The sequence below is a fragment of the Myxocyprinus asiaticus genome, chromosome 10, assembly GCF_019703515.2.
Source record: "Myxocyprinus asiaticus isolate MX2 ecotype Aquarium Trade chromosome 10, UBuf_Myxa_2, whole genome shotgun sequence".
NCBI classification, from domain to species: domain Eukaryota; kingdom Metazoa; phylum Chordata; class Actinopteri; order Cypriniformes; family Catostomidae; genus Myxocyprinus; species Myxocyprinus asiaticus.
Window position 1 is genome coordinate 23613797 of NC_059353.1, and position 68704 is coordinate 23682500.

The following is a 68704-nucleotide window of genomic DNA, read 5'->3' on the forward strand; positions in this document are numbered from 1 at the left end:
AAAGGAAACGAAACACGCATCCCGGTTCCTCGAATGGATACTTCCCCTAGCCAGTCCCTGAACTGGGGGTCTTCTTTCCACTCGTTCTTGAACCTGCACTGTCTTCCTGACATTCTGTCACTCCTGTAATAACAGGACATGGGTCATTACAGACATAACCTTTAGATATTTTAATGTCACTATTTTTACTACTATCTTCTCTTACTGTTGCTTTTTTCCTTTTTACTGTTTATTTCTTGCCTTGTTTTAATGCTATCTTTTTTATGGTTTGCCATTGTATTTTTTTGTTTCTTTTGGAAAGCCCTTTGTGTTCTATGCTTGGCAAGTGCTTTTCTTACTAATTATATTTTAACCACTGCTGCCTGAACACCAATAACTGAATAGCCTCAACACAAATAATAGCCTACAATTTTGCCTACTGATAAATCCCAGCACTTTGTTGAACCTTAGCTTTCTAAAATCACTGTGATCCTTAGCCCAAATGCTGTGTAATGGTACAAAAAGCTATTTCAGACATGTTGCTCTCTGTATGTCCGTCGGACCACTGTCACAACGCCACACTTTAAACTTCACAACAAACTTGGTGCATTGATATACAAGTGTAATATGGTAAAAAAAAAATGGGACTACTTCATATGTGTGCAAATATCAATAGTTAATTGATGTCCTAAAGAACGTGTCACAATAGGAAATTAAACCAAGCCATGATATAAATCAGTTTATCACACCATATGTTAGCCCTTTTACTAACAAAGCTAATCACAACCTCTGAGCTACGGCTGAAATGTTTAATGTCATGTTACGGCCCATTTTATCATAACGTAGCATTGCGTTTGAAGAGACAATGCTAGCAAAGTAAAAAAAAAAAAAAAGTGATGTTAGCCAATATTTAGCCGGTGTTTCATGCACATACAGCTGGGGGGGTATGCCAGAAAGCAGGTTATGCGACATACCCGGGTAAGTTAACTCCCCAGCTCCATTGTTGCAACAGCAACATAATGTTAAAATAACTTTCCAGGACAGCACAAGATTTTCCAGGACATTTCACTTTTTCTCTCATTTTCCATGTTTTTTCCATGACTGGAAAATTGGTCAAATGTTTTCCAGGTTTTCCAGGATGTGTGAGAACCCTGAACATTCCCTAACAGGTGGGATCTTTATTTCTAGGCAGTAGTATAGGCAGAATACCCTACTGACCTTTTGGGTGGGTGGGCCAAGAGAAATTGTTGATTGCATGAAATCTGTAAACTTTTTATTCATTTTATTTTTTAGGCTTTTAATGTTTAGCTAATTGTTTCCAAGGGCGTATTTAGGACATTTAGTCAAGGTTGCCTACTTTAAGAATATAAAAAGATCAATCAACAATATTCGTGTTTGAGTTATTCAGACATTTATTTTATTTTTTTACATGCATAACATATGGAACATTATGAGGCCTTGCGGCTTTGAAATATTAATTATTATATGGAGATTTGGGGGATTTAGCCTACAGAAGAAATTTTTTTATTTGTAAAAACAGAATGGACATTTTAACCATAAAACTATTTTTGTCCAAGCACAATTTGCTGGCGTGTCTTTGAAGGGATGGAAAAGATGGATAAAAATGATGGAAATGGGTATTGTCTATGTCTCCATTTGTTTACTGTAAATAAAATTACTTTTTTTTCTCTGATCGTGTGACTGCGTCGCAACGCGACTCTCATTAATGTGTGGGGAGATACCGCTGCTGCGATTGCGCGGTTAGAGAGAAAAAGCATCGAAGAATCTGGTTCCGAGGCAGATACAAATTATTCATAGCTATCTAAGCCTGTTTTAAGTTATGAAAATAATAATAATAATAAAATCAGAGCAATAAATTCACGCATATGATATTTGAAAATAACAATTTTAGTCGTAGGGGGAATATAGAGGCTGGAGTTTAAAGTTTTGAGAGCATTTTTTATCGTTGATTATTGGGTGTTAGAGAGAAAATCGACCTTTTTTTTTTTTTGTTTGTTTGTTTGTTTTTTATTTGAAATGATAAAAACTCCTGCTTTAAAGGATAACCCCCTAACCTTGATTCTCTGGATCACAATGAAGGATACTAACCTCACTTGTGAAAAAAAATCTGTGTGCTAAACAAACGTTTTAAATGGCAGTGTCCTGAAATACAAGTGTGTGATAATTTTGGTATGGTACTTTGGTATTGGGCTCATGTAAGTATAAAGGATCAGTGTTATGTTTCACACTCACCGTCCGCGCGCACACATGGCCACAAGGGCACGCCCCTCAGCACTGCGGGTCTCCGCTGCAGAGTAGATATATTTACACAAGAAAACAATCACAACACTGCAATAAATCACTTCTTTTGACAGTCCATTTCTTACAGTCCGAAGTTTGTTCACAATTCACCGCCATCTGCACCTTTTCAGTAGTCCGTCTTGAAGCGAAATGTTTGAGTGAGGGAATCGTTCTCATTCATATACTGACTCATAATTCCGTTCACTGAAGTCTCCCCCGTCCCTTTCGGAGCATGTTTGCTTTCACCATCCTTGACTTCATTACAAACAATACATAGAATCTACATTTAATTAAAAAATATATATATACAAATAATTGGAGTTTTGTTTGGGCAACACCGCTGCATTGTTTATGTTTCGGTGAAGGTGGAACTGTTTTCTCTTTGTGTATTGTTGTCAGTCGGATTTTCCTTACAGATGAACAGCTGAGGATGACGGGGCGAAGATGGCGCTGCCCTTACTGAGGTCCTGCAGCTGTAACAGGCCCTTCACTGTTCTGATCCGGTTCTTCACATCAAAGCCACTTTTAGTGAATCAGTCCATACGACTCGCTCCCGTAGCGTCTGGTGTGTGCAGTGTGCGGCGGTACAGCTCTGAGCGGGGCAGACACAAACAGAATCAAAAGGTTTTGGTTGTTGGAATCCCGAACCCCTTCATCTGGTTCCGAACCCGCATATATTTCTTTCTCATCCGAACCTATTTCGACAAAGAGTTTAACATCGAGGATTTTACGGAAGGAGCCAAACAGGTGAGGTGCCAGTATGAACCCTTGTATACGGTTACTATGAGAATGTTGCATGCATGTTTAATTGAAAATTACATTTTGTATATAAGCAAATATTTGTATACACAAATGCATTATTAACAGTTTTTATGAATGTGATGAAGCATTATATAGCCTAGATACTATTTCCAGATCTGTTGCTCTGTGTTCCAAGAGTCGTTTGGACTTTTCTTGTCCCCTATTTTTATTTTAATTTTATTTTTTTCCTTTTGCCTCTACTTTTGTGTGCCTTTGTTGCATTTACACTTAAAAGGACAGTTCACCCAAAAATGAAAATTCTGTCATCATTTACTCACCCTCATGCCATCCCAGATGTGTATGACTTTCTTTCTTCTGCTGAACAAAAAGATTTTAAGAAGAATATTTCAGCTCTGTAGGTCCATACAATGCAAGTGAATGGTGACCAAAATTTTGAAGCTCCAAAAGGACATTAAGGCAGCATAAAAGTAATCCGTAAGACTCCAGTGGTTAAATCCATATCTTCAGAAGTGATATGATAAGTGTGAGTGAGAAACAGATCAATATTTAAGTTCTTATTTCTATAAATCTCCACTTTCACTTTTTCATTCTTCTTCTTTTGTTTTTGGTGATTTGCATTCTTTGTGCATTTCGCCACATACTGGGCAGGGAGGAGAATTAATAGTAAAACAAAAAAAGACTTAAATGTTGATCTCTTTCCCACACATGCCTATCATATAGCTTCTGAAGACATGGATTTAACCACTGGAGTAGTATGGATTACTTTTATGCTGCCTTTATGTGTTTTTTGGAGCTTCGAAGTTCTGGGCACCATTCATTTGCATTGTATGGACCTGCAGAGCTGAAATATTCTTCTAAAAATCTTAGTTTGTGTTCAGCAGAAGAAAGTAAGTCATTTATTTTTTTTAATTGGAAAACATTTTATAGCCATTTCTATGTGGTATTAAAGTACTTTCCTTGCACCTTGAATACACAATTTTTTTTTAATTATTATTATTATTATTTTTTATTAATAGATATGGACAAAAAAATGAGCACCACATCATTGACACAGGCATAATTTTGGTTGTATTTGTGAATTATGTTTATAATTAAAAAGGTTTAAAATGTTTTTGTGTAGATCTGTTATAACAAACACTGACCCAGAAGAGTTACTTGATCACTCAGGTACTCAAACAAAAAGCTTTTCCTTTTGCACTCAGGCTTTCTCACATGTGTCAAGATTGCTGTCTCAGTGTCAGTTTGAGGCTCTGGATGGATTAGTCGCTAAAGATGTAAGTACACGAAGATGCCAAGCACCCTTCTTTTGTCCTGTTTAAGATTTTGTGAAGTCCAAACCGATCTCATATTCTCTCCCATAGCTAGTAGGTAAGCTCGAGGACAAATGCGCTCATTTGCCTTTGAGCCACCAGAGGGCGCTGTCGGCCGAGTCTGATGAGATCATGTACACAACAACAGGAGACGTTAGCATTTACTATGATGATAGCGGTGAGACCCTCTTAGTTTCATACCCCGCAATATTTGTGGAGGTTATATATTTATTTGTTGTCTGTGGGCGTGTAATTTAAGAATTTTTATTTTATTATTTTTTTCTACTTATTTCCATTATACTTGTATCCTCTTTATGTGCACATGGGGCTATTCCAAGTGCCAACCAATTTTAAAAGGTTCAGTGGATTATTTTATGTATTTGAAAAGTTATAATTTAGTATAAAGCACATCATATGTCCATATGCATGAAAAAATAATTGCAGTGTTTTTCCTTGCTTTCAGGGAGGAAATTTGTAAGTATTTTGATGCGCTTCTGGTACTTGACAAGTGCCAGACTTCCTGACGACACTATGGAGGGAACACAAATCTTCCAGGTTGCCATAGGTGGAGATGGAGAGAGACCAGAGACCAAGAGACTGCTCACAGCCAATTATGAGTGAGTGCTGAAATCACTGAATATTTATTGTCGGTGCATTGGCAGTCATTGAATGAGATGGATTACATTGGAGCTATAAATATTAAGGTTAATTAAAACTACTAAATTGTTTTAATAGCATTATTTAATGTATAAAAACTAAATGAGTATTGTTATGAATAAAGTGAATAAGTAACACCAGTTTAAGGCTTTTTCATGTCTCTTTTGTTTTCTGACAGATTCCAGAGGGAATTTACACAAGGTGTGACTCCAGATTGGATCATCACAAGAATAGAGCACTCAAAGCTTCTCGATTAAGTGTGTTTAACTTGGAGAGGACAGATCTTTGTAGGTTTGCTCATGCAAGATGTTGCTCAATATGTCCTGAAAATGTAGACATAATTTACTAACCCTCTCTGGAAGGACATCGGAAAATAATGTTGCAATATTGTCAACGGCAGAATACTCCCCATGGACAACAGAAAGTTATAATGTTTATTTCATGTGTTCATCAGTGCATAAGATGTTTCATCTCCACTGATGTCAAATTATGTTTGAGTTAAGTTATTTTTGCATCCATTTGCTCATAGTTTTCTCTTTGATAAGTATATAAAATATATATATATATATATATATATATATATAGTACTGGTCAGTCAAGCAACTGTTTAATCCAAATGTTCATGGAATGATATGTTAGATATTTCAAAGTACATAAAAAAAGAGAAGTATGTTATTTTAACATGGCATATAAATACATCATAATCCACAATAAATAATGTACATACAGCATTTTAATAATTTTGTAAAAGTTAAAATAAATGGTTAGGGACTTAATTTAACTGTATGCCCTTGAGTTTTTTTTTTTTTTTTTTTTTTTTGATGTTTTGCATAAAAATGCCTAAAACCTCATAATGAGTGCTTTCTTCTACAGTGTTCTGACTCAAACGTGTTTTCTATTAAACACAAAATGTGATTATGGTTCTTATTTATTTGAAATGTCATTATGAGTGATCCAGCTGTGACATAAAACATTCTCGAGATGAGATGTTGTAGAATAGACAACGCCTTCTTTCTGTTTCAAAAAGCTACTGCTCTCTTGCCATCCCTCCCAATGTCATTTCTTATTGGTCAAACCTGGAATCTGTGGTCTCTCTCTATTGGTTAACTCTCCTGCCAGTCTTGTGACGTCTGCCCATGAGCTGCGTGACTGGTCCGTAGGAGGTTTCCTATAGGTTTAAGTAGGCAGTGTGAGTTTACAATGAGGAAAATGGAGCTATTGATAGAATTAATTTGTGAATAAAGCCAATTCGATTTTGTGGCGACATGAAACTTGCTGTATACGCGTTTTACGCCTTTGCTCTTGGGCTTTTGCTGTTTGGGTTGCGTGAATTATTGTTCGGTTTCGAGGAGAACCGATGCAGCATGACATACATGTTCGAGTACCCAGAATACCGAGTGAGTATCGCTACAGAAATAGTCTTTAATAATAATCACTGTTGCCCTCAAATGTTTGCAGTTTGCAAAGTACGTAATGTTTTGTAATCGGGTCGACATTTCTAGCTTGCATTTCATTGACAGGCCACACATTAGTTCCTCATACTGCCTGTCATTCTACCTGTTGTTTTGGCAACAGCAGACATCACTTATCACCAGCATCAGACACAAGATTCCTACGTTCAAAACACATCACAAATACAAGTTTACATGTTAAGCAGTTTTGCTTATTTCCAATATTTGCTTATTATAGTAAGCAACACGTCTTGAAGTAGGTCATTAAATGTACATTTCACGTAAAAAACAGTTAAATATTCGTCTGTTTCATAAGCCCTTGTGTCAGAAATCCTGTTCTACTAGATTTGCATGTCCACTGTCTGCGAGTGAATACTCACACTTGTTTGTGCGCGCGCGTCCTCAGCGCGTGCAGCTCCCGCGGCGTGTCGCGCGCCAGTACCCATCATACGGCCTGTATCTGTATGGAGAAGGTGCATATGCTCTGGAGACCAGAGGACTCAAGCTCACTGGCGCTCCTGTGCTCTTCCTGCCTGGCAATGCTGGAAGCTACAAGCAAGGTAACATTTACCTGGTTTCTCTTTAGCATTACAATATGCATTTAGTATATTGTCTGGTAGAAAAAAGTCCTATTAGCTTATTAATGCATCGTTTTCTGATTTTCAGTGGTTGTATACAGAGCCGCACCGTCAGTCCCAAATGTGTGACCTGAATTAGCTACGGCCCCTGTTTTATCTGAGCTTGACCTATATCAGAACAAGGCTTTGACTGTTTGACATGGAGAACAGAAAACATCTTCATCCTCAAAACTCTAGGCAGACATTAAGTGTGTTTGTTGGTATTTCTGTCTTGCAGCTCGTTCGCTTGGTTCAGTGGCATTGAGAAAGGCTGAGGATTTGGACAGACGGACCCATATGAACGTCTTCTCTATTGACTTCAATGAGGAGCTTGTAGCTCTGTACGGGGGCAGTCTGCACAGACAGACTCGCTTTCTTCATGAGAGCATCAAAGCCATCTTGCGCCTTTACAAGGTGAGAGGTCATGAGCTGTAAGGGAAATGTAGTTGATTTTCTTTTCTTTTTCACTTTATTGCATTGTTAGAATTACAACACAAAAAGTGGCTTAGAAGTCAAAATATTGTTAGTTTTTATTTCCATATCATTGAACATAACCCTATTGTTGGTCTAATTCCCTCTGGGCTATTTTTAATTGTTGGTCTATGTACCGATGCATCAGACGGGCACTTTTGAAGCGTATTACTTTGGTTGTGTTGCATCTCACTACTTTTCAGCATCTCTAGTTACACAAGCTGTGTTTTTAGCATGCTGTGTCAAGTTAAACATAGTTTGAAACTTTGATAAACACGTATTGAGATACAGTACCTGAATTCTGTTGTGCTCGGTCCAGCTGTCTTTGAGTGCAAAAGCGAATCTGTGGAAGGCTGTGCTGCCTGCTCGTTGGTTCGACGAGGAGTGTTGGTTGTACAGCTGGTGTGCTGACAGTGCTGGGTAGATTACTTCTTAATTGTAGTGGGGTACTGATTGCAAATTACATCACTAAAATTGTAGCCAGTAATGTAATCTGTTGGATTACATTTTTAAATAATCTAATCTGATTGCTTTTGGATTACTTCTGACCTAATTCTTGTTTATTTGATGTCACATGCATTTGAGTAGAATAAGCTGGTACCATTTTGGCATAATGTTGCTTAAATGAAAGTAAACAAACTTATTTAATGGATCATAAAATGAGAATTGATATGATTTTTGTGTGTATGTTTTACTAGCTATTTGTCTGTTTCTGATTGAAATAAAAAAAAAAACTTTAAATGTTCTAACTCTGGTCATTTTTTGGCATTATAAATGCCATCCATCTGTGGTAACAAATCAGACCAGTTATATTTGTGAATCAACATCACAAAAAAAAAAAATCTCAAAAGTTGTCGCAAAAGCACATGCACGTACATTTTTGAAGCCGAGTGCAAAAGTAATTTACAAAATTAAACTACATCACTAATGCAATTGGTTCTGCGTTTATGTGTGGATTACCACTCCGTCTTCAGTGTAATTACGGCTGGTAGCCAGTATCAGATCTGTTTGTGCAATTTCACCGCTGATCCCCCTCCATTAAATTTTTTTTTTTAAAGACTTATTGAATGCATATCAACTTTAGGCTGATTTAGAATGAAGAGTTTGAGGGATCAATAAATTATGAATAATTTACTGCATTTAGCATGATTAATATGTAATTACATGATCCATAAAGTAACTAATCTGGTTTGACGATTTTTTTAAAATGTTATTTAATCTAATTACAAGTACTAGATTTTTGTAATATGTTTACATAGTCCAGATTAGGGATGTGAACGAGTGATCGATTAATCATTTAATCAAGTACTCGTTCAGCTTTAAATATTCGACTAGTACAAACACTACTTGAATATTGCAATATGATTTTTTTTTTCTGCTGTGACCAACACTAAAACTGCTTTTATCACCTAAATCTTGCCGTTAGTTCTTCCAAAAGGAAAATTCTGCCAAAGTGTTTGTATCGCTTCAGAAGACTTGGAATGTATGTTTCTGTGTGAGTGCAAATATTTGTTTCATTTTTGAATATAGTACTTGTTGTTTATGCATAGTGGTAATTTGTTTAGTTTTTCAAGAAAAACAGGTTCAAAAGTTAAAGGTTGAATGTAAATTCTAAATTTAAAGTAATCGATTACAAATTTTTTTTTTGTGTGTGTGTTTGAGTACTCGACTACAAAATTACTCTAAATTCCCATCCCTAATCCATATTACATGTAGTCTGTTACCTTCCAGCACTGTGCGCTGACTGCCTCTTACTGACACACAATTCATAAAAACATAAAGATGGTAAATCAAGCTTGAATTGATCAGATGGTTGGAACATTACTTATTACAGAACTTGCGTGCAGATCGGGGGCACTATTAGTTGTTCATTTTTTTATCACACTAAATTAGAGCATTAAATCGACAGCCTTAGTTTTTACACTAATATGAATATTTAAAAAGTTGAAAGCATACAAAACTTTTTATGACAGTTAGGTCAGTGGTTTTCAGTAGTCTATATTATAATTGAAGGGCATTGCTATAAGTTAGTTGTATGCATCCAAACCAATTGCTGTTGCTTTGCTATATTTATACGGATTCAGGACCAGCCGGACCCCCCCACAGGTGTGGTTTTGGTGGGTCACTCCATGGGTGGAGTGGTGGCGAGAGCGTTGTTCACCCTGCCACGCTTCAAACCACAGATGGTCAGCCTCATTATTACACAGGCCTCCCCCCACCAGGCACCTGTGCTATCTCTGGACCCTTATATACTGGGTAGGAAAAGAATATATAAATAGACACGCATAAATATATTTAGGTCTTTTGAAGGCTTTATGTATTTGTTGCTTTAAATACTGCACACAAACACATTTGTATTAAAAATGTTCTCACACAAAAACTTTAATGCCTATGAGTTTTGTGGTACACTGACATCAGATTTGTGTGTTTATGGTAGAGTTTTACTCTGCAGTCAGCCAGCGTTGGGCTACAGGTGCTGAAGACCTTCGGAATGTAACCGTTCTCTCTGTGGGTGGTGGTTACCGTGACTACCAGGTGCGCTCTGGTTTGACTGTGCTGTCCTGCCCCATCGATGACCTCAATAAGATGTCCCTAGTGGTAGGTCTACTAACTTTTTTTTTTTTAAATCTTCAAATTAAAAATGATTTTCAATCAAAGATTTCAACTTGCTATTTAAAGAGCACCTATTATGGTTTTTAAACATGCCTATTTTTGTTTTAAAGGTCTCATACAATAGATTTACATGCATCCAAGGTCAAAAAACACTTTAATTTGCTCATAATTTAAATTGCAGCATTACCTTTTTTCCCACTGTCAAAAACGACTCGTTCAATGATCCGTTCTAAAGGATTCATTCTAAAATCCTCCTTTCAGAGAGCCTACTCTGCTCTGATTGGTCAGATGTCCCAGTCTGTTGTGATTGGTCTACTGCTTAGTGTAGTGTTTGAGGGTGGGTCAAAGCTGTTCGCGAGCAGCTGATGAAGACCAGAGGCAGGTTTTTTGTTACCAAATTATGTAGGTTAGTACAGGAAGTAAGTCTGGAATTACTAACGACTGGTTTCAGGTGTTCAGAATCGGTTCTTTCTTTTGGGAGTCAATAACTCCATTTGTCGTGCACTTTGAATTTTGAAACTTTGCAGACTTTTTTACATTCATAAACAGCTATATAACACTACATGAAAGGTAATATTTGAAAAACCATAATAGGTGCTCTTTAAAGTGTAACCTGACTGTTTAGGGCTGATTTGTTTTTGAAAGTCCTCACATTGGTTCATCAGTATTTGTGAATCTGTTTTAGGTGACTGCGGTTCCCAGGACCTGGGTTTCCACAGATCATCTTTCCATTGTTTGGTATGTTTTTGAAACAGATGCTTATTATTTGGCTTCTGAAACTACAGTGATTTTAGCTTCTTAATGGCCAATGAATTTAATCTTTTGTCATTTGAAGCGCCTCCGATAAATGTAAAGACCGTTAATTTAGTTTCATGGAACCAAGTACTGTAGCCTAGTGTGTGTGTTAATTTTGAAGGTGCAAGGAACTGGTTCTGGCCACAGTCCGTGCGTTCTTTGACCTTATTGAACCTGAAACGGGGCAGGTGAGTTTGATCCTAATACATGCAGACTGAATGACAGTATGAATTAAGTTTTTATATTTTCTTATTTTTATTATTCGCTGGTTATGCTCTTTAGTTTACAGAAAATCCACAGAAGCGAATGTCAGTGTTGAACTATCACTTCTTCAGACACCCGGTGCAACAGCCTGGAGGAGGACATAATGCCCCTCTCACTTTCTCAGGTTTGCATTTGGGTGTGCATATCTGTTTATTGCATTATCAGTGCACATATCTCTCTCGGCTAAAAGATGGTATCTTTTCCTATTTTTATCCAAACATCAATCTATCCATCCATCTATCCAGCTCCTCCTGAGGCATGGAAGGAGGTCAACACGCTCCGTCTGTTTTACAATGCCCCCAAGGTGAATGTTTCATCTACCTGTCAAATGTATGCCAGCAACATCACTTTACGGTATGCTGAATTGCTGATGTAAGTTATCAATTTGCTCGACTCTTTTGGCAGGAAGCTCAAGTCAAGTACTTCCTGTTTGCCCTCTCCAGTCGAAGGAAAGCCTATAGCCATTTCCACTGCCGCAGTAATAATATGGTGAAAGAACACACTGGATCACACTTTCTATAGTTTGAGACTAAAATAAAACATTGAAAAGCCTGAATAAAATAGTCTTAAAACAATTTTTGTGAGAATCTGTACTAGTACTAAACATTGCAAATGTTTTTTTATCTCTTCTCAGGGATACAGTAGGTTTAGGGGTTTGTTACTTTTCAGTTACAGTTAATTTTGTGTAGTATGTGTGTAAGTTACAGAGTTTCATTACTATATAATTTGTGCTCTTTGGGAAATGTTCATTTTGCATTTTTGAAAAGTTCCGTATTTGTTGTTCAATAGGAAATGTCCAGCTGGCTTTATGGCTGCACACAGATGAGTGGCTCCATGTGGTGAGTCTTTTTTTTTTTTTTTTTTCTTAAAGCAATACATTAAGGAAATAAGTGATTACAAGAGAAATGAGGATCTGTTATTTGTTCTTCACTCTTTTTCTCCTTCCTCTAAGTGTGCAAGCAGTAGATCTGTCATCTGGGACAGAGCTCCTTCCAGTTTACAAGGTCAATTCAGTGTTTCTTACACAGTCAATAACACACCTTCACAATTTTCTTTGCATATGCTACCCTTCTGCTGCACTGGAAATTTTGTATGCTCCTGGGAATGTTTTTAGTAAGACCAAATGTTTCTCGGTTTGTCTTTTTAGACTGTTACAGTGAAAATCAGTGAACTCTTATCCGTCTCTCATCTCATCATTGACGCTTCTAACCCCAGTGGAGCACAGGTTAGTAACTTAGTTCACATTACCACACAGTAGGGCTGAAAGATTATTCAGAATATTCGAAATGTGATATTACGTAGTGCGATTATCAAACTGCAAAGGCTATGATTTAATTAGATAAATAGGCTGCATGCACTGCTTGCTGCGCTTACTGTATGTGCAAAGCTATGTTCTCTGTAGGACTGTATATTACACCTACTCAAAGCACATATGAGAGCAGAGCGCATACAATTTACAGCGCTTTAGATTCACTAATTGCACATTTCTGTAATTCCAAATATGCTTGGCAGCTAAAAGTTAATTTCCAAATATAAAGTAACCTCATTACACTGGGTTTTTGTGGACCGAATGGATGGCAGCATTTTAGAAATGTCTTCCTTCAGTGTACCGCCAAGATAAAAGCTTCCACCAAAATAAAGGCCTGCATAATTATGTCGCGCATGCAGGTTAAAGCCGAAGTATGTAATTTATGCGACACTAGCGCCACCGAACGGAGTTGCAAAAATAAACAATGTTTTCAAAACAGCTTTCCTTTTTACCTAGTTTGGACTGTGCTTCTAGTGAAAATGTCTTCCCTACTCCACAACAGATATTGTTTTTATTTTCATCAGGCTCTTAATTATTTAGGTTATCTTTAGAAATATGACGTCAAACCAGGCCAGTTTGTTTCCTATTATCACACATCATTAGAATGGAACGTATAACACACACACACACACACACACACACGAGTAAAACTTTATTCATAATTTGTTCATAATTTTTGAAGGTCGAGACTACGTCCTTTATTGTACTGCATCCTTATCTTTAGCATAGTGCTTCCATTTTTTAACAGTTGCATTTGTAATAATGGCTCCTCATTTCTGTGGTTTGGTCAGTGTAGCTAGTCTTTATAAAAAGTCTAATTGATTCTTCCTGAGATATTATTAAATATGAATCTATTTAAAAACATTTCTGGTAGTGTTTATTGTGATACATTTTAGTAGCCTAAGTGTGGTAATGTTGTTTACAAAGCCTTGCAATTTATGCTAGTGTGTGGTAGGCTCCAGTGATGTCTCTTTTTCTCGTCAGTCCTATCAGCCGTCTGAGATGTTTGACTTCTCCATAGTGCTTTAAAGTAGAAAATTCTCAGTCAAATTCACAGGTTGCATAAGTTTTGTGGTGCTCCAGAGACAGGAGAGCACTGAAGAAATCACTTCCCAAGTGTATCTACGGTGGCTCGCATGACATGCATGTGAAACCAGGCTTTAATCGTCACGCGCAAATGCGTGTTTCAGATGAGAAGCATATTTGGCGCTTGTAAAGTATCATGCAAGATGAATATAATTCATTTTTAATTCGGCAGCACGAAATGTCGCATGGTCATTTCCCTGCAAAAATTTTAATACAGGATTTAAATGCAAAAATTTGTGCTCCCTTTATCTGTTGTGATCAGTTTTATTGACACTGATGCACGCACGCTCGCTTGGTCATTGAAGTTTGACGGAGACTCGCTTGTGGTAAAGGCAAACAGTTTTGCGAGATGGAAATACACACCTGATTTTTGAGTTCATAACATTTACTCATTGTTAAACAGAAAATAACAGTAAAATGTAAATTATGCACTGGAGAGAAACATCTCTCAAGCGCATCAAACAGCACATGCACACTGTCAACGTACCTGACGCAGCAACCGGTTTAATTTAAACTGTATGCTTATGAGCTTCTTTGACTGTTTAACATAAAGTGCTCTCGTGTGCCGTACCATTGGTTATGTTTTTATTTTTTTTTTCGCTTCAACTTATCCCCACTATTGTTCGAACGAGTTTCATCATGCACACACATTTTTCACTACTGTAAAGTGACATCACTTACGGAGCTTCTCTTTACATGGCACGCATATCCAAATAATTGATATTGAAATTCGTTGCTGATTATTTTAATTATTGATTATTATCGATGTTATCGATTAATTGTTGCAGCACTTGTTTCCATTATAATTTTTTAATTGGTCAACCTGCAATGTCATCTGCTCTTCCTCATTCCCTTCCTTCTGACTATAAGCTGTTTTGTCTTTTGCAAGTATATCACATATGTTGAGGGTAGCTTTTTTTTATCAATGCGATGCTCACATTGCTGTGTCAGGTGCGCATGTTGCCATAGCTACAATAAGAAAGACATGTCAGGCAAAATCAAGTCCTATCTGTATAAAAAAAAATTAAGTGAATATAGGGGAATACATTTGTGTTAAACAAGTCCCTTTTGGTATTATACTTATATGTGTTAAATGGAGCAGAATGAACTTTACATTTTTAATGAAGAAAATTTTTTTTTTTTTTTTTTTTTTTTTTCATTTATGAAAAAAAAGGTGAACTGATTAAATACAGTGGCACCCTTATTGTATTATTCAGTTGTCTCTATTTAACATCTGGGCTATACGATCTGTATACAGACAAGATGTTACATATTCTCACTATGCATTTAACCAACACACAATAAAATAGGATTTAATGTACAGCGAAATGTGTTTAAAATTTAATGGAAATTAGGTAAAATAGTCTTGTTGTGTGGGATTCTTTGCTAACTTGGTGCCCAAAAGGAAAGACAGAACTACCTGATTAAGGCTCTTCTAGCCACAATTTGATTAGTTGTTTTTAATAGAGTAGCCTCATTATAATAGCTAGGCTTTTTAATACTATACCCCACATGAGTGCCTTGGATTTTTGGCTTGATATGTTGAAACCAGCAACATGATTTTTTTGTGGCCAGGTTGGATGAAACCCTTTTGGTGTAGTACTACATTTACCTATTTTGAATAAAACAGATGATCAGTTACTCAGATAATCAGTAAATTAATTACACTAGGGGTGATTCATGCTTTCAGTGCAATGCATAAATGCATATGATGCATACATTTGCAACCCAGCTGACCATTAAGATGAAAATGAATGAAGACTAGAACGCTAAAGGTGTAAATATGAATGAATGAAAAACATATTAATAATACGGAATTAAATGAAAAAATACACGAACAGTAAATGCGGCATAGGCCTTTAAAAAAAATCCCATAGGTCCTAAGCTTTTGTATCCTCTATAGACTATACTCCTCAAAACCATGACTATGTCCCCCAAGGCTTATTCACATCCAATGAAGATTTAATTATCACTGTAACAAAAATTAGAAACTTGGTCCATCCAGTCTTAATCACCATTCAGTGCCTTATGTTTCCCCTGCAATTATTGTCTTGGTTGAATTATCTGATAAAAATAATAACAATAATGGCCAGATAACAAAGTCTGTTTTGTTACAGTTATGTCTATGCACAGCATCCCAATTCATAATCATGCTAATATTCCTTTTTAAATTAAAAAAGCCCTGCCACCAAGTCCCGTGGTGACAGAGTTTTTGGTGCGTTCAGTGTTTGTCGTATCATATCCAGTTTTCCAGTTGCTTGATGAGACATGGCACTGCAATAAACATGCAGCACTCAGAATTGTTTTTTTAAAGAAATATTAATGTTCTTCATTAAAAAGATTAGAATCTATCTGCAAAAACAATCGGCAAAGTAACTCTTGTGACCTGTTATTCTAATGGACGGGTTGAGGAAGAACAGATGATCATGTGCGCATTGACCAATCAGTGAAAATAGGAGTGTCAGGCCCGCCCACATGTGCAAATCAAATATTCAAGTTATAAACTTGGTTTATATGCTTGAATGTAAAATTTGTTTTCTTCTTTTTGTCTATTTCTTGTTGAAAAACAAACTAATAAAACGTAAATTGTTATAATTTGTTTACGACAGATAAATGAAGTGTTTATTGGTTATTCTGCTTTGAGGACAAACAAATGACAAAATGGGCATGCTGAGTGACTCCAGTCAGGCTTCCTAAGCAACCAATTGGCCCGGTTGCTAGGGTGGGTAGAGTCACGTTGGGTTAACCTCCTCGTGGTCACTATAATGTGGTTCTTGCTCTCGGTGGGGCGTGTGGTGAGTTGTGCGTGGATGCCGCGTAGAATAGCATGAAGCCTCCGCTCTATTTTTGTTGTATTTATTTATTTTTTGTCCGACACATTCAGCCCTACCACACATGATCATTTTTAAAATGAATGTTACAATTATGCTTTTTTTCATGAAAACATCATTTGTAAGATGATCGTATGGTTAAATATATTTTGCTTCTCAGCTTGATTTTCTGTTTGATTGTAGTTTGTGGTGGAGTGTGAGCTGCAGAGAGAGGAGAGCTTGACTGTCTCAGTACAGGTGCCTCATGTGCTGTCCTTTGGTGAGCCTATTATCCTACATATACATAGGCAGTTGGCAGACACTTAAGCCTTTTCCAAAGAAACTTACAAAGGTGCTTTAGTTTCACATATGGACCATAATGGTCAACAGATAGCAAGCATGCAGTTCAGAAAGTTATCTTAGAAGTGCTTGTGTTATAAGCATAGTTCAGTGTTATACTGTCATGTTTTAATACTTGTGGAAAACAGTTAAGTTGAAGTAAGTTACGGGTGTTTTTTTTTTTTGTTGTTGTTGTTGTTTTTTAACTGGATGTAACTGTGTGCAGGTTTGACTGTCCATGACATCAGCATTAACTCCTCTGGGCTGTTCCATACACTGCAGCTACAAAACTTTCACCAGGTGAATGCTCACAGCATTCTCTCAGTTTTTATTTCTTTCCCTGTGTTAAATCCAACACCTTTTTGTTTGTATTCTTTTAGATTTCATCCCTCAGTTTCTCAATTTTCAAATATCCATTTATTTGCACAGCAGAAGTCCTTGCAATGATACAACTCCTATTACAATCTTCAGGGTCTTAACCTTGGCTGTTTGGGTTCATGCTGTAATCTGTTATAGCCTAATAATTTATTTCAAAATAACATTTATAAAATATCAAATGCATAAGAAAAATAAATGATTGAGCTAATGATCCTACAGGTTTATCAGGCTTTCAGAATCACGGTCACAAGTCACTGCAAGGCCACTAAAGGTAAGTGATTCAGCTTTATCAGAATGATTGTTCAGCATGGTGATATAAACAATTCACATCTGTTTGTAAATGTGTTGTGTTATACAGACCGACTGGCAAGTGTGTACAGACTGAGAGTGCCTTGGTTCGTTGAGGACTCCTTTACCACAGCTAGGTAGACAGAGAAACTGTTTATGCTGTTGTGTTTAGATTTATAATGGACCTTGTCATCCATCATCCAGCTGTTCACGTGACAAGATTTTCCCTATCTCCTCTTTGCATTATAGTACTGATGATTTTGTATTTTGTCCTTTTTCATTTCTGCACTGAAGTATTCCTTCAGTATCTGAGATCTATGGCATGCTTCACACCAGTCGGCGAGACAGCTCCTCCAATGCCCTTCTGCAGCTCCACACTGCCCCCAACTGCCAGTACAAGGTATAATTCAAGAATGTATAATAAACTATATGGCAAAAAGTATGTGGAAACCCGGTACACCAAACCCATTTAATTTCAAAACCATTGGCATAAATAGGGAGTTGGTCCTCCCTTTGTTTCTATCACAACTTCCACTTTTCTGGTTCAGCTTTCCACTGGCGTTTGGAACATGGCTGCAGGGATTTGCTCACGTTCAGTCACAGTGAGGTCATGCACTGCAGCCTAGCTCACAGTCGGTGTTCCAGTTCACCTGAAATGGGGTTCACATTTGGGCTGTGTGCAGGCCAGTCAAGTTCTTCCAAACTAGACTCGGCAAACCATTTCTGTGGGAGTATTTAGACTTGGTCACTTCATGCATTTTGAGTGATCGGATAGCTGTCCGATCATGAAAAGACCAAGTGTAAATGCCCTCAAAGGCCGATTTCTAGACTGATATAAATCCGATCACCTCTGTAGTTGGTTTGAGATGCATTCCATTCGAAACTCTGTCAAGGGTGAATGCATCTGGCTGTTTAAGCCACATATGTAAACTTTACTCCGGCCGAACAGCGCTACGTCAGTATAGGGAAATTGTTCAAATGAAGATCGTGATGCATCAGAAAATGATAATTTTACCCACCCCAAGTAAAAACGCATGAAGTGACTAGGGCTGGGCGATATGACCATATATATCATGGTGAAGCTATAAAGTGTCAACCGATAGAGATTTTGCTATATCGTGTATATCGTGTCATGTAAATTTCCATGTGCACGGCGCGGGCTTAAGTATGTGGGCAGGGCTTCATGTGAGACTGAGAGAATTGAAGAAACATGGGTTTTTCTGGCATTTCAAATTTTTCGCCAAGCAAATTCAGTGACATTCAAAAGCACTAAACATGCTTCTCAATGGACACGTGCATCTGTATTTCAATTGAGTGTGGCGTGCGCTATCTCTGGAGAGCCCAAGTGCACATGAGTACAGCAGGCTTCCAGATATTTGTGCTCCACAGAAAGGAGAGCGCAGAGTGGGATCATCTGCGCTACTCAATTTTTGACCCAGGAAAAGCCCTAATGGAAAAAGACATCTCCACAGATCAAGTCCCAAAAAAGTCATGAAATGAAGAGGGAGCTCATTATTAAAACAGGTTCGACATCTGTGGTGTGGGTTCACAAAAGCCGACACAGAACAGAAAAATGTAATCTGCGAACTGTGTTGCTCGACGGTATTCACTCGTAATACAAGCAATCTGTTTTACCACCTGAAAATTAACCACGCAAAAGAATACTATGAAAGCCAAAAGATGCACTCCACATTGATTTATTCAAAAAAATATTTAGCAAGAAGTGTTTATATTCATTGGATATTTTTTTACTTGTGTATTATTTGCATTGTTGCACTGCTTTGAGAAGATCTTGAGTTTATTGAGGAAAATTTATGATATATAATTTAATTGGTTAACATATCAGAAATTTAGCTCTTTGGTAAGGTTGATTTTTAAAAACGTGTTTTTGTTTATTTTTAATTTATTTTTTTTTACTTCGACTATATTTGTTCAGTTCCATATAACGAGAACATTACATTTACATTTAGTCATTTAGCAGACGCTTATCCAAAGCGATTTACAAATGAAGAACATGGGAAGCAATTTTTCATACAAAAGACAATATATAAGAAGTAGTAGTTTTCATTTATAAAGCATTTAATTCACTGACTGGAGTTTCCAAATATAGGCATTACAATATGGTTATTTAATATATAAACCAATTTTTATTGATTTTCCAGAAAACTTTTACTATATTGTGATGTCATTATTATAACGTAGATCGTTATTGTGGTATAAAATTACTCATACCGTGATATAGAAATTTTGGTCATATCGCCCACCCCTAGAAGTGACCAAGTGTAAATATCCCCTATATAGACTTTACTTTGTACACGTTGAGCCTGAACTTTTAATTTTTTTCCCAGCTAGCACTCAAATGGTTGTTGTTCTCCATCTGGATCGCTCGTTTGGTAGTTTTTACATTGTTTCTTATGGAGACCAGAACCAGAAAACAGGCAATCAGAATCATCATGATGCCGCCCTGTGGTTGGTCAGAAAAAACTTGATAGGCCAGGCTTAAAACGCAACACTCAATATTCAATAAATAGCAGATCCCATGCTCTGTCCTTCTATCCACCAAGGGGTCCTTGAACTGAAAAGGACCCCTGAACTAACTTAACAGTAAGGTAACAAATGTTCTCTTGTTTCTTTACAGTTGTCTATCCGAACTTCGGTTTCCAAAGTGCTTGGGCAGGTTCGCTTACATTGTGTGGTATTTCATTTACCAAACTATTCAACTTTGAATCCCCAAGTATACTTTTAATTAAAAAGCATTTGTTGTTCTTTAGATTCTGCGTTTCTGTGGCCCAATGCTGCCTGTCTATGCAGCTGTAGCGCTTCTCCTGATGATCAGGGCTCAGCTGAACTCAGTGAAAAGATCGGGACATCCTGTTGGAATGCAAGAGGTGATGAGTAAATCCTTACAGCTCCACAAACTAGAACTGCCTGTCCTACTGCTCCTGCTGCTACTCAGGTGAGTCTTGCAATAGTGCCTGACTGCTTTATCTGAATGCTGATTCTCTTTTGCTGCAGTGGGACTGTCCCATAGATTGCAGGTCAGATCAGACAGTACTCCATGTCCTAGAGATGGCTGCCTCCCAGGGCAGTGTACTTGCTGCTAGGGAGCTGACTGAGACATTGATTAAAAATAACTCCTCCTTGTATTTCTTCTGTCTTTTCCTTTCATCCTTACTTAATATTTTTCTGTCTCTTTCTCTGCATCTCTCCTACAGACAGAGCTGGTTTAAGGATGTCTGGTTCTCTCTGGGTCTCCCGGCGGTGGATACTCTTCCCCTAAACTCTGTGGAGGACCTGTCTCAAGATACAAAAGAACTTGTACAGGAATGGCCACGGCTGGTGTCCCCACTGCTCTATGTACTGGGTGCAGCCATTGCTTTTTTGGGTAGCACAGTCCTCAGAGTTTCTGTCCGTTTCCTGTCCTTTGTGCTTGCTCCACTGCACAGGTGAAAATCGCACAAATAGCAGCTTTACAATGGCAACTCAAACAAAAAATGGACAATATTGACACAAATGTCTCATTCTGTTGGTCTTCTGTATCTGTTTACTAGAACATACAAATCTGGTTAAACTTCCAGTAAAAATAATTATAAATGGAACAATACAATTCTAAATTCATTATAAATTTAACATAAACAGAGCACATGATACGGCATTTGGACCAGATGAAGTACACTATCAGTTTTTACAAAATTTGCCTCACATTATCCTGTCTCTGCTTTTAAAACTTTTTAACTCTATTTGGATATCAGGGAATATTCCACTCTCTTGGAAAGAAGCGATAATCATCACCATCCCAAAAACAGGAAAAGATCATAATGACCCCAACAATTACCGCCCAATAGCCCTGACAAGTTGCTTATGCAAAACCATGGAGAGAATGGTTAATGAAAGTCTAGTATGGATCCTGGAATCGCAACATCTCATAAGTAAAGTTCACTGTGGCTTTAGAAAAGGGAGAAGTACTGTAGATCACCTCATCATCCTTGAAAGCTACGTACGAGATGCTTTCATCAGAAAAGAACATGCAGTGGCTGTCTTTTTTGACTTGGAGAAAGCTTATGACACCACTTGGAAGTTTGGTATTTTAAAGGATTTATATCAACTTGGTTTTAGAGGACACTTACCCATTTTTATTGCTAATTTTCTATCAGACAGACTATTTGACCCTCATAAACAAGAGCTAGGAGTACCACAAGGAAGCTTTTTATCAGTTACCCTTTTTAGGATCAAAATCAACGGCATTGCAAAAGCTGTCGGGTATCCTTTGCAGTCTTTATGTTGATGACATCGGTATTTGCTACAGAAGTAAATCCATGAATAACACTGAACAGAAAATCCAGCTGACAATTAACAGAATGCAGTCCTGGTCAGTATCAAGTGGTTTTAAGTTTTCAAAGACTAAAACTGTTTGTGTACATTTTTGCCAGCTGCGCTCTCTTCATCTTGACCCAGAGATATTCATGGCTGGTGAACACATCAGAGATGTTAAGGATTATGGAACACGCCTGGATTATGGAAGTATAGTGTATGGATCAGCCAGGAAATCATATATTCGGCTCTTGGACACAGTACATCATCAAGGCATACATCTGGCTTTAGGACAAAGCCAATTAAAAGTTTGCATGTAGAAGCAAATGAACTTTCTCTGGAGAATAGACGCCTCAAACTAGCCCTACAGTATACAACAAAGCTGAAGACCAACAAAGAAAACCCAGCCTACCATCCTGTTTTCTCAACCCCTTTGTCAAGCCTATATGAACAAAAACCAAGATATATCCATCCTTTTGGGCTACGGACCAAACCACATTTACTAAATCTCAAAGTAGATCTGTGCATGCTGGATCAGACACACTTCTTCAGTACAATTACCCCCTGGAACTTTAAAAAACCAAAAATAGTCTTAGACTTAACAAGAAACAAAAAATCTGAAACCTACCCATTTACTTACAACAACAACTTTTCATTAGAGAAATATTTCCATCACATATCCCTTTATATACAGATGGATCAAAATCTGAGGATCATGTATCATCTGCATTTGTGATCAACCATCAAAAAAAAGGAATATCCATCCCCAATCACAGCTCAATTTTTACAGCAGAGGCAAACGCTATCGTCTTAGCACTAGACTTCATAAAGACTATGCAGCAGAGAAACTTTCTGATAATTTCAGATTCAAAATCATGTCTTCAGGCAATGTCATCTTTTAAAAAATGATCACCCAATGCTTGAAAAGATTCTATGCAAGCTGCTGGATTTGGAGGCCCAAAATTTCAATATCTGCTTCTGCTGGGTACTTGGACACTATGGAATCCCAGGAAATGAGGAAGCAGACACTGCTGCAAAAGAGGCCTTATCAGCAGATTTCAAAAAGTGTCCAATACCTCCCACTGACCTAAAACCCATAATAAATTCATATATTAAAAACAAATGGCAAACTGAGTGGGATCAATGCACCATGAACAAACTCCATGAAATCAGCCCTATTGTTGGCAAAAGAAGTTCCTCTCTGTTTTCAAATCACTGGGACCAGATCATCTACACCTGTTGTCGAATAGGTCACTCCAGGATGACACAAGTTTTTAATATTGGGAGAAGATTCACCAATGTGTACCTTCTGCCAGAATCCATTATCCCTGAAACATGTTTTATTAGACTATACTGGTCTTAACCCCGTGAGAAACCTTTTTTTATTCAGTCAGCACTCTGGAAGAAAGTTTTAACAAAGTCAAACCGAACGCAATTTTAGAGTTTTTAGGAAAAATAGATTTTAAAAACCTTTTTTAGAATTCCTTACAAATTTCTCGCCATGGAAATAGCCATAGAAGCTGGCATGGCGTTAAAAACAAACAAACATTATAAATTTAACAATGCATTTCTTTATATACAGTTAAACACTTCCTATTTGGAAAAATGCTGCTGAAAAACTGTTCATATAATGTGTATGATAATGTGTGTTCCTTTTGATATAATCTTATTAAAAGCTTTGTAAAATATTAGTCAATATTTTAACATATAATGCCAGTTTGGGTCAGATGTCATCCCATGAAAGTCTGTAGAAATCTTGGACAATCTTAATTCTGTCATAATTTACTTACCCTCATGTTGTTCCAAACCCATATTTTTATCTTCTGCGGCTCACAAAATGATATCTTGTTCACTGATTTCAAAACAATGACATGATAGATCTCAAAGGACCCAAAAGTGTATTAAGAGTAGTCCATGTGGCTCATGCGTCATATTCCAAGTCCTCTAAAGGCAAACGATTTGTTTTGTTGAGAAATAAGAAGTTATTTATGAAGGTGCAAAGAAGAGCTATGGTGGAATTCAATATTTTCACATTAAAATTTCATTTCTCACTATGCTCATTTTGGTAGAGAGCGGGTGTGCATGTGTGTGGCAATACCTTTATGTCCTTGCAGATTCTCTCCAAAATGTAATTTGTGTGACTTGTGTGTTGCAACATTACTGTGTGTTTGTTCACAGACCCTCAGTGTCCCGAGATTGCGGCACACTTCGTCTTCGTACTCTGATTATCCTGATCGTCTCTTTGAGTGTGCTGGGTGGAGTCACCTGTGGAGCATTGGCTCTAACTGGCTCCACTCTCCTACACCTCTATAGGGTGAGTTATATATTCACTAGTCCATATTCAGGTGTGTTGGGGAATGGTAATTCATGAAAAAAGAGGAATCATGATTCTAGAGAGAAGGGGCATTGCTAGGGTTGGAAGAGATAAGGGGCTTAGCCCCCAGAGGAATCATGGTTTGTTGAAACCTGCCAAGTGACAGCAGTCCCACCTACTAGCTGGAACAAGTAGTGTTTAACAGCTTGCTGTAAATGTGCAAGTCTCTGCAGAGCAATAATGGGTGTTTTCCAATCTGTTGGTGTTTTCAAACCAGGATGGGCTTTTCTAAACTATCCAGTGAAAGTAAGGAATCTCAATGTAGTAATCAGTGGGCATTTCCAAACCAGTACGGGCGTCTCTAAACTTCCAATGAAAGTAGGGAATGTCAGTGGTTTGAAAATGCCCACTGATTGGGAGAATCCCATTTTCTCCATCTACCACAGCTAGTGCCCATTGCTTTTCCTTACGGACAGACGGACTACTGGGTGAACAAAGTCATAAAACATATTTTATTTGTGAAGTGAGACTTGTGTAAATCTTCAAAAAAGATCAGGAGCTTGAGAAAATACATAAGGGACTTAAGCCCTCGAAGCCTCCCCCTCGCAACACCTGTACTATAGAGATTGACTTAAGAAATTGTAATATTTCTGCTGAAAACTAAAGTTTAAACTTGTCATAACATGTATGTTTGTTTCTTTTCTGTAAAGTGATTGTAATCTCTTGGGAATGTCTGTCTTTTATATAGGTGCTTAGATTACAGATGACTGAGAGATCACTGAGCCACATGTTAAACCTGGTAAATATGTATTATTTTTTTTATTCACACTATTTTGTCTTTTAGGGTGATCTATTCCTCATTTTGCTCTGGAAAAAAACAGCAACTTTTAAAATGTATGTAACTGTCTTGTTGGCTCACAATCACTGTACTACCCAAATGTTTTCCTCTTAAACTAGGAACCACAGAAAGTTTCACAAAACTCGGAAAACGGTTTTCATGACAGTGATTGTCACAGTAAGGGTAAAGAATGTAATGGCACCTCTCTACTGTCAGAATCGGTGCTGCAAGACGTCAGAGATGATCTGCAACTCCACCTTAGTCTGTCCACACTGCTTACCCTTCCCATGATGCTCAGCGCACCCTCCCTTATCCACTGGAATCGCAATCTCCGGTAATCATAGTGTGCATTTACAAGCACGATCATACACCGATTACACTTGATAACCTGACAACATGGAAGGTTGTGGAAAAACCTTAATTTATTCTTTTATCGGGAAAATGTCAAACTGTTTTAGCAAAAACCGATTGGCAATTTCACCCTGCATGTAAACATCTGTTCTAGCAAGCTTAACAAATATGTGCATGTCTGTTTAATGTTTTAAAGTCAACATGAAAAACAAAGCAAAACATTTCATTAAACGTGTTTTATGTTGTCAGGTTTTTATGATAAGCTGATTTTTGTTGTCAGAATATTATTTCTTATGTAAATGCACTCATTGAGTCTTCATTGGAGTTGCATGTTTACTTACATTTCCAGAATTTCTCATACATCTTGATACAACAGCCTGATAGTGAATACTTTGTGATGAAATTCTAAACAGCTGGAATCATCTAAACCTTCCTATACTGTTTGGACATTTTTTACCAAAATCACTTTGAAAGTTTGATTCTTCTGTTTTTAATTAAATTTTCACAGTCTAATGCTTTTCATTATTTATTTTGAGGTATTACAATTTGATGTTTGAAATTTGATTGAAATAATGATTGGTAACAAAATGATTATTTTATGTCTTCTCTTTATAACACCAGGTCACCAAGTGTAATGTGACATTATTGCACAAACTAAAACTTCAAAACAGTTAAATAAATAAATAATGTTTGACAAATAATAGTTTGATAATATCTAAATATATATCCAAATGCATAACTTGTGATAACATTTTGAATTACTACACAGGAGGTAGCTGCATAGAACACTGCAGCCATTTAGTGGCTATTATTGCCTAAACATGATTTTAAAGGTTGTTGTTGTTGTTTTTCTTCTTCCACCAGAGGCAGCAATCTGCCTCTAATACATGACGCACTCTCATATTTTCTTCATGTTTCAAATGATAGAAGTGTAGGTTTTTACTGTAATGAAGTTAAATAAATGTGCTTATTTGCATATGCAAATGAATGGTGAAACCGAGAAATGTATATGTAAATAAAATCTAAAATGCATTAAATCTTAAAAGTAGTACATAAATGTATTAAAGTTACACTTGTACTGTTCCTGGTAAATGATGACCATGAACAGTAAAGTAATTGCCCCTTCTTTAACCGAATAGGAGGGTTAAGCCTTTGGTTATTTATACCTGTATGTGTCGTCCTCAGATATTGGGTTCATCTGGATCCTGACCCCTGCTGGCCTCACACACTGCCCCTGCTCATCAGCTCTGTACTGCTTATCAACTGTAACACACACACACTACTCTGCAGGTTTGTGTTTATTTCCATAGTGGTTTGCTAAAAATCAATGATGTAAAAGACAGGCACAGTGAATGTGGCGTCACGCCTCGTAGATGCGTTGTATTTTAAACAAAACTTCAGCATAAATATTATAAGAGGAGTATGCAGTGAGTGAAAACGGGCATAAGAGTAGATGGGTGCTGTAAGGGAATGGCACTGGCAACGTGTTATGAGGCACACTTAAAGTGAAGGCCGCCTCGTCACCACTGTCATAAAATTACCATGCCTCTCCTGGGGAGACTGGTTCCTTCTCTGTGCATGCACAATGGTGTCTTCGCAGGTCCAGGAGAAAAGCAAGAAGAATCCAGTAATTCCTATTTTCATATTTGTTTGTAAGAACTATTTTCAACTTTAAAAGTGTGTGTGTGTGTGTGTGTGTGTGTGAGACATATTTTAGGTTACAAACTAGTAATTATGAGGGTATTATGCTATAAATGTGGTTTATGAGGACACCCCTTGTGTCCCTGTAATTCAAACGGCTTAAACATGCTAAACAAAGTTTTTTTTTCTTTTTTTGGACAATTTAAAAATGCCAAAAGGGTTAGGGGATAGAATCTATAGTTTGTACAGTATAAAAATCATTATGTCTGTGGAGAGTCCTGGTAATGGTAGCTGTACCAACATGTGTGTGTGTGTGTGTTTAAACATATGTTATTCTTGTGTTGCAGCAAACTGATGACGATGACGTCCCGTCTGCTACTGCCGCTGTGTGTGGGCATGTTAGCTTTCTGTCCTCTGCACATTTACCGGGTCATTCATTTCCTGTCTGCATCTCTGACTATTTTGGTCTCTTCTTGTTACTTTTGACCTTCTCACCAACTTCAAACAGTCTGCACTGAGATTAGAACCAGACTAAGGATTTGTGTTAATTCACACCACACCGAAACAGCCTTAGAACTTGTGTATTCAGTGAGATCAGATGGACTAATGACATCACTGGACCAGCACATCTGGCATCATGTGATTTGTCGAATGTCATCATTTGTGGCTTCTGAACAGGGTAATCTTTTTGTTAATGCTGTGCATCTGTGTTCAAGAGAAATATCTATAGTGGATCATAAGATTGGTTTACCAGACATATAGACCTATAGTGTTCACTGATCCCTTTTTAGTCTAAGACTATTTTTAGTCCACATCTGGAAAACTAGCCTGTCTGATTTCATACTAATGTGTAGAGTCAACATGAAATCAACTTTCTTAAAACATGTTCCTGGTATTGTTCACGATTCACCAGTGCCCATCATTCCAAAGAAAAAAGTGTTTGTCAAAAAGTAATAATTTGCTCCACCTCTGAAGAAACTTAGCTGACATTACGTCACCTGATGTTAACCAATATTCAAATAGGTATTTAGGCTACTTTTGTAGATAAAACTGCCTTTCTAAAATCTTGCCAAACACAGTAATTTAATGCCAGACAACGTTATGTGACATTATAGATTTGAAAAACCATTTGGGATATGCTGAGATGTAAGGGTGAACTTGACCTTCTGCTTCTATATTTTTTTAGTGGGTGCTGGTGGTGTTTCAAGAGGGAACAATTGACTGGAAACCCACTGTAAGGTCTGGCTCCATTCTCGTATTAAAAGTGGGTGTTTTATGATCCAATCAGTTCTCGATGTATGCAATTCACACCCTATTTTTTTTTCTCTTATTGAATATTCTGTTTTACTCAGAAATGCATTACATTACGAAAGTAACATTTGTTTGCGAATTTCATTTCATGTTGACTTTAAGGGTTAAAAAAACACCTTTAAAAGAAAATTCCAGGTTCAATACAAGTTAAGCTTAATTGACATCATTTGTAGCATAATGTTGATTGTCACAAATTTATTTTGAACTGTTCATCCTTAAAAAATAAAAATAAAAACATCAATTAAAAAAATAATACAAGTTTTTATAAAATTCTAAGCTTCACATTTTGGGGGGCGGGGGGCAAAAATTAAGGTTAAGGTGGGGCACTCCCAATGGAAGTGAATTGAAAGCCAATTTTTGGAGGGTTTAAAAAAAAGGCAGAAAATGTGAAGCTTATAATTTGATTAAAGCACTTACATTATTTTGTTGTGTATTATTTTATAAATTGTAGTTTTATTTTATTAAGGATGGACAGTTCAAAATTAATTTGTGGCAATCAACATTATGCTACAAATGCTGTCAATTAAGCTTAACTTGTATTTAACCTGGAATATTCCCTTTAAAAAAAAAAACACACAAACCTTTCTGCAATTGACATGTCTGTCTGTGTGTGTGAGTGTGACTGCATAACTTTGCCTATTATATCTTCAATTTGTCATTTCTGACTTAAACCATTTGGCTATGAATGCACTTTTTATGCCTGTAGGTTCTATCTGTGTTACACAGATCAGTTCCTACACAAACACCCCTGTTGCATTTAGCTGAAACTGTAAGGCAAATTTCAATGTAACATTCCATCTGGTTATGTTATAATGAATTTTGCAAATGGTGGTCACATATTTGGATTGACAAGCAATATGATTTTTATATCAGCATCAACGTGCACAATTTGTGGTGTTTAAAAAAACCTCACAGTAATGTTTATGGTAATAGTGCAGTCTCATAGAGGCAAATTATTAAAGAATCACTGCCAGAGTCACAGTAGCCATGAGATTGTTGCTGTCTGCACAGCTGACAACTTGTCTTGTGTGTGTGTGTGTGTCTGTATTCAGGAGTAAAATGAGATGTGTATTTTTACCATAGTATTTGATGGATAATGTTGATGAACCATCAGTGTTCTCCACAAACTGCTCCGCAGCATCCATCTGCTCCATCATTTGATTTGCTAATGACAGCTGATTTGATTCGGAGATTGTTAATCTGAGAGCCTGATGAGCTGATCTGAAATTATATAAAATGAAGGAATGGTGCCTTGTAATATGCCTCTGTCTCTCTGAAACCAGTTCACAATTTAACATGCTTGTCAGTGAGGGCAGATGCATATTGGGCCATGTTTTTTCAGTTGGGCCAGCACATCTCGGCAGTCTGATATTTTAATCAGAAAATGAAAGAGATTAAGGATGTGTTGCACCAAAAAGAACAAAAATACATGACACAAGTGTGCCGTGTGTGTGTGTGTATTTTAAATTAATTCCTTTTTAAGATCTTTTGCAAATGAGCAGTAGTGTGGTGTTTTTTATTTTTTATTTTTTATTTTTTTTATGGCATGCTGTGACCTTGCTCTGCCTCATTCTAAAATTGTGCTGGTTTTGTGGTGAAAGTTTGAGAAATGCTTCTTATTTTTCTCAAAGTGATTGTTTTCATTGGTGTTCACTGTGATGTGCCACAATATTTTGAGGCTAGGATTTGATTGTCTCAAAGCAGAAGTGGTGATCTAGAAATAGGTCTGTCTTGGTCATGTAATGATTACAGTCACCATCTTAATAAAGCCAAACAGATAAAACAGCAGCTCATCAACCCTGCAGCAATGACAGCAGTGTTTGTATTGATGTTCGTGTCACCTACTATGCTAAAATGCATGGAAAATTTGGAACATGAAAATGGTAATAGTTTAGCTATTGCAGTTGCACCATGTCATTTTGTAAAGACCTCACAGAAATGCAGTTTTATAAAAATGCCAGAACTAAAAAAAAAAAAAAGGTTTACTAGCTAACTGTTAAGTATATGCATTAGCAGGTGTGGAATGCAAAGGGGCATAAAGCTTAAAACCTTGATCAAACCTTCGACCAGATCAATCTTCAGGAAACATTAGAGCGATCGAAAGCCCCAGAACAAATATGAATCTGAACATTCCTATCATATTCTCTGTGAGAAACACGCATTCAGTATTTCCCTTGGAGCCAGTCTCAAGCATACCCCAAAAGCAATTTTAGCTGTGACTGTTTTGACTGTTTTTATAGAATGCAGCTCACTGCCTCATCAACTTAAATGCTGTTGTGCTTTAACGTAGTTGCTGTTACGGTCGGCACTGCTGTTTTGATTCATCTGTTATAATGGATAGGTTTAAGAAAAAGCTCCGTAGAGATTTATAAAACACTAATTAATAATGTATTATAGAAATCTATATTGTAAGGAGGCAACATGATTAGGTGATCACTTGATTACATGTGCTGTCGTTTGAAAGCTTGAAAATGGTTATTTGATCAATTTTGTTCAAGGAGGAATTAATCAGTAGTTGTATATCACTTACTTTTAACCTTTTGCAGCACATATATGTTTTACTTGGGGTTTACTTTAAGATGTTTACTTGGAGATGTAGAAACCGATACAAGCGTGATCATAGTGCAGTTTTGTTTGGTTTGTGGTGCTTTTGTAATGATCATATTTCACTCATATATAGTAACTAAACCAAACTGTAAGAGTGCAAATGAACATTTATGTCAGTGGTTCTTTTATACTGATCTGTGTGGAAACACTAGCACATGTCTGCTAACATATTAGCACTTCTTTCTGCAGGCATGTACCAGTCTAGCCCAACCGCAGTGCCACTGTGATTTATTTGTAATTGTTGTCTTAACGTGGTGATTAGGGCAGCTAATGCTGCAGAGATAAGCATCACTTATTATTATTAAATATTCAAATATGCTAGAATGTGTCCGAAGTGTTGTGCACTTGCTTTGTAATTAAATGATTAAAGTGCAGGATAACAAGGTAATTGCCTTTCTCTCTCTCTCTCTCTCTCTTTCTCTCTGAGCTTTGTATATGGTAAAATTACAAAGTGAACTTTCTCAGGTTTAAAATGTGTCGTGGAGTCAGTGGCTTTCGGTGTTTTTATATCTTGACATTAAGAGTAACGCTATTTTACTCAAATATGTGCACATGTGAGCACTGCTGCTGTTCCAATAAAATTGTTTACTGGGAGTTGGTTCTCATTTCTTACTTTATTGAACATTTAGAATAAAGCATATTATAGACTAGAACACACTCTAAGCCCTAATGCTCAAAATATTTTATGTATTTATTATTTAGTTGGGAATGATAGCATTCACTGTACTAGCTAGTTCTAGCTAGTCAGGTTCCCTCTACTTAAATATTTCAAGTTAAGTTTACATGGTCATTTTAAGTTCAGCCAAAGAGTCAAGTTTATATTTAAGTGCCATTTAAATGTATGAGGTAGCTTACTCAATATTTTAAGTTATGATCAGTTAACATGAATGTGTAGTACAAAATCAAATTCTGAAAGTTCTATTAACTTAAACTTGGGAGTTTATTAACTTAAATTATGTAACTGATTGCCTCAGTGTTTGAGTTCTGCGTACTAGGGTTTACAGTGTATTCAGTAGAACAGATTCAGCTAAGTCTGAAATACAAACTTTGTTTAGGGACTAACATTAAAAGGACAGTATGTGATGTCTATAAAATTCCCCCAAGCATGTCAATTCTATTATTCTATCTAGTTTATTATTAGTTAGTCACTTTTCAACAGATTTAATAATGTTTTGCTTTTTTCCCTCATCCTAAGAGAGGGCTATTAGTCCTGCTGAGATTTGGCCACTATAGTCCAGAACACAGTTTGAAAGGGATTCAACTATGATAAAAAATCGATGTTAAACTTTTCATCTCAGTTAAAAAACTGATACTGTAGCTATAAACTGAAAAATCAGTTGCTAATAGAAATTATTAGAGGTTTCAACTCAAAGATAATATTTTCATGACAGTGTTGAAGTCCAATTACTTAATTTAATTACTTAAATTTCAGTAACCACCAAGTAATCATATATCAGGATGTAGTGCATGGGTCATATGGACTACTATTATGGCAGTGGATGTCAAACAGGGAGCCTCAGGAAACTTCCAAGGGGGCCTTAAAATTACTTCAAATTATTTAAAATATAATAACTTGAAAATATTATTTAAATGCTGAAATTTGTTAAAAAAAATTATGATGTAGGCCTACAACATATAAACTGACAATTCCTGAAATAAAATTAATCATGATATGTATTTTAAGCTATTGACACTCCTAGGCTATGGGTCTTCGAAAATTGTCTGGGACAATAGAGCGCAACAATTTAATTCCGGAGGTAAAGATCCCATTCGTTTTTTTCCATAGGCAAATTGAGTTTCAAGGATTACTTAAAAACCTTTAAAGACAGACCTACCGTGAGCTCCGAGGTTGTTCATCGATGGTATATGCTTCCGTTGAAGCCATTCGTCTGCCTTATTTAAACTTCATTGTTTAAAAATCTAGTTTGTTAGCCAAATTCAGGGTAAACAACTACATTACCCCTGGTCCAGCAGAGAAAACTTCACCAATCAGAGAACTGCAGTCAATAAAAAAATTGCGAAAAGTGCCTCGGACCGACCACCCACTCCCATGACACACTGTGAATGACATAATATAGTCTGTCTCTCTTTACCCTTAAACTACTTATCTATTTGTACTTATCTGAATATTTTGCAATAAACATAAAATATATTGTTTCTATACTTATAATCAACAACCTAAAATCAATAGTTTTATATATTCCCATCACTTTCTATTCAGTGACATAATTTGCAATGCTTCATGGGATTGTAGTTCGTGCCCTCATGAAAGACGGTAAGTACACAGTCTTGTACCTTTGTCTTTATGTCCGATTTTCCAAAAAAATGTTTTGCCTCAAAACAAAGTTTGTGATGTTTTGATTTACCTCAAAGCTGGTTAGTTTGGTTCATAGCTTACAACTCTTTTATGAAGGATTTTATGAAAAGTCTATGGGAAAAATGAATGGGGAAAATTCTTCCAAAATTCAGATGGCTAAAAAAAGGTGTGCAGGCACCGTTGCGCTCTTGTAGGTGAGGCCTAAAAGTAAAACATTTTGAGAATCACTGTATTATGGTACCTTTATGTATTTTTTGTCCTTTTTGGACCTTAACCAATGCAGTCACTATGAACTGTCATTGAATGGAAAAGGCCTGCATGAAGATTGTTCAAAATATATCCTTTTTGTGTTCCATGGAAAAATTACAGCAGGTTTGGAACAACATGAGGGTGAGTAAATAATGAGATTTTTCATTTTTTGGTGAACTATTCCTTTACACTTTTGCAGTATGTATTCCTGCTGTCTCTTCACCAACAGTGTCTAATCTTTGTGTTACTCAACAAAATGGATCTAGTGCACTTTGATATAACAAACCCGAATTATATAACAAGCAATTTACTCATATGTCTTTGACAGCATTAAAACTTCTAATCCCTGCAAATAAGATCTGGATTAATCAAGGATCAGGGCTAAAATTGCTGCATGTCATCTACCACAGAGTGTAGTTTGTAACCTTAATCCTTTAATTTCTCACACACCCCCTGTGTTTGCAGGACAGATGTATTCCCAAAAGGCACCACCCGTCCTCGTCCTCACTGCCTCAAGCTGGAGGTGTTTAAGCGCAGGTCTGGCACTGGTGCCGCGGATCCGCACTGGAGCGCGTTATAACGCGTTTATTACCACAGTGTGTGAGAAGAGCGGAGCTGCATGCGCTGCTGGGAGTGAGACGGACCGGACCGGGTGGTCGCGTCCAGGGGGAGCCAAACGTCGTTTTGTTGTGTAATTATACCAGTTGTCAGAAGCGTAAGATTTGAATCGGGCAACATGACCATCGTATATCCAGGATGCTATAGCTCTGTCAGCATGTGAAGAAGGGAACTGTATCCCGTCAGTTCCCCGGTCGTGATTTCTGACTCGGGAAAGCAACTAAAAACCTCGCTCCAGTGGAAGAAGAGGCCCAGAGATGAATCTGCGCCTCTAAGCAATCTGAAACTGAGGAAAGTCATATATTAGTCATATATTGTAATTACTAATGCAGCACGACATATTATTTTCCTTTTGCGCCGCGGGTTTTGTCGGTGTTTCTATGGACACATTACGTTGAAGCGCAAGGTAGCCTACGTTGTTACACAATGTCCTGTGAATGGTTGTTTTGTTGCGTGTAGTATGCAAGTATTAATTTAGAAGAAAATGTATCATGTTTTATTATTTTGCAGGTTTGAATATATAATCCCAGGTGACCATTTTTGGTTCCCCAAAAGACACCTAAAAAATAACGTTTCTAGAACGTTAAGAATTGGTTCCCAAAAAAATAACCACCGTTAGGGGAAGGTTCTGTGTTTGCTGGGATTAGAGTTTGTGGTTGACTAATTTTCATCTCACGTATTTTAGCGTGGAAATCTCTTGCTAGACGTAATACAAGTGTATTAACGGGGCTGACTCTGATGAGGGGTTTTGTTAATGCAGCATAGTGATGTGCAGCAGACCATGATGTGTAAATACATGACGAAGGGAATTCCCAGTGTCCCATGTGTTCGAGTCATGCAGTCCTGAGAAATGCCTGTGCGCCTCTGAGATGTGTGCTGAGCTTCACCTGCATACTTAAAAAAAGAAAAGAAAAAACCTTCATGTGATGCTCTGCCAGCTATACGGGCACTGAAAAAAGCGTGAGCTATGACATTATACACACATCTGCTGAGTAATAAAACATTGCACATTATTTATTTATTTATTTATTTATTTAAAAGATCTTTTCAACTGCATAGCTAGACCAATGTTAAAAATTGGTCTTTAAAAAAAATTTCCTCTTTCAAGCCCTATTTAGACTAATGTGTGCATGAACAAAAAAGTGTTAGAGTATGGGAAAGAGGCTAAATGTAAGTGTAGTGTTTATAAGTAAAAATCTAATTCATAGATGTACAAAAAAATCTGCATGATATCATGTGTAAAGCAATTGACCTGCCACCCCAAAGGATATAAACATTTAAAAAAAAAAAAAAAAAAAATGATTATATCTCTTAAACAATTTTATTTAAAAATCTGAAGAAAAAAAAATTATTATGTGTATTTTGATAGTCTTGACGAAGTCACAAAGTTTGGTTTCCGTACTAAAAACTATGTGGTATTTACAAATTATTATCTACTGTACCTCTCCCGATTCAAAAATAACCCGAACACAATAGGTGGGTTAAACTGTGAAGATTAAGTTGGGACTTTAGATTGGAGTTGCAAGGAGCAGTAATGATCAGTAATGGATGGCCCTTCAATATCTTTAAAGCACAAATTATGTTCACAAATAAAAAATGGTGCATGACTAAAATTAAGGTTATATGACACAAGGATTTCTTTTGGGCTGCTCTACTTCACTTTTGTCATCTCTTGTGAGTTAAAGTGTGTCAAGTTGCATGACAAAAGGTAAGACAGTAGTTTCATTTTTTTATTTTTTATTTTTTTTATTTTATTTTTTGCTCTGTGCATGTGTGTGTGTGTGTGTGTGTGTTGCTCTTAAAGTGTGTTAGATAGAGAGTAGAACAATAAAACTCCAATGCCATTCTCTGTGCCAGTTCCTCAAGGTGCCCGTTCTATCAAGAGGCAAAGACTGCAGTAACCTCCGCTGGTGCACAGAGAGATTCTTAGTGACAGCAAACACTGCATTTATGCATAGGTGAACAGACCTCATTTACTATTTAATGGAGTGTAAGATCAGGTGTCATCCAATTGCAAACACTGCAGAAAGCTCTCTGTGCTGTGACATCACCTCCGTTAACACACGCACGCTCGCTGAAGCATTTTTTGGACTTGCAATACATGGTTATTTTGCAGTGTAAGATTTCTAATGCAAAATGTTGCACAGCCAGTGCACACAATGCACCCACATTAATCCACATTAATAACTGTAGCACATAATATGTCATGAAGTTGGGGGAATTCTGGTAAAGTGAGACACTATTTGGGGACACTTTCCCTGAATTCACCCGACTGTAAATGCTATTTAGTGTTAAATTTGTCAGTATTAGTGAATACATTTTTTTTTTTAAGTTCTACGTTAGATTTTAGTCGTAATGGAGTTTAATGTGGTTTACAGAAGTGTATATGAAGAAGTATTGTTTGTATTAGCAGAAATACTGCTGGAGTTTCTACCAGGATACATTGTAATACACAGAAAATAACCACATCACTGCCTCTCAGGTTTGTCAAGTAACAGTCCACCACAGTATCAGTATTTAGAATTTCGGCAAATCTTTTGTTTTCACTTTTATGAGCATGCATTTCCACAATTTTCCGCAACAGTTATTTTCGAGGTAAAATAGTGTCCGTAAAGCATGATATAGTTTAAAATGAAGGAAAGGGATGGCTGGAATTGGGTGTGTTGCAGAATATGAGATGCTGCTGAGTTTCATTAAATAATATCCAGTAAACCTGTTCTGCATTTACCTGAGGTGCCTTTGAAATTGGAGACCTGTCATGTGATAATGAGAGTGTGTATTTGGGGGGCTGTGACAACAAATCCTTTTTTTGGCTCAACAGTACATGAATTAAATACAAAGAAGATTTCTAGAGACAGTCCAAGACCAAAGAAAAAAAGTATTACGTACCTGAAGTATTTTTCATGAAAACTTTTCCTTAAATGCAGTGGTGGACACCATAGGCGGAGTGTGTGTAAGGCTGGGCGAGACTTAACCTTCCCCTGGCCAGTAAACTGTCTCAGTTCCCCCACCTCATATAGCCTACAAACTTTAATTACTAGCAGGAAGGGAAAGCTGACTCTAGATCTGTGTCCGTGGCCAAATTCATCATAAAACGTAAATCGCTTGAGTCACTGCCTGGGTTGCGGCAATAGTTTCTGAGCGGACTTTAAAATTAAAAATTTTAAAAGTAAGCTAAATGCACATTCTTAAGGTGTATACAGCTTTGAAATATAGTAAGCAAAATTGCTACTGCATATTGATCTCAGAAATGGGTGAGCAGTTGATTTCATACAGTATTTCGCAATTTCTCACACCGTTCTTGAATAGCTGTCTCTACTTGCATGCCGAACTGACTAGAGAGAAGCATAATGAACTTGAAAAGTTTCTGAGCAAGTATTCTTGTGAAATGGAGCTGGAATGTGTGAAATGTGTCAAACCAATACAGTGTCGGAGCATAAAAGAAATAGAATAGACTGACAAACAAGCAAAGGTGCCGACCTTTGCAGGCCAATTTAAGCCCTGACTGCATGTATGGCTCCAGATGGCAATAACTGTATTTAAAATTATTATTATTATTTTATAAACCTATAAGCCCATTATGGGGGGGTGAACATTATTTAAAGAGGTTGACTGTAGAGGGATGCACTCAAGACTAATAATTGCTGCTTGTTATGGGATTCTTGCTTATTATATGACCATTGCCTTTTGAAATGCATGCAGTCAAACAAAAGTACTGACCTTTCTCTTTCTTTGTTCATGTCTCTCTCTCTCTCGCTCTCTCTCTTACCCCTCCATTTCCCAAATCTTTCCCTACACCTCACATGCATTTCTTTGGTTCTAAAGACTCTTAGTGCAGGCATATATGAATTTAAGTTATATTTAAAGTCATCTTGACATTCTCCTCTTGGGAGTGTCCAAGTTGGTTTGTGTTTTCTAGTTGGACCCATTGGCTAATCACTGGAAATACCTGAGCTCTTTTAGAGTCACTAAAGATTAGTAATTCTTAAATTGTTATGGTCAATACCAATTGCCATAGCCAATACGTCTAGCAGACAAAAGGCCAGTACAGTTTCTATCTAGTCCTTCACCTTAGTGCAGCCTAGTTCTAATCTGGGATTCCAACCAAATTCCCTTTACCTCCTGCACTGGCTTCTCTAGATGTTTAAACTTTAGATCAGGTCAGGATTCTTTCCTAACTCCCTCCAAACCTGTCCATTCCAAATCTTTGATCCCACACGGTTGCCACCATTCGCCCCTCTCTTGCCACAGCAGTTCTCCCGTCCAGGCCCCGCTCCAACCAGGCGTCAGGCATGGCGCCCCAGGGGCGGGATCACCTGGCCACACGGGAGTCTGCAGCTCGTAGACGAAGCCCCAACGTGCGCCACACACTCAGCCCAGAGAACCTTCGGAGTTTGGCTGAGCGTGGTGGAGTCGATCAGGCTGGAGTAGGACTCCTCAGGGCCAACAGCGATACAGACCTTGTCAGTTCTCAAGGGCGCTCCTCACTTACAGCATCGACTTTAGAATTTACCATGAGCCGGGGACAGAACTTAGTCATCTCATGGGATATCAAGGAAGAGGTGGATGCTACAGATTGGATTGGGCTTTACCATATAGGTAAGAGTTAGTGCCATAGCTGATGTGTGTATATATTTTATGTAAAAAAAACTAAAAAAAAACACATACTCCTTTCCCAATTTAAAGGATTAATTCACCCAAAAAATTATAATTCTGTAATCATTTGCTCACCCTTATGTTGTTCCAAACTCGTATGACTTTCTTTCTTATGCGGAACACAAAAGGAGATTTTTAATGAATATCCTGGTCCATCTTTACAAAACAATGGCATTTTAAAGCTTAAAAATGGACCATAAAGTATCATAAAAGTAGTCCATGTGGCTTGTGCCTCATATTCCAAGTCTTCTGAAGGCAAACAATTGGTGTTGGTGAGAAGTAATTTTGCAGTTAAAATCTTCACGTCCATTCATGAGTGCATGAGAGAAGCTTTTTCACAGTGGCACACTCGTGTTCATGCTGGAACTTGTATTGCTTTTAGTTCCAATTAATGTTACTGTGAACAAACTTCTCTCATAACATTCATGAATGTGCAACAGACATTAAGGTTTTCACTAAAATATTACTAACATTTCAAACTGTTTCTTACCAAAACCTACCATATGCCTTAAGTCAAGTCATTTTTATTTGTATAGCGCCTTTCACAACACACATCGTTTCAAAGCAGCTTTACAGAAGATCATGCATTAACAGAAAATGAAACTGTAATATCTATAATGTCTTAGAGTCATCATTGTGTATTTTGATAAAATACGATTGTGAATTGTGTTTAAAAATAAATAATTAAATAATAATTGTATTTATAACCCCAGTGAGTAAGCCGAAGGCGACTTTGGCAAGGAACACAAAACTCCATAAGATGTTGGTTAATGGAGAAAAATAACCTTGGGAGAAACCAGGCTCACTGTTGGGGCCAGTTCCCCTCTGGCTAACATCATGAATATAATGCCAATATTACTTATGTATAGTGCAAGTCATGGTTTAAAATTATTAAACTAAATAAGTGTTAAGGGTCAGTGTTTAAACAAAGATGTTGTATGAACTGTAAGATTAATAACTAATGTCTTTGAAGTCCATCCTGGATTAACTGCAGAAGTTCACATAGATGCAATTGTCCTTGTTAGTTGGCTGATGAAGGGTTTTGTTGGCAATTAATTGATAGTCTTTGTATTCCATTTCAAGAGTGTAGTCCATCATTAGACCGAGGTGATGCAGGCAGAGATCAGTTAGGTGCATCGCAGTTCAACCTGGCCGGTAATTTCGGTGAGGTCTATCCTAAGTCCAAGGTTCAGGCAATGGCATATGAAGTATCCCATGTCTTATGGTTGGAGTTGGCATCAGTTCATCCTCTGAAGTCCATCGTAATAGACTGAAGTGATGTTTGGCTGGCACCGGTTGCTATTAGTCATCATCACTCAGCGACACGTAGCAGTGGAGTCCAACACAAAGCAGGACTGGAGCTGGATCCAGCTAGTTCTGGTGACCTCAGGATAGGAGTCCCGAGGTTGAGACAGGGAAACAAATAGAATAATATTAGCATAGATGCCATTCAATTTATTGCAGAGTTATAGATCACAATCAATGTTTCTGGTTCCAGCAGACCTAACTAAAGCAGCCTAATTGTGCGTTGAAGGATAAATTAGGTGTATGCCTGGCTAAATAGATGAGTCTTTAGTCTAGACTTAAACTGAGTGAGTGTGTCTGCATCTTGAACAGTGTTAGGGAGACTATACCATAGTTTAGGAGCCAAATATGAAAAAAACTACCTTCTTTTGTGGATTTTGTTATTCTAGGAATTGTTAACAGGCCAGAATTTTGCGATCGTAATGAACGTAATGAAATATAGTGTGGTAGAAGGTCACTTCAAGTACTGCGGCGCTAGACCATTCAAAGATTTGTACGTAGTTAACAGAATTGTAAAATTAATACAAAATTTAACAGGTAGCCAATGTAACAACGATAAAATGGGGCTAATGTGATCATATTTCTTGGTTCTAGTCAGCACTCTGGCTGCCTCATTTTGAACCAATTGAAGTTTATTTATTGATCTTGCTGGACATCCTCCCAGTAAAGCATTACAATAATCTAGTCTTGAGGTCATGAATGCATTCATTAGTTTTTCGGCATCAGCAACAGAGAGCATGTGTCGTAATTTAGCAATATTTCTTAGGTGGAAGAATGCTGTTCTACAAACATTGGTAATTTAATTTTCAAAGGACAGATTGGTATCAAATATAACACCTAAGTTCTTCGCTGTTGAAGATGATGTAACAGTACATTCATCAAGAGTCAAATTATATTTTAGCGGCTTGTTTTTAGAGGTTTTTGGTCCAATAATTAGTACCTCTGTTTTGTCGGAATTGAGTAGAAGGACATTTCTGGCCATACAATCCTTTATTTCATTGATACACTCTGCTAATTTGGAGAATTCATCAGGTTTTGAAGAAATATAAAGTTGGGTATCATCGGCATAACAGTGGAAACTTATTCCACGATTCCTGATTATATCTCCCAGGGGAAGCATATACAAGGAGAAAGGCAGAGGCCCTAAAACTGATCCCTGTGGCACTCCATACTTTACTTTTGTTTGGTTTGAGAATTCCTCATTTACATAGATAAAGTGGTAGCGGTCTGCTAAATAGGACCTAAATCATGCTAATGCAACTCCACAAATGCCAACATAATTCTCTAGCCTATTCTAGAGAATATTGTGTCGAATGCAGCACTAAGATCTAAAAGCACTAGAAATGAAATGCAGCCACGATCAGATGATAAGAGCAAGTCATTTGTAACTCTGATAAGTGCAGTCTCTGTACTGTGATGAGGCCTAAATCCTGACTGAAATTGTTCATAGACAGTATACTATTTCTCTGTAGAAATGAACATATTTGGGAGGATACTACCTTTTCTAGTATTTTCGACATAAACGGGAGATTTGAAATCGGTCTATAATTAGCCAATTCTCTAGGATCAAGCCGTGGCTTTTTTATAAATGGTTTGACAACTGCCATTTTAAAGTTTCTTGGGAAATGTCCTAAGGATAGCGAAGAGTTAATAATATTAAGAAGAGGTTCTGAGATTACAGGGAATACCTCTTTTAAGAGCTTGGTTGTATTGGACCTAACATACATGTTGTGGCTTTTGATGTTTCAATAAGTATTGTTAGCTCTTCATGACCTATGACAGCAAAGGATTGAAGTTGCACGTGAGGAAAATTATGAGACACTGTTTTCTGAGGTACTGTGACAGATGATTGCATAATTCCAATTTTATTTCTGATTATTTCAATTTTATCAGTAAAGAAATTCATGAAGTCATTACTCTTGTGCTATGACGGAATATCTGGTTCTGTTGAGGCTTTATTCCTAACCAATTTAGCCACAGTACTGAATAAACATCTAGGATTGTTGTGGTTATTTTCTATGAGTTTGCTAAAATATGCTGACCTGGCAGCTTTTAGTGCCTGTCTGTAGCTACAGACACTATACTTCCATGCACCGCGAAATACCTCTAATTTTGTATTCTTCCACTTGCGCTCCATTTTCCGAGCTGCTCTCTTGAGAGCATGAGTGTGATCATTGTACCATGGGTCGGGGCTTTTTTCTTTAATTTTCTTTAATCGAAGGGGGGTGACACTATCAAGAGTGTTAGAGAAGACTGTATTTATATTTTCTGTTATTTCATCAAGTTCTTCTAGGCTTTGGGGTTTACTGAGTGTATGAGATAGATCTGGAAGATTATTAGTGAAGCTAGCTTTAGTGGTCGAAAGAATAGTTCTACCTGAACGATAGCGTGGTGTAGATTGAGTAACATTAGCTGATCACAGCATACGAGGTAATGATCCGAGATGTCATCGCTCTGCGGCCAAATTTCTATAGTATCAACATCAACTCCATATGACAGAGTTAAATCTAGCATATTATTATGGCGATGAGTTGGTACTGTTACATTTTGTCTGACTCCAAGAGAGTTGAGAATATCGATAAATGCTAATCCCAATGTGTCATTTTCATTATCTATATGAATGTTGAAGTCACCAACAATTAAAGCTCTATCTACAGTAACTACAAGATCTGATAAAAAATTAGCAAATTCACCAAGGAAATCAGAATAAGGCCCGGGTGATCTATATAATGTAGCAAGGGTAAAAGACTACAGAGTTTTTTTATTTATATCTGACGGTGTCACATTAAGCATTATTAGTTCAAAAGACAAATTTATATCCTGTCCTCTGAGTAACACCAAAAACTTCACTGTAAATTGTAGCAACACCTCCTCCTCGACCCTTCAGACTCAGGCTCATGTTTATAACAATAACCTGAGGGAGTAGATTCATTTAAACTAATATATTCATCCAGTTTAAGCCAGATTTCAGTCAAACAGTGCACATCCAAACTATGATCTGTAATAATTTCATTTACAATTAGTGCTTTGGTAGAAAGAGATTTAATGTTTAGTAGCCCTACCTCCAAATGATGTTTATCTTTAATTTTTTTGTTTTGTTCAAGTTTGACTTTAATCAAATTTTTTCTAAATGATTTAGTGAGGGTTTTGTGTTTGGTAGTTCGGGGAACAGTCCGAACGAACAGTCTCTATGTGATATCTAGGTGATACAGTCTCTATGTGTTGAAGTTTATGTGACCTGTGTGACGTCTCAAGGCAGCTAGCAGACGTTAGGATTAACCAGTTTGTCTGCTTCCTGACCTGGGCCCCAGTTAGTCAAATACAATCATTATTAAGACTATGAGCCAAATTACTAGAGAGGAGAGCGGCACCTTCCCTGGAGGGATGGAGTCCGCCTCTCTCTAGCAGGTCAGGTCTACCCAAAAACTCTTCCAACTGTCTATAAATCCTATTCTATTCTCCAGACACCACTCAGACATCCAGCCATTCAGTGACAATAATCTACTATAAACCTCGTCTCCACGACGAGCAGGGAGGCTTGAAATATGACACATGTCCCAGATGGACTAATTTTTATAAAAGTCCTTTTTTTAACTCCAATGTGAATCACTTTTAGCTGCCATTGTATTGAAAAAATAGACCAAGATACCAATCCTTTTGTTTTCCGCATAAGAAAGGAAGTCATACAGGTTTAGACTGACATGGGAATGAGTGACAGACTTTTCATTCTTGGGTGAACAATTCCTTTAATGTGCATATTCAGCTATAAGTTAGTCATTTGTGGGTAAATTTCTCTGAAAAGTCTAAACACTGTGGCATTGCGGTGCTTTTAAAATGTTTCTCTGTTTGTTTGAGTGGCCTGACATCAGTGGCGGACTGGCCATTGGGAGAACCGGGACTTTTCCTGGTGGGCCGGCCGTGAAATGGGGCTGCATGGGCCGCCGCGTTATGCAGAACGCGCCACAAAATGGCGCCACGATATGAGGAAGGGGGCAGCGATATTCAGAAAAGGCCAGCAACACCACCCCGCTCAACAACTTTTGTTTCTATGTAAAATCCCAGGCCGAATTTTCTTCCCAGTCCGCCCCTGCCTGACATTGTAACATTGGCTGAAGCAATTGCATGAGTTTGGGGTGATTCCGTTTGGTGCCGTTAGTGGCACACAATTTACTTGACATTTCATGACAAATCTGAATATTTAGTAGGTGACTGTAGTCAAATCCATTCACATTTTGTGCCCTTCAGTCTCCCTCCTTAAAGACTTAGATCACAATCCTCACTGTCATGTAAAAATATGAGACCAAAGGAAAGCGATACTTTTGGGCGCAAAGCCATTGGCTATCGACTTGAAGGCCAGCAGAAGTTCATTACCTGCGCAGGGGTCTTATCCCTATGGGGCTCTAATTTTAACAACCAAGCAGACATTCAGTAATGGCTTCAATGTAATCTGCCCCACATTTGCTCAATATTAGTTGACTAATGCTGTGCAATGTAATTTACAGAGCCTGATGATGAAAAACTGATGATTCTTTATTGCTAGTGAAATTTGTCATCATTATGGAGCACTGGTCTGCTAACTGGATTTATTCTACTTCTTGTGCCACTGATTCACCACGAAAAAAGAAATATCAACAAAGAATTAAATAAACATGCACACACACAAAGCCACAGGTTATGTTCTTTATGACTACTCTTTTCTTTAGATGAGACCAATCCATCAAATATGTGGGACTGCAAGAACCGTGGAGTTAATGGTACACAGTGTGGTCATATTGTCTGGAGGCTGGAGGCAGGACCATACTTCCTGGAAGGTTAGTGACACAATGGCCAACAGCTGTTCTCCAACTTTATGTTATAAAATGTTTAAAGGATCAGTAGATCATACATAAAATAGTGACATTTTGGTAATTAATGTACATTCACTTATAATGGTACTCTTCTGTTTATCTTTATTCTAGCTGAGACAAGGATCTGTTTCAAATACTATCATGGAGTAAGCGGTGCACTGAGAGCCACAACTCCCTGTATCGCAGTCAAGAACCCCAGAGCCTTGGTCAGTGTGTGTGTGTGTGTGTGTGTGTGTGTGTGTGTGTGTGTCAACAGTACATTTTGCCACATGTAGTGTGTAATCCAGGTATTCTATGGATATTCACTAAATTGTAATTGTACGTCACTTGATTCATTATCAATTCAATACAAAATTGGATGTGTATGATAATTTTTGTATGATCTTGCTTGTGCTTTTTAGCAGGTATATATACAGTACGCTAGTATACAGTAAATGTTTTGAGTATATCGTGAATGCCACTGTAACCATCTTGTTCACTATAGGCCAGAATATCATTGATAAAGGTTGCACAATGCATGAGGTGTTAAATGGCTATTTGACTGCAGCCTCACATCTGTGTGGTTGGGGGTCAAACATTTCTCATTTCCCATAACTGCAGGCAAATTATCATGCCATTTGAGGAAAGGAATTCTGTATATGCTTCCCGGCTGTATTGTGAATTGTGTTATTTAAGGGATGCAGTACAGTGGGGCTGCTCATTCATTTTCCTGGAAATCTGTCTGTAGTGGCTGATATCAGTGTATCTTTTAGGCTGAAGGTCAAGGTGAGGGACAACAAGCTTCAGACAGCAGTCGAAAACTGGTCAGTTTTACCCTATCAGGTGAGATTGTGTGTGTGTGTAACAGTTAGAAAAAGAGAGGAAGGGACTTTTCAAGCAACCATAAACTATTTATTTAAGTACTTCTAAACTAGTGGGTTGCGACGCAAACATTTGTCACTGATCTGTTCTGATTGGGTCCCAGACAATGGAAAAAACAATGCTAAGTATGGGATAATGTACAGTCAGTCGATTGTTATCGCAAAATAATCCCCGACAGGGTGATCAGGACCTGAAAGGGTTTATTTCGCGACAACCGGCTGATTGTTCATTATCCTGCTAATTACAAGACTACTTTCCAAATAAATAAGGAAATGGACATGAAATATTGATTTGTGATGAAATTATGTTATTATGTGAGAAGAAAGAAATCGCTGAATAGATGAATTCCACCTCCGGTTTTGGTCGGAGTTCTGGTGGTATTTATTTTTGCGAAAATGACCATCTGACTGCTCTTTATCCAGCTTATTACAAGACTACTTGCCAAATAAATAAGTGAATGGAGATTAAATATTGATGTGCATTGATATTATGTAATTATGTGCAAAAATATAAATCGTTGAACAGCTGATTTGCACCTAGACTATGTAACTAATCCAGTGCATCTGGCCATTACAGACAGGTTGGAAGACTTGCCCTTAAACTCCAAAATCCTAAATATTAAAAACTGTCAATGTTTGACCAAGCACATTTATGTTTACTTTTGCATGATAAACAATTTTGGTACTTTGTCAGGTCACTGCTTGACGTTCAATGTAAAACCAGTTGAGAACCACTGATTTGTATTATCCAAATAGGAAGTGACAATGATAAATAATGATATTATCCTGCTCCATAGATTTATATGTGCTATTTTTTTTTATCATTCATTTGACAATTGTTTGTGTTAGATATCCATGCTGTGGGGCTGAAGAAGGGGATGTTTTTTAACCCAGACCCTTATCTGAAGATAAGCATTCATCCAGGCAAGAGAAGTTGCTTTCCGACCTTTTCCCATCATGGCCAAGAGCGACGATCTGGCATTACAACTAACACTACTAACCCTGTGTGGCATGGAGAGGTGACACACATACACACACACTCACAATAAAGACAAACAAATGCACTAAAATGTCAGGATCCTGTCACCTTTGTCAGTCAGGTTTATTGTGGTGAAAGGATCCTTACATGTATATTCTATGTCTCTGTGTGAGTGCACAGCTTTGGTTGTTTTCCTGGCCGTGTGCTCTTCTGTCTGGTCTGTGTCTCATGTTCAGAGCATGGTGTCTGGATCCTGACTCTTCGGTCTGGTTCAGTCTTGTTTCTGAGTTGGGATCTGGACACTCATTCTCCATGTCTTGTCTTTTTGGTTGAGCACATGGCTAATGATGGCTTCATTGCCATGTGCTCTATTGTCTTGTCGTTGTGTTTGTTTGAGCACATGGCCAATGATAGCTTCATTGCCATGTGCTCTTTCTGTCCGGTCTGTTGTGTTCTTGTTAAGTTGTTTGCCATGTGCTCTCCTGTCTCTTGTCTCCCCCTTGTTACCTCATTATTAGTTCATTTGCTTCACCTGCTTTCCTGATTTCCCTCCTCATTTTCTTTCCTATTTAACCCCATTGTGTTTTTTTGTCTTCTGCCAGTTCATTGTGGTTTATCACCCTGTTAGGTTCTCCTGTGTGTCAGTTCCTGTCCTGTCCTGTCCTGCCCTGCCCTGCCCTGCCCTGCCCTGCCCTGTGTGTCGGTTCCAGTCCAGAGCATAGAACCCAGTCTGTCCTGTAGTGTTCTGCCCTGGACTTTGGAGTTTTCCCCTTCGGGTTGTTTCTGTTTTTATATATATATACAGGTGCATCTCAATAAATTAGAATGTCGTGGAAAAGTTCATTTATTTCAGCTAATTCAACTCAAATTGTGAAACTCGTGCATTAAGGTAAATTCCGTGCAGCACTGACTAAAGTGGTTTACGTCAATTTGGTTCAATCAATTGGGAAGACTGCTGGTCTGACAGTTGTACCAGAAGACCCACCAATTCACTACCCTTCAACAAATTGGAGTGCATCGTAAGACCAATAAAAACATTCATTGCCAGTGAATTGCTGGCTGTTCTGGACAGTATGTTCATTTACTGTATATGTACTCAATGCTTGGTAGGGGCTCCTTTGCTTTAATTACTGCCTTAAGTTCGGCGTGGCAAGGAGGTGATCAGTTTGTGGCACTGCTGAGATGGTATGGACAGCCCAGGTTTCTTTGACAGTAGCCTGCAGCTCATCTGCATTTTTTGGTCTCTAGTTTCTCATTTAAATCTGATAATACCCCATAGATTCTCTATGGGTGAACTTCACAAGGTCTGGACTGAGGCTGTGGTCTAGGCCAGTCAAGCAGCCACCACACACCATGGTCATGTTAACCAACCTTTGGCTGCTTTTGGCAGTGTGCGGCAGGTTAAGCCAAATCCTGCTGGAACCACATGACAACGTCAGGCATCTTTACCAAAGCTGAGGTGAAGCAGAACTGGACTGCATGCCAAGTGCTCCAAAATCATCTTGGTCAAACGAGTGCAAGTGAATTTGGTATTTCATTTGGAAACACAATGGACCAACAGCCTAGCAGGATGACGTTGCGACGCCCAAATCATCACAGACTGCTGGAAACTTAACACTGTTGAGCTTCAAGCAATCTGTGATGCTATGAGCTGCAATGCCACCCTTCCTCCAGTACTCTAGGACCATTGTGTTTCCAAATGAAATACCAAATTCACTTGCTCTCATCTGACAAAGAGGACTTTGGAACACTGGGCAGCAGTCCAGTTCTTCTTCTCCTAACAAGCCCAGGTAAAGACGCCTCTGACGTTGTCATGTGGTTCCAGCAGTGGCTTGGCACGAGGCCACACTGACAACTGTAGCCAAAGGTTCCTTGACATGATCATGTGTGTTGGTGGCTGCTTGATGCCTTGACCACCAGCCTCAGTCCATTCCTTGTGAAGTTCACCCAAATTCTTGAATCGATGTGGCATTGACAATCATGAAGGCTGCGAAACTCTCGGCTGAGTTGTGCAGCTTGTGCTGCCACACTGGTTCACTGTCCACTCAACTTTCTGTTAACATGCTTGGATACAGCACTCTGTGAACAGCCAGCTGCTCTGGCAATGACTGTTTGTGGCTTACCCTGCCTTGTCGAAGGGTGTCAGTGCATTGTCTTCTGGACAACTGTCAGATCAGCAGTCTTCCTACCATGTATTGAGTAGCCTAGTGACACCAAATTGAGACATACCATTTCCAGAAGGCTCAGCAAACCTTTGCAGGTGTTTTGAGTTGATTAGTCTGATTGGCATGTCACCATATTCTAATTTTTTGAGATAGTGAATTGGTGGGTTTTTGTTAAATGTGAGCCAAAATCATCACAATTAAAAGAACCAAAGACTTAAACTACTTCAGTCTGTGTGCACTGAATTTATTTAATACACGAGTTTCACAATTTGAGTTGAATTACTGAAATAAATGAACTTTTCCACGACATTCTAATTTATTGAGATGCACCTGTGTATATATATATATATATATATATATATATATATATATATATATATATATATATATATTAAAATAAAGCCCATCATCTCACTTTCTATGAATCATTGCCCTCTCTTCAACCAAACCTTGACGTATATATTAATTACTAAATGCAGAAAGGCTTAGCTTTGTAAATACAGACACACAAACAAGCACTTACACTTTAGTAAACATATGCTGGGGTACTATTAATTAAATGTGAATTATTTAATGCATTTAATGAATAGTAACATTAATACATTTAATAATGGCCAAATTATAAAATAAACACAGAAAAGATCAGATGCCTTAAAAAAAAGTTTATACTACACACTTTTCAGTCCCCCTGTTGTTTCCAGTTGTACTTGCCTGAAGATCAGATTCCTTTGGCTGACGTTTTGTGATTGTCACATAATATGTAAAAGTATGCAAATAGAGCAGGTGGGTGAGCGAGAGTGTGTAAAAAAAAGTACTTAGTGAAATAGTACACGCTCTGTCGCTTTTAGCCAGGATAATCACAGAAGGACACGTAAACGTGAAAACTGATGCGCAATTTCAATACAAAGAATGTATGATAGTCCTAACAATAGAGAGCACATCAAGCAAGACAAAGCCAAATCCCGGTCATTTTTAGCCAATTATGAAATCCAGACCGGATGTTTTTTTCAGGTCTAAAAAGAGGACATGTCGGGGAAAAGAGGACATATGGTCACCCTAACATATGCTGAAAGAATTCAGACCACGGTTCATCTAAACAAACATCTCACAGTTATTCTCTGACTCTTGTTCTCTTTGTTTTTCCATGTAGAAACACACTTTTGTGGCTCTTATGACAGATGTCTTAGTGATTGAGGTCAAGGACAAGTTTGCTAAAAGTCGACCAATTATTAAGCGCTTTCTGGGTCAGCTGAATATCCCAGTGCAAATGATTCTGGAGAAGCACGCTTCAGGGTGAGGCCATGGCAACATCACATCTGGTCATAACCACACTACATTTCTATTTTGATGGACATCAACACAATGAGATGTTTTGGTGGACACAAACTGTGGCAATGTGTGAAAACAAACTTTTGTTGCTGATTCTTCTTTTAATATCTTAGAAGGCAAGTTAATACTGCTTATAGTCATAATATAAATAATCAGAAACGTTACTTGATTAAACTGTATGTGTGTTTATATTGCTACAGAAACCAGTCTCTGAGCTTCTCTCTATGTCGACGTTTGCCCACTGATCGTGTGAGTGGTCAAATGCACTTTAAAGTGGATGTCACACTGATGGGCCAAGATGGTGAGATCACACACACACACACACACACACACACACACACACACACACACACACACATGTTGGTGCAGCTATCTTCATGAGAACTCTTCATAGACATAATGATTTTTGTACTGTACGAACTATAGATTCTATCCCCTAACCCTCACAAAAAACTTTATGCATTTTTACATTTTCAATAAAACATCGTTTAGTATGTTTTTTAAGCGATTTGAATTATGGGGACACGAGAAATGTCCTCATAAACCACATTTATAGCATAATACCCTTGTAATTACCAGTTTTTAACCTAAACAAATTTCCTCGTAAACCACCCAAACCCATCCACACACACACACACAAATACACACATATACACATGCTAGCTCAGCTTATAGCTACCACATAGCTACTGCAAGACCACAGAGGATGTTCGTCAAGTTACTATTGACTATTGAATAGTTACTATACTATTTATATTTCTAGTCCACATTTGAAATGGCGGCACTGCTAATATTGTTGGCTTCTTATGACTGGTCATATGTGTTTGTTATTTCTCCATTTATACAATAAGTCACTTTGGATAAGAGTGTCTCCAAAATTAAAATGCTGTGATAGACCAATATATCAACTAGGCTGAATAATTTGAAATTACTGGCATCAGTTGGTTTACTAATAAATTCTAAATGCCACGTGCTGATGATTTAGTCTTGAAATAAAGCTATCCAATACATTTTTTGGAGATATTCTGGCCTAGTCAAATTCAGATTTACACAAACAAAAATAGTTTCGCAATAACTTGTACCTACATATCATCTTATAGATGTTTCCCCTGAGACAATACTAGGGGCAGCAGCCCTCAATGGAGCTCCTGGAACCCCTTCGGATGATGAAGAGCTGCCCCACCCTCTCCCTGTCTCTTCAGCGGGCCCTTCCCCCACAGGCTCCCAGGGTTCCCACAGAAATGGCGAAATGAGTAGCATGCCCTCCCCAGACACAGAGATCTATGGTGCCACTCTGGACGACGAGGCCCCTTCTTCCCCTGACCTGCTTCAAGGTTCCTTCATTGAGCAGCTTGAAACCATTGAGGCCCCTAGGGGCCCGGGAGAGAGGCCTCTTGGGGCAGCTTCTCCCAAATTGCACTCCAGCTTTCCCACTCACACACGCCTTAGTGCTATGCTGCACATCGACTCAGATGAAGATGATGAAAGGTCAGCTGCTTCAGAGGCCACACTTCCAACGTTTAATGGGACCCCAAAAACTCAACAAATACCCCCAAAACCTTGTGGGGAAATTAAAGAATCAGTGTTTGAAGGAACTGTAAAGGAACCTCCTGTAGAGGCTGGGCTGGAGTCTGAAATGGAGACTAAGGTGGCACTAGAGCCAGAGGTGATGCCAAATTCAGTGGCCCCTGAGGTGGAAACCGCCAGCCTGCTGGAGAGGCAAGAGGATCCACAGGAAGTGGAAGTAGAGGAGGAGGAAAAGGGGCTGGAACACAGTGAGGAGCTGGCAACTGAAGTTGATATCTCCTCAATGGCATCTGACAGCTGCCTGGTCCCTTTGTCCGCCTCTCAGGTCAGTTTGATTTTTATTGTTAGTATAGTTAGATTTTAAATTTAATTACATTTTCAATTTGTTATTCCAATTTAGTTTAGATCTGTCATGACAGTTCTTGCCATAAATTAAAGGTGTTATAATGTATATGACAAATGGTAGGTTTTTTCTTGGTGGATTAGACAGAATCTAGTGGACTAGATCTACTTACACTGCTGCCAGAGCCGCTTCTAGGCATAGGCGAACAAGGCGTCGCCTAGGGCGCCACCAGCTGGGGGGTTGCAAATGCAGACCAGACTACGGACCGACGGGATGAGATCGCTCCCCCTGGGTGACCAGGAGCGATCTCGCCTAGGGTGCATAAATCGTCAGATACGGTCCTGGCTGCTGCAGCAGCAGAGGAAGTACGAAGACTTGCTACTGCTAGAACATAAACAGCCTTGCTGCACAATTAGACATTCATAAGACATGGTGCATCAAGCATGTAGGACATGCTACTGCTGCACAAATGGATAGACATACAGTTGAGACCCTTGAAACAGATATAGACCATTGATGCTGGGCAGGAGGAGGGTTTCATTTTAGAATTATTTTTCCGGGATTGGGATTGGGATTGGGATGGGGGGGGGGGTTAGCGTATGCCGTTGGTCAAACAAAGAGATAGTGCCGCCCCCAACTCATGCCATTGGTTGAATAACGTTGTTGGAGCGAGTCTAAGTGTGTTGCTCAAAACAAACAGAGCCATTTTCATAGCGCAACAGAAACAAAGTTTTTACAGTTTTTTTCAGAGAAAATTAATTTATGAATGGTTTATAGCTGTCTCTGCATATTAAACTAGGATAGGAGAAAGTATTTTAACACAGAAAAAGTTACATACTTCAGCTTTAATAAATAAAATTTAGTTTTAGTTTTCAGTAATGATAATAGCACTGGTAACAATCTTTCTCCATTAACTTGATCTTCACAGGAGGCAGAACAGGGGGCAGAGGCAGCCATTGACCCAGGAGGAGGAGATCTTTCAGATGACACACCAACAACTTATGAGGTAGCAGAGACTGGTGAGGAATCTCCTCCAGCCAATGAGCTAGAGGGGGATGTGCCACATCCAGAACCATCAGACAATGAGGTAGAGGAATGTGAAGAAGTGACTGAGGACACAATGTCCAGGAGGTGGAGCCTGGAAGCAACAGCCGGTGTTTCACAGGAGGACGAGGAAGAGGAGGAGTTAATGCAATCAGGGGATGGAGAATCTGTGGATTCTGAAACCTTTGTTACAGAGACAGACACAGAATCAGGTAGATGCAGCTGGTGTTTCACCATTTTTGTTCCTTGTGTTGCTTGAGCTCAATTTGGAGAGCATAGTGCTAGCAATGCTAAGTTCATGTGTATTCTGATGTGCCCCTTGAATGCACTGTAAGTTGCTTTGGATAACAGCCAAATGCATAAAAGTGAAAAGTAAAGTTCTGTTTTCGCTTAATGATTCATTCTCATTCCTTATCTGACTTGTAGACAGTAATATGAAATAAAACATAAGTTGGACAGTGGTGGCAGGTATAGAAACAGACATTTGACTACATAGGCAGTCTCCTCAAATAAAAAGTGTTTGTTTTTTCACTTACATCATTATCTGTGTAAATATGGTGCAGGTATCCCTCAGATAAATGGAGATCAATGCGTTTCCTCTCTGCCATCTGTAAGACAAGACATTCACCGATACCAGCGTGTGGAAGAGCCCTTACCTCCCAGTGAGTGTGTATACTGTATGTGTTTCTGAACGCCTACATGCGCTTCCATGTTATTTTTGTACAGTACTTTGCTTTGTGCTTTGTGTTCATATATTAAACCATTTTCGCCAAATTAAGTCATTTTGGCTTTAGCTAGGATTGTAAATTAAAACATAATCAGTCACCATCACACCTTACTCTTTATGTTAATTTCTCTCCTCTCTTTTCTTAGACTGGGAGGCTCGTATCGACAGTCATGGCCGTATCTTCTTTGTGGATCATGTGAACCGCACAACCACATGGCAGAGACCCACTGGCCCACCCACCCCTCAAGGTCTGACGCGCTCCAGCTCCATACTGCAGATGGAACAGCTCAACCGCAGGTTAGACCTCAAAGGGATTTGCAATCATATTACAAAGCTTCAAATCTCACTACTGACTGAAAGTTCATTTTTCATTTAATTCCACATTGTGTTAATCAGAAGTAATGCAGGTGTTTGCTGTCCATCTTCTGTCTTGTTTTACTAGGAATTTAAAGGTGCACCAAGTAATTTGTTTTTTGTTTATATTTTGCTGGCCGATATGACCATATTCTGGAACTATATACTGAAGGAAATTTAAGGAATAGTTCACCTAAAATCATTTACTCACTCTCATGTCATTCCAAACTTGTATGACTTTCTTTCTTGTGTGGAACACAAAAGGAGATATTTTTAAGAATATTGTGATTTCTGATTTCTATACAATAGCAGTAGATAATTTAATACATTTCTGAATGTTTTTGAATATTTTCCTCTCTAACAGGTATCAGAATATTCAAAGGACGATGACCAGTGAGAGGTCTGAGGAGCAGAGAGTGGGCAATCCCCCTCCTGAAGAGACTGACTTGCTGCCTCACTCTATCTGTGGTAAGCTGTCAATCAAAATGAAAACAATAGATGATATTTTAAACAGTGTTGAGTTTAATTGGATTAAAAAGTAATTAGTTACTGTAATCTACTTTTAGGCACAAAAGTAGTGTAATGAATTACATTTTAAATTATTGTAATCAGATTACAGTTACTGACTTTCAATGAAAGTAATTACATTTAAGTGAATTACTTGGGTTACAAATTGCTTTGTGAAAATTGTAAGAATTTCTAAACAAATATTATTCATGTGTTTTACAATTAAAATGTGAATTCATATGTTCATATGTACGTACATCTGTTTGCGTTCTGTGACAGCTGAAGGGTGTGCGACAATGGACAAGGAGAAAATAGAAATTAGTGTTTTAGAAAGTAACTTAAAACTAAAGTAATTAGTAATGTGATTACTTTTTTAGTAATTTACCCAACACTGGTGGTTAAGTAGATGAAAACTATGGTGAGATGAACAGAATATGACAAATGTGTCAGGGTAAAATATAAAAAAAGAGATCTTTGAGAGGTGTTTGTTCTCTTTGTGTAGAATATCGTAGGGATGGCTTGAAGGGTCAAGTCAGCTCACGTTCTCATCTGGCTTTGCTGCTTCAGTCTCCTGGTGCAAAGCTCCTCTCCAGTCCCGACTTCTTCTCTGTTCTGCATTCTAATCCTGTGAGCCAAAGCACACACAAACACAACTATCAGAGCTTACATGTACACCTTTCTTGATCTGATCTCTTTGTTTCCTTTTAGAGTGCCTATCACATGTTCACAAATAACACCTGTCTGAAGCACATGATCAGTAAAGTTCGGCGGGACGCACAGCACTTTGAGCATTACCAGCACAACCGAGACCTCGTCAACTTTCTAAATCTGTTCTCCAACAAGCAGCTGGAGCTGCCACGGGGCTGGGAGATGAAACATGACCACACTGGCAAGGTTTGTGTGTGTGTGTGTGTGTGTATTTTCTCCCTCTGGAACTCTGTTTTCTATTTTTAAGATTTTCTTCTTTTTTTAAAGCAGGATTGTTCATCTGTTTGCCATCTTAACACCAAATTAGTGTCTCTGGCAAGAAACAAACCACAAACATATGCTTGTCTTATGGGCCTGTCTGCTGATGGGTCTGTCTGGAGATGTGTTATGTAGTTCTTTGTTCAGACTTTTCCTGTCTATGTGTTTGTGCACAACAGCCTTTCTTCGTGGATCATAACTGTCGTGCCACAACATTTATTGAACCGCGATTGCCCTTACAGAACTCTCGGTCCAGTGGCCTGCTAGTCCACCGACAGCACCTCTCCCGCCAGCGTAGTCACAGTGTAGGAGAGGTCAGAACTTAGCCATGTTATCTACCCTCTGCCACAGCTCTAGTTCTGTATACATAACAGAGTTCATACAGCATTAGGCTGAACATTGTAAATGTTGACATGAAACTTTTCATGTTTTTAAACTGTTGTCTAGCTTTTCCCAACAATATTATTTTGTCATTTGCATATATACTGTATGTGCTGTACATGTAATATACACACTCACTGAGCACTTTATTAGGAACACTATACTAATACTAGGTAGCCTCCCTTTGCTCTCAAATAAGCCTCAATTCTTCGTGGCATGGATTCCACAAGATGTTGATATTCTGGTCCATGTTGACATGATTGCATCACGCAATTTCTGTAGATTTGTCAGTTGCCACTAAAGAACAATGAACTCATTGTCATGTTCCTGAAACCAGTTTGAGATTACTTTTGCTTTGTGACATGGTGCATTATCATGCTGTAAGTACCATTAAAAGATGGGTAAATTGTGGCCATGAAAGGATGCCCATAGTCAGCAACAATACTCAAAAAGGCTGTGGCATTCAAGCGATGATTGATTGATATTAATGGGCCCAAAATGTGCCAAGAAAAAATTCCCCACACCATAACTACACCACCAGACTGGACTGTTGACACAAAGCAGGTTGTGTCCATGGATTCATGCTGCTGGCGCCAAATTCTGACCCTACTATCTGTGTGCCTCAGCAGAAATCAAGATTCATCAGACCAGGCTATGTTTGTCCTGTCTTCAATTGTCCAGTTTTGGTGAGCTTTCTGTTCTTGGCTGACAGAAGTGGAACCTTACATGGTATTCTGCTCACTACAGTTGTAAAGAATTGTTATCTGAGTTACCGTAGCCTTTCTGTCAGCTCGAACCAGTCTGTCGCATCAACATCCATCCGCAGAACAGCCGCTCACTGGATGTTTTTGTTTTTGGTACCATTCGGAGTAAACTTTAGAGACTGTTGTGTGTGAAAATCCCAGGAGATCAGAAGTAACAGAAATACTCAAACCAGCCCGTCTGGCACCAACAATCATGCCACGGTCGAAATAACTGAGATCAAAATTTTCCCCATTCTGATGGTTCATGTGAACATTAACCCATATCTGCCTGATTATATGCATTGCTCTGCTGCCACACGATTGGCTGATTAGATAATCACATGAATAAGTAGGTGTACAGGTGTTCCTAATGAAGTGCTTAGTGAGTGTAGATTTAATAGACCCACCTTTATAAAAGAGTACTGTTACATCATCATGGTACAGTGATGGAATCAGATGCTAATACCTTGGTATTTTAATGTAAACCATGGTACTGAATGAAGTCGAACCATACTCATATACCATGGTATTTATATGGTACTCCAAAATACTTCAAAGAATAACATGGTATTAATATTACTAAAAAAACATATTACCCTGGTTCCATGTCCAGAAAACATGGTGCAAAGTGCTCTTATGATTCATGGCAAATTTGCCGCAAACTTGCTGCAAATTCCCCACTGATCATTTTCACGTTGATCATTGATCAAGTTTGCAGTTAGTTTTGATTTTTTTGAAAGGGTGGCTAGAATTTTTGGCAAAGATTAAAATAATTTGTGAAACCTGTTAAGCCTCCTCTGATGTTTCAGGTAGCAGATGACTCCCGCTCTCCAAGTCCAATTGTCCTGGGCCGGTCAAGAAACAGTCAGTACCAGGACTTGGTGCCTGTTGGTGAGTACATGTGCAAACAGTGACATACGTATAAACACATGGACATACTGTAGATACATAGTAAACCGTCTGTGTTTTTGCAGCCTATAATGAGAAGATTGTCGCCTTTCTCCGACAACCCAAAATTTTTGAGATTCTAAAAGAGAGACAGCCAGAGCTCGTGAGAAACCACTCCCTTAGGTACAGTATGTTTTCCTGACAACATGTTTAGCCCCTTTCCCACATACAGTTAATATACTTTCCCCTTTCTAGATGAGAACTCTTAAGAAGTAATGCACAGCGAGGAGAATTTTCCCTCTTGCATTCGCACACACACACACACACACACACACACACACACACTTACACACACACAAAATAAAAAAATTTGTAGTGACGTAATTTAGTGTCGACCATTTATCATTTTTTATGTTTGCACATGCAGTTCAATAGCAACAACAACAAAATCAACAACACTGACAGAGAACGCCAGGATTGGACCTATTTTTTTGTTAGGGCTGTTTAACATAAACTGTATCTTCAGGTTACAGTCCTTACACTGGGCGAGTGAGACATGGGTGTGGTGCTGCGTCACTGAAGCCACAGTGAGAGGAGAAATGAGGTGCTCAGCCCATTTTTTCCACGCAGCACAAGCTGAACTTAGCAGAAAATGCACTGAACCTATTTATCAACACAATCTTTTACAGTAAAGGCCTTCATGACTCAAGATATAATACTGTACTGAACAACTCACCATTGACTGAAAAAAATACGTCTTTATTCAAGTTAACCACGCAGTAAAAGGCACGTAACACTTTCCTCATGTAAATTAGATTTCATGACGGTTATGCTTATAATATATTTAATTTACCCACTCTTGATAAACATCTTATTATTTATGTCTGTCATCCCAGGAAAAAAATCAATGTAGTTAATGTAATTATTTTCAGTATAGTCACAGTACAGATGCAATGAAAACTCAAACCATGTCTCCTGTTAAAGTCACGCTGCAGCACTGCTCACCCATCACGCACATTATATGTGAAACAGGTGATACTCTTTAGATACTTTTTTTATTATTATTTCTGTTAAACGAATTGTAAATTAGCGCAATCCTCCGAGTATCAGGCTAGCAGCTACTAGTTTTTTTACTCATGGCGGCTGCCGACTCTTCACATTGCTCATTGCTTTGTGCATCATACGTGTCTAAATCACAGGTTTCAGCATCACCTCTTTTCCCAAAAAGTACCTACCCCGGAGTAGGATCTAAAAACTATAAATGGCTAAGAGGAACTATAGTTCGATGAAAAGAAGTATATCTGAGTAAAAGTACCCAAAACGTGTTTTAGATCCTGCAGTGGGAAAGGACCTTATGTTGTCATACTACAAACATACTACTTTGTCAGGCAAAGATATTTCATACTTGAATGAAGCTTGAAATACACAGACCTGTAATTATATGAGTAATGCACAAGTACATGAAGCTGTGCTGTGTATGTGTTTACAATGCAAAACGTCTTTTGATTTTTTGACAAAAATGCTGTTTGAGAGTTTATGCTACACTTATTTACAGTTTTTTTTTTTTTCATGCTAATTTAGCTGAATACTAACGTTTTTCCATGTATATGCTTGGCTGTGTTTCCAGGGAGAAGGTTCAATTAATCCGCAATGAGGGGCCATCTGGGTTAACCCGTCTGTCTAGTGATGCAGACCTTGTTATGTTACTTAGGTTAGTGGGTGTATGTGAGTGCGAGTGAATTTGTAGCTTTTGCATCCTGTTTAATTAGAGCTGACTGTGTGCCTGTTTCCCTTTGCCTGAAATGTCATGCACGCATTAGTTGCGTGTGTATTTATCGTACATATTTAAAAGAATCTCAACTAAATGAGAAAAATTAGCAACTTAGCAGTGCACATGTTCTATTGGCCTACTTTTTTAAGCCTAACTCAGGTTAGAATACACACACCTGTTACATAGCTCTCTCTCCTTGCAGCCTGTTTGAAGAGGAAGTGATGTCGTATGTGCCACCCAATGCCTTACTGCTCTCCAGCTATTGTCATCCCTCCCCACAGAGCTCCCCTGGTGAGAGGTCACATGACCCTGACTCACATCCTAATAATTCCTCCTCCTCTCCTTCTTACACACTATTTTCCTGTCTTGTGTCCTCTATTATAATATTTGTAATTAGCTAATGAAAGTGGAAGGCCCTGTGGACTAATCTGTATGTTTATTTAATCATGCATGTATTTTAAAACAGATATTGAAATGCTAGAGGAGATTTGCATTGTGGATAGATCTACCAGGTGTTGTTATCTTCCCTTGTCTTGTTATTCACACCCTCTCTTGCTCACAGGTACATCTCGAGCAAATGCCAGAGCCCCTGCGCCCTACAAGCGAGATTTTGAGGCCAAACTAAGAAACTTTTACCGCAAATTGGAGAACAAGGGCTACGGGCAGGGGCCAGGAAAAGTGAAGTGAGTTCAAGTTCCAAGGCATTTGACTAGCGTTGCTGGTCAACAACATATGTTGTGTTTTGGATGCTGGTGTCCCCCACCAGGTTTTTTCACTAGCTTAACCAGCAAGATTTCCTTGGTCAGTGTGGTTTACCCAAGTAGGACATGTACCTGAATCAACATCCTCGTTGGCCCTTTAATGATATTCCTATCAACCAACTGAAAATTATAGGGTTAGGTCTGGGTTTAGGGGCCTGAACAGTTTTCATATTAGCCTATAATTTCTCACTGATTTAAGGTGTTGATTATGGGTTAGGGCAATAATTGTTTGATAGGAAGGTTGTTAAACTCTTCAACTCTGCAGGTCCAAAAGGGGGCACTATGTCGCAAAAACTTTTACGCTTAAAATGCTCAAGTTTTTGAATACATAATTCAGGCATATGTGGTTTCGTTTGAATGCAGGAATGCGACTGAACAGTTTATTTTGTTGCCCTAAGACCACAGTTCGAGGGATTTTCAAAAGAATCACAAAGTGAAATATAATTTCCGTAAAACATCAACATTTCTTTGTCTTTTATGTGCCAATCACTGCTTCTGTAAGCCCCAAATAGCAAAAACTTTATATCTGCTTTTAACTTAGGCAGTTGTCCAAAACAATTTCCATTTTTTACTTGCCTGTAAGCTTGCTTGTGTAAACAATCCAACTGTAACAATGTTAAAATGGGCAAGGAGGAGGCGGGAACAGGAGAGAGAGAAAAAAGAAAATTGCTCGCTGGTTCCCAGACACGAACCTCCACCCTCTGGAGGATGACAGCCGCTCCTCCCCGGGTGGACCGGAGCGAGTCCTCCGACCCCTGGTGGATGGAACGCCCCTCCGCGTTCTGGCGACCGGTAGTGAGCCCCTCCGCCCCTGGCGGACGGCGGCCTTTCCTCCGCGTCCAGGTGTCCGGCAGCGACTCCTCCGTCCCCCGGCGGATGGCCGCGGCTGTTCCTTTGGGTGGACGGCAGTGGTAAGGACTCCACGACAGCACATCCCTCCTCCTTCCTGGGCTTTGTCACCAATTTAACACGGTTCAAATGGGCAAGGAGGAGGCGGGAACCGGCTGAACAGTCAAAGTAATATTTTAATAAGAACTTAAACAAAAAGACACAAATGCACACACGGCAGCTGCATGTGGCTCTCTCTCTCTTGAACTGCCGCATCTGGCTCGGCCCCATCCCTCTCCTTGGCTGATTAGCCCAATTTGGGGGCCGGCCGTGCAGCCTGGCCCCGCCCTCCTCCTCGTCACACCAATGTTATATCTTAGAACAAGATATGTTGTCCAGCAGGAAAAGCATGCTAAACAAATAACTGGAAATATATATTATCATCTATTGATTTATATTGAAAGGGGGTGATCTCTGCTTTCTAATGACACCTAGATTGAGTTTCTAGTCCACTTAGAGGCCAAGATATTCAATGAAACAATGGGGGTGTTGCTTGAACTTAAAATTAGACTGATTGTCTATAGATGAGCACATCTGTGAGGGCTAAAATTTGATAGAGCGCCACCTACATTTCAGATCGCCATTTTGTGATTGAAGGTGATTACAAAGTTAGGGCCAAGAATTATAAGCTCTTATATGAGATATGGAACCACTTTTGATATGGTTACGTTCATCTGTTTTTCTTTGGATTCTCTGCCATGTGGTTTTATGATCTTCCCTTTCCAGGTTGATAATTAGAAGAGATCACCTGCTGGAGGATGCTTTCAACCAGATCATGTGCTTTTCTCGCAAAGACCTCCAGAGAAGCAAGCTTTACATCAGATTTGTGGGAGAAGAGGGGTCTGTATGCTTTATTCTCTGTGATTTTAACATGTAATGCGCTCACTATTATAGATACCTTTAAAAGAAGATCACTACATTACAGCAGGTGTTCATGTCACCTCTACTCTAGTCTGTCTCACCTAGAAGGCAAAGCTGATTCTTATAAAATATTAGCTTTAAAAAAAAAAAAATCATAGACACGAAAAACGTAAAATATTACAAATGAATGAAAAAGTTGTGGAAATTTGTATATTTTTATGTACATTTTTCTAGTTATGCTCAGCTCTAAATTATTTAATTGGCTAGAAATTGCTTTTTTCGTGAGAGCAATTTCTTTTAAATAATTCTGAAAAACGCTTATCCTAGTAATCACAAACAACTTGAACAGTCATGGAAATGTATTGGTCAAATGGTGCGGGAACCCTGTTTAATTTAGTATTCTTCATCCCTGTAAATAAAATGCTCCTGTAGTTCTATCATTTTACATTGTAAATGTAAATAATACAACCATATCACAGTAATGATGATGTTTGGGATACAAAATATTATATGTGTGCATTGATCTGAAATTGTCTCTACATTATATGAGTATTTACTGTCTATTGTTTTTCAGATTGGACTATAGTGGCCCATCCAGAGAATTCTTCTTCCTGGTTTCCCGTGAGCTCTATAATCCATACTATGGACTATTTGAATACTCAGCTAATGACACTTACACTGTGCAGATCAGCCCAATGTCAGCATTTGTGGACAACCATCATGAGTGGTAAGGAACCAATCGATGGGTGGATTTAATTTCTGCCATGCCAGGTCTGAAGTATTTTTAGACTGTAATATTGTGTTCCTCAGGTTCCGGTTCAGTGGACGCATTCTGGGTCTTGCTCTAATTCATCAGTACTTGTTGGATGCATTCTTCACACGACCCTTCTACAAAGGCCTTCTTCGCATGTAAGTCTTCACATTGGTGAGGGGCTTACACAATATCATTAACATTCTGTTTTTCTTGACTGAACTAGTTCAGACTATTGAGTAAATTTCCAGTCATTGTTTTTTTTTTAAGTGTGAAAGCCCTAAGAGTGACCATACACATTCTTAAGTAGAGCATGTGTCTGTAATTTTAGACTTGTAAACTGAACTGTGACTTTGTTGTCTTTTGCAGCCCATGTGATCTGAGTGATCTGGAATTTCTGGATGAGGAATTCCATCAGAGTCTGCAGTGGATGAAGGACAATGACATTGAGGATATGCTGGATCTCACATTTACTGTTAATGAGGAGGTGTTTGGACAGGTTAGATTGGGCATCAGTGTATTAAGAGGGAATATCTCTTTATCCATTCTACATTTACATCTAGAAAAGTCCTAAAACCTCAAGAGTAACATATCTTCAAACAGTGTACTATTTGTTAATAGTGTTTGCAAAGGCAAAGATTACTATTATTAGTGCCCAATTTTGGTACATAACAACTCAGAATACTTTAACAATGGATTAGCAAATATTGGGAACTTTGTTGGAACAACTTTAACATCGTAGTGGCAAATTTTGCCTGGAAAAGCACACCTCTTCTTTTCTGAAAAAAAAAAAAAAGAAAAGAAGTAAATTAGTGGTTTATTGGTGTCTATTTATGTCAGATCACTGAGCGTGAGCTAAAGCCGGGTGGATCTGGCATCCCTGTGTCTGACAAGAACAAGAAAGAGTACATTGAAGGCATGGTGAAATGGAGGATTGAGAGGGGTGTGGCCCAGCAGACAGAGAGTCTTGTGCGGGGATTCTATGAGGTGTGATGCCATCTGAATCTGTGATTTACTAATGGCTTGTGATTTAACTCTGATTGATCTAAGACCCATGTGGCTGCGCAGGTGGTGGATGTCCGACTCGTCTCAGTGTTTGATGCCCGTGAGCTGGAGCTGGTCATTGCTGGAACAGCAGAGATTGACCTGTCAGACTGGAGAAACAATACAGAATACAGAGGAGGTAATTTTGTACCAGATAGGCAAGAGTATCGCTAGTTTAGAAAAACTGTTTAAAAGAAAACAGCAAGATATCATGGTCCATGGTGATGGCCTCTATTTTTTTTAACATAATCTCTGTTTTAAAGGTTACCATGACAACCACATAGTGATTAGATGGTTCTGGGCTGCAGTGGAGCATTTCAGTAATGAACAGAGACTACGACTTCTTCAGGTACACTCAGATCAAACAAACAGCATGGATTTTATGTGTTCTAAACAGTCATTTATACTGTATGTAGTCTTATTATGTGATTAACTACTGTTTTTGTGCACCAAGTAGTGAGTTCATAGTGCAAAAGTAATATTAATTCCTCTTCAAACCTTAAGCTCTTCTCTTGCTAGGTCAGTGAAATTAACCAAGCCAACATTTGCTCTGCTTTTCTTCAGTTTGTTACTGGCACTTCCAGCATTCCCTATGAGGGCTTTGCCTCTCTGCGGGGCAGTAATGGCCCACGTCGATTCTGCATGGAGAAATGGGGCAAAGTCACCTCCCTACCACGGTATTTCTAAAACTATTGCTGTTTTTGTGTGAAGTGTCTCATATAAGGTCTTGCTGTGGATATTATACCTATTAACACAATTTCTTATAATTTAGGAACATATTTTAAGAGTGCTTGTGCTAAACGCAGCACTATGCCATAAGACATACATGCAAAGTCAGTGGACATGGCCATGAAGTTTTGGTATTTTCTAAGTCTAGGCACAAGTGGGTTTTGCGAAATTGCGCAAATGGGCTGGATCAAGTGCAGTTTAATTCTGAGGTTCTTCTCCAGTTACGTCTGCATCCTATTATATATTTCATTCCCTGTCAAGCACCAGCTATATAATCAAAGACAGCACATTCATAAGAAGCTGATAGTGTTAATGGACTGTATGAATTAGAAGAATAGAAATATGGACTTACTGTATGTTCTTTAGTGCTTTAACTATGCCATAAGACTTACACGGAGTGACACACTCCTTTTATACACATGAAAAATGTGGTTCTCGTCAGAATTTGGATGTACGCTCCATTAAATTATGGAGAATATAAGTATTATTAATCATTATCAATTATTAAACACACAAAAATTTAACCAAAAATATGTGTAAATTCAAATTACACTTCAAACGAAACAAAAATATTATCAAAATAACAAAGAGGTAAAAAAAATCATACCAAATCCAAACATTTTACCCTCTCCAACTTCTTCCACCAGCCCCTTTTGCAGTGACATAAAAATATCTCTACGTCAACAGGTGGAAAAATACCAATACAAATTATATCATAAATACAATTGTAAATATAAACATAATAACAATAATAATAATAATTGAAAAATAAATGATGACCTATAGATAGTTTAACACAAATCTCATACATTTGTGTTTTATAAAACAGCTAACTGTAATTGTCGGTCAAATTTGATGTTCCACTGTATTTTTGAGAGTTCAAATTTTATTACTACCTGCTGGTGGAATCTCCAAACTGCAAATGCAGGAACTGAATTTAAACTTGCGCTGAAAACAGACACGGTTCTAAAACATCTTAGCGCAATGACCTATTTCTCAGGAAAATAGCAAATTGCACTTTGCGGCACATCATTTAACATACAATACACTCACTGTTTGCACGCATACACCAGCAGATAGCGCAAACACTCCCACCCACACCCACTTACGCTTTGTGCACTCACGAAAATAGAGCCCATAACGTACATTTGTAACTTTATTTTTTGTGTTATTTTACCCTGACATTATTGAAAAAATACAAGTCAACACAGCTGAGACATGGTTTCAAATATAGCTGCTGAGGGAGTGACAGTAAATTTGGCATCTTTTTCTCTTCTGACTGCCATAATGCACCACACTCTATTTTTTCCTCTTTTGAAAAGCTGTGAAAATGTAATAATGGATTTTTGCTTTTGCTGTTGAAGCAAATGGGAAAGCAAAGTAATATTTATGGTGTCCCATTCATTGCTATAGAAATTTACCCTGCCATAGTTTCTGTGTTCCAAATCTGGAAATGTGAAAAGGGTCCATACTCCTTATCAATCAGCTAATGCCAAGGTGGTATGTTAACTTTAATTAACACAACAGTTAACATGAACTAACAAGGAACAATATTTTTAAAGCATTTATTAATCTTGGTTAATGTTAAGGAAATTGAAATGAGCCCTATAGCTCTTAAAAGTACAGAGTTTGTGTGTATATGTTTAAGTACATGTCTTTTTATGTGTTTGTGTAGGGCTCACACCTGCTTTAACCGCCTGGATCTGCCTCCTTATTCCTCCTTCTCCATGCTCTACGAGAAGATGCTCACTGCTGTGGAAGAAACCAGCACCTTTGGTCTGGAGTGAGCTCCCAATGCCACCATCACAAAAGTGCTATCAAAAATGTTCAAGTTCACTACAACTTGGCTCACCTTGCAGTACTTTTACTCCACTATGGCCTTCTTTACTGGAGACTTACATCATAGTTATGTCCAGAGTCTGCGGATCTGGAATATATGCCATCAAATGACTTGCTGCACTCAAGTGCCAATTTCTGGTCTATACTGTACTGAACGCCGACTGTGACTTCTTTTTTGTCCTCACAAAGAAAACATGCACACTTACATATTCAGAGACATCAGAGCTGGAGTCCTGGTCATCTGATTTCGGTCTTAGCTATTGGACTGGTTAAGGTCAGTACATTTTGGTCTGGGTTGAAGGATTCTGTGGTCTTTTCCTATAGTTCCAGATAGCGCCACGTTCCTTAAAGTCCAAAGATGTTTCTTTACAGTAATCTAGTCACTTTGATGTAGCCCGTTCTATGTCTATAGGGTTTAAAATGACAACCCTATGATGTTTTTTTTTTTCTGCAGTTCTTTGTCATGGTCAGCTGATTTCAGTCAAGAAGTACTGTTTATTTTGTTGCTCTTGTTTTGGTATCTTGACTGCTAGAAATTATTTCTGGTTGAGGTCTTCATTTTGAAGGATCAGTCTATGGAGCTAGACTAATGATTATTATTGACTAATCTATTTCATTGACTAATTATTGACTATCTATTTCAATCAGAATTTTGTTCATTTAAATAGAGCTGTTCAGCCGTGACGTCAGTTTGAAGGCAACCCAGAAGTCTAATTCTCCATGGGTTCCCTCTGCATTTTCCTATTGGTTTTTATAATGGGGTTTTTCAATTTATGAGTAAAATAAGGTCTGTGGTAAACATGACTTGATGATATATGGACGTTTTTTCTATAACATAAATTGCACACTTTCATACCTCAAACGTAAATTTTGAAGCTGCCGTGTGTTTAAAAAAAAAGGTATACAAGTCAATAAGCTTCAAAATTCACGTTTGAAGTATGACTGTGTAAGTAATGTTTACCACAGACCTTATTTTCCTCATAAGTTGAAAAAAACCCATAGGAAAATCCAGAGGGAACCCATGGAGAATTCTCTTCTGGGACTACAACCTGAACAGCCCTATTCTTGACATGTTACATTTAACAAAATATAAAATGTTTGTGCTGTAGTTTATAAATTTGTATTTTTTAACAAGATTTTTTATTTTTTTTAAAGGTGGAATTAGCTGTAAATATATTTAGTTTCAAATTTTCAGATTAAAAAGAAATTCAGAACTTCAAATACAAATTTTTAAAATTCAGATTTCAGAAATTCAGATTGTAAACAAATTAGGCCAAAGGTCAAGCTTCCGTGAATATTTACAGCTAATTCCATCTCTAAAAAAATTTCTAAACAAAATATATGCTGTTTAAAAATACAAATTTATAAATATTTTAAAAACATCACAAATATTTTCAATTTTGTTAAATTTTGTATTGCTCTTGGCTGCAGCTCTGAAAACACAATAAGCTGATTTCCCCCATCTAACTAGAGAATAAAACACATAATAACACAAAAGAGCATGAAAACCCTCTTCTAGAGTTCCATGCACCAAATGTAGTGATGGCAGCATAGTGGTTACAAGTCTGGGTTGGTAAACTAATGGTTCTGGGTTCAAACCCTGGAAAGTGTGAACCATGAAATAGAGAGCTGCAAGTATCTCTATTGTGCTCATGAGAAAGGCACTTGTCCTCAGAGTGTCTGTAATTTTATTTGGTCGGATAACACTTTGATGTCTGTTAAACAACAAATAACTTTCAAACACTCAGTACTGTGTAACACATTTTTAATCCACTTCTCAACCTGCTCCTCTAAGGCACCCCACAAATATTACTTAAAAAAAACAACTATGAATGTATAAACACTGATCACCATGTGCAATATGTGTAAAGTATTTTTGGATATTTTTCATTTAGGAGGGGTCGACATTTGTTCTGTGATTTAATCATAGGAAGACCTGCAGATTGTTCCAAACTGTGGTAACAGAGACACAAACAGTGGCCTTGAAATTAATTTTATTAAACGGGGTATTGTAAATAGCCTATGGTAATATGTGCAGTCCACTGGAGTTGCTTAAATCAGGGCTATAGAAGTTAAAACCAGTTCTGACTGGCTGGTAAACAAGTTAGTTTCTCCTACTATGGAAAATAAAGGAAGGTAAAAGAAAAAAAAAGAAAAATAAAGCAAAATCATGATGCTGGGAATCCCCTTCAAAACTGTTGTAGCCTGTTTAGGGAGCATCAAGGCAAGCTGTGACACCCTTGCACAAGTGGTGTGAGGTGTTTTGGAAATATCTGTTGATTACATAACAATGAAATAAATCTTTGAGCAGGATGTTTCCTTTAAAGGGATAGTTCACTCAAAAATGAAAATTCTCTCATCATTTACTCACCCTCATGCCATCCCAGATGTGTATGACTTTCTTCCTTCTGCAGAACGAAGATTTTTAGAAGAATATTTCAGCTCTGTAGGT

The 68704-nt window shown here is 38.1% G+C and overlaps 3 protein-coding genes across 4 annotated transcripts; all 3 read left to right on the top strand.

Annotated features, from left to right (window-relative positions):
* The first annotated feature begins 2684 nt into the window (after positions 1 to 2684).
* Positions 2685 to 5863, top strand: LOC127446870 (m-AAA protease-interacting protein 1, mitochondrial-like). The gene is made up of 5 exons (XM_051708169.1): positions 2685 to 3027; positions 4245 to 4316; positions 4404 to 4530; positions 4816 to 4969; positions 5188 to 5863. The coding sequence occupies exons 1-5, from the start codon at positions 2725 to 2727 to the stop codon at positions 5264 to 5266; spliced, it is 735 nt and encodes a 244-aa protein (XP_051564129.1). The 5' UTR covers positions 2685 to 2724; the 3' UTR covers positions 5267 to 5863.
* A 215-nt stretch (positions 5864 to 6078) lies between these two features.
* On the top strand, positions 6079 to 31391 carry pgap1 (post-GPI attachment to proteins inositol deacylase 1). The gene is made up of 26 exons (XM_051708157.1): positions 6079 to 6406; positions 6867 to 7020; positions 7316 to 7491; positions 9633 to 9804; positions 9986 to 10146; positions 10847 to 10899; positions 11078 to 11144; positions 11239 to 11344; positions 11466 to 11524; positions 11626 to 11709; positions 12010 to 12059; positions 12173 to 12224; positions 12368 to 12445; positions 16630 to 16705; positions 16991 to 17064; positions 17362 to 17413; positions 17501 to 17567; positions 17725 to 17830; positions 20069 to 20107; positions 20202 to 20386; positions 20646 to 20876; positions 23920 to 24055; positions 24804 to 24854; positions 25013 to 25227; positions 26430 to 26534; positions 27233 to 31391. Exons 1-26 carry the CDS (start codon positions 6275 to 6277, stop codon positions 27369 to 27371), a joined length of 2820 nt encoding a protein of 939 aa, XP_051564117.1. The 5' UTR covers positions 6079 to 6274; the 3' UTR covers positions 27372 to 31391.
* A 6810-nt stretch (positions 31392 to 38201) lies between these two features.
* On the top strand, positions 38202 to 68624 carry LOC127446863 (E3 ubiquitin-protein ligase HECW2-like). Of its 2 annotated transcripts, XM_051708155.1 has the most exons (29): positions 38202 to 38586; positions 44652 to 44759; positions 44907 to 45001; positions 45548 to 45617; positions 46505 to 46674; positions 49950 to 50092; positions 50329 to 50429; positions 51229 to 51980; positions 52927 to 53254; positions 53606 to 53704; positions 53916 to 54066; positions 54488 to 54591; positions 55133 to 55257; positions 55339 to 55524; positions 55776 to 55910; positions 57530 to 57611; positions 57695 to 57791; positions 59236 to 59319; positions 59582 to 59670; positions 59942 to 60062; positions 61755 to 61868; positions 62464 to 62616; positions 62700 to 62798; positions 63010 to 63139; positions 63481 to 63627; positions 63709 to 63823; positions 63948 to 64033; positions 64249 to 64361; positions 66089 to 68624. In XM_051708155.1, exons 1-29 carry the CDS (start codon positions 38280 to 38282, stop codon positions 66198 to 66200), a joined length of 4416 nt encoding a protein of 1471 aa, XP_051564115.1. In that variant the 5' UTR covers positions 38202 to 38279; the 3' UTR covers positions 66201 to 68624. The 2 variants fall into 2 exon arrangements, with proteins under 2 accessions (XP_051564115.1, XP_051564116.1); XM_051708156.1 differs by lacking the exon at positions 63481 to 63627 and having other exon boundaries at positions 63691 to 63823.
* The last annotated feature ends 80 nt before the right edge of the window (positions 68625 to 68704 follow it).

Bases quoted from the DNA above. Each gene is read 5' to 3' on its own strand.
- pgap1 (XM_051708157.1), top strand. From the start codon at position 6,275: ATGAAACTTGCTGTATACGCGTTTTACGCCTTTGCTCTTGGGCTTTTG. The intron at 7,492-9,632 runs GTGAGAGGTCAT...ATACGGATTCAG, and splicing joins CCATCTTGCGCCTTTACAAG to GACCAGCCGGACCCCCCCAC. The intron at 25,228-26,429 runs GTAATCATAGTG...TGTCGTCCTCAG, and splicing joins CACTGGAATCGCAATCTCCG to ATATTGGGTTCATCTGGATC.
- LOC127446870 (XM_051708169.1), top strand. From the start codon at position 2,725: ATGGCGCTGCCCTTACTGAGGTCCTGCAGCTGTAACAGGCCCTTCACT. The intron at 3,028-4,244 runs GTGAGGTGCCAG...TTTTGCACTCAG, and splicing joins TTACGGAAGGAGCCAAACAG to GCTTTCTCACATGTGTCAAG. The intron at 4,317-4,403 runs GTAAGTACACGA...TCTCTCCCATAG, and splicing joins ATGGATTAGTCGCTAAAGAT to CTAGTAGGTAAGCTCGAGGA.
- LOC127446863 (XM_051708155.1), top strand. From the start codon at position 38,280: ATGGCGCCCCAGGGGCGGGATCACCTGGCCACACGGGAGTCTGCAGCT. The intron at 59,671-59,941 runs GTGAGAGGTCAC...TCTTGCTCACAG, and splicing joins CTCCCCACAGAGCTCCCCTG to GTACATCTCGAGCAAATGCC. The intron at 64,362-66,088 runs GTATTTCTAAAA...GTGTTTGTGTAG, and splicing joins AAAGTCACCTCCCTACCACG to GGCTCACACCTGCTTTAACC.